The sequence below is a fragment of the Haliotis rubra genome, unplaced genomic scaffold (genome assembly GCF_003918875.1).
Source record: "Haliotis rubra isolate DU_JTF1 unplaced genomic scaffold, ASM391887v1 Scf98, whole genome shotgun sequence".
Lineage (NCBI taxonomy): Eukaryota > Metazoa > Mollusca > Gastropoda > Lepetellida > Haliotidae > Haliotis > Haliotis rubra.
Genome location: NW_025767723.1, coordinates 2185224 through 2257312, shown reverse-complemented (window position 1 = coordinate 2257312; position 72089 = coordinate 2185224). Strand labels below are relative to the sequence as shown.

Genomic DNA, 72089 nt, shown 5'->3' with positions numbered 1-72089 from the left:
AATGTTTACTAGCAAGGGGCTAGCGGGCCAGTGGCTACTTCGAACACTGGTTCGTCATAACCGTACTTTACTGTGTAGCCATTTTAATAACCTGCTTTGAAATGCATGCAGATATGTTCACGCTGGTGTGAGTGAGTTTAGTTTTACGCCGCTTTCAGCAATAGTTCAGCAATATTGCGGGGGACACCAGAAATGAGCTTCACACATTGTACCCATGTGGGGAATCGAGCCTGGATCTTCGTTGTGACGAGCGAACGCTTTAACCACTAGGCTACCCCATCGCCCCATGGAATACTGCTAGGTGCTGCGTTAATAATCTAACAAACAAACTTGGTGTTAGGAAATCTGTCGGAACCCCCCTGCCTTTGATTAACTAGGGGTATAAACATTTCCGCGATATTCCTATTGTTGCAAAGCGAAGAAGCTGATGGATGCGATAGTAAAATTAGCTTCATCCTCTATTAAAATTTATGATGTTATAGTCTTTGCTGTGTATCCGTGGCCACCACATGTAGGATGGTGAAAGTGGACCAGGATATATTACTTATATGTACATGTATATGTACGAATATACCCTCGTTACAGGTGCATTGTGGAGAGTTAAGTAAACGTTGCCCACCTGTTTCCGTATTTTCTACATAAATTAAAGACAAAAATTAAAACAATTAAACATAAATAATAAAAACAACAACAAACAAACAAAAATAAAAATATTTCCATATTCACAAGAAATGTTCTCTCTCAACAGAATGTATACATGATTCCAGCTAAATTTATATAACAATTCTGTAGTCATTGGTCGTTATCCAATGTAATGACACCGGGTGTTCCCGAAAGGAAAAGCGTATCCTGCCTCACTGCATGGAACACGCATGGAAAGGCAAGTCAACCGCTCACCTGTGACAAAATATTAGGGCTGGGTATTGCAGAGAATTTTCATATTGCGATGTATTGCGATGCGAAAGCATATATTGCGATATGTATTGCAATATATTGCAAGAAGTTCTTTTTTAACAAAAAAAACTACTTATAATCGAGTTAATGCTTGATTTATAAAGCAAAAACACAACAAAATCACCATGCTTGATTAAGCTTTAATAAAAACGTTTAATGATGACAAAATAAAAATGTAAATAATATTTGTTACAAATAAAAAAAGGAAAGGAACAATTTATAAAACGGAAATATACGAAGATTTCCGAATGTTACGAAGTTTTCCGAATGCATGTCAAAATACCGGTTTTCGATCAGCGTATCGCAATGCGTATCGTTTTCATGTCTGAACCGGTAAATACCGGTAAACCGGTTATATTGAGCAGCCCTACAAAATATACCACAAAGAAATTAATTAAGCAACATGTAAATAAAACTTCTCGTAGTCGTAGAGAGATGCGTCGGACATCAATACGCCAAACTGAAACCGTCTTCACTAAACTGTTTCAAAACTGAACGTTAGGCACCCGTGAAGGGCCACCTCCTCGTGGTGGGTGCTGGGTCACGCTAAGCGCCTTCCAACCCCCCGTTGTGGACCCGGGGGGATATTAGGTCCACCAACCCGTTTGCCGTGGGTTGCGCCCCTGTGTCGGTGGAGGACGGGATTCTGGTGGTTGAGGGCAAGGGCTCCAGGAACAGCGTTCCTTTGCCCAATACACCACTTCGACCCTTACTTCACCTAGACGGGTGGTAGAACTGGCCCGGTTCTATCAATCGGCTGGTCACGCCAAGCCCTGTGCATGGTACATATATTATTTGCACACATACTTATTTTGGGGCTTTTGATATTTTGGTCTTCCATTTACAAATTATTCTCATGTTGAATTGCCTAGAGTCCTATGCCAGAAGGCGGTGGCTCATGGGCCAATCTGGCAATAGAGACCTCTGAATTCTGTTCTTCTTCAGAAAGGTGTCAAGGGCGAACCAGCCTGCCATTTGTTCTGTTAGATTCGACAGCTATTCAAGTGTTTATGTGCTGGAGTATAACATCTCTGTAACCCTGGTGGAGCATGCTGGATTCCGCTGTAACACCGTCCTTGTTGACACTCCATGGTGGGTGGGGAGCAGGGATGTTGAACACTTTTCCTTCACCATGGCTTTTCCTCTTCCTTCTGGTTCATCGAAGCATAAACGTAGATTTGTAGAATCTACATCGTCGGATGAAGGATCTTCTGACACTGTTGACTCGTGGCCGAGGTTCATTGTTATCTCCTCTATAGAAGACACTCCTTTACAACTGAACCCCTTCGCAATCTCCAAGGGCATTTATGGTGTCTGTGGAGAAGTGAAGGACGTTACACGTCTCCGAAATGGCTCGCTCTTAGTGGAATGTGCCCGTAGACAGCAATCGGTCAATCTGTTGAAACTAAAACAGTTTGTGAATACACCTGTTGTTGTCTCGGCGCACAGAACTCTGAACTCCTGCAGAGGTATAGTCAGAGACAGGGCCCGTTGCCTTTCTGATATGGATGAGGACGATATTGTTCATGAACTAGAAAACCAGGGCGTAACAGGAGTAAAGCGTTTTTCTAAAAAGAAAGATGATGGCACAATTGTCAAGTTGAATACGTACTTGTTTACGTTCTCACTTTCCACGCTTCCAAAAAGTATAAAAGCTGGGTACTTTAACATCGGAGTTGAGGTATATGTACCAACTCCGCTCCGATGTTTCAAATGCCAAAAGTTTGGTCATGGGGCCAGGTTCTGCCGTAATACCATGGTATGTTCCCGTTGTGGTGGTGCACATGAGCTCTCTAAGTGCACGAATAGCATCAAGTGTGCTAACTGCGATGGAGAACACTTGGCCTCATCAAAATCATGCCCGGTCTTCGAACGTGAGACTAAAATTCAAAAAGATAAAACACACCAGCAACATTTCTTATGCTGAAGCTAAAAGCAGGTAACTGTATCATCCAATTCTACTATTTCATATTCAACTGTAGTTTCCTCTCGTGGCAATACCTCCAGACCTCCCATGACATCAACGTCGTGCCAGACATCCATATCCTGGGTGAACAAACAATTTACAATAGATGATAAAATCCAGACCTCTCAAATTGGTATCTCTTGTATTTCGACATCGGCCTCTCAGACGGAGACTGTCACATCGCTGCCATCAGCAGATCCTGCTTCTGAACCTGAATGTGCCTCAAATGCATCACAGCAAATTAAACCATCCAAAATGAAAAAAGGAAAAAGAAAAATCGAGAGGAAGGACCAGGGCCCTTCAACATTTGAGGTGCCTTCCTCTCAGTCGTCCCCTGTACAGGTTCAAAATCAATTTGAACCTTTGGAGATGGAGGTCAATCCTCTGTCCCAGTCCATGGGAGTAGACCTCACTCCAATCCGCGTTCTCCAATTGATCCTCCATGAGTGGCTCAAATAACATTGTTCAGTGGAATTGTAGAGGACTGAGAAATAATTTTAATGATTTACAATTACTAATACAAGATTTCACACCATCAGCATTTTGTTTACAGGAGACGTACCTAAAACCACAGATCAATTTGATATCCGGCAGTATACTTCATATAACTTCTTTTCTCCTCCGGGACTCTGAGCTACTGGAGGCTCTTCAATTTTGGTGCGACAGGGTGTTATACATAGCCCTGTTCCCCTAAAACAACACTTCAGGCTGTTGCCGTCAGGTTGACTTTACACATTGCCTTTACATTATGCTCCCTTTATGTGCCGCCATCTTCCACTCTTCACCAAACTGATCTTCAGGCTCTTTATGACCAGCTCCCCAAACCGTGTATCATTATGGGTGACTTGAACGGTCATAATCCTCTTTGGGGTAGTTCTCATACAAACAGAAATGGGACAGTACTAGAAGATTTTATTTCAAACAACGATCTGTGTATATTTAACGATAATTCGAAGACATACCTACATCCTGGCACAGGCACATATTCTTCTCTTGATTTATCACTCACTCACACAGATCTGTTAAATGAATTTGAATGGTCAGTCCATAACGACCTGTGTGGCAGCGACCATTTTCCAACCATTCTTAAAACAATAACTCCTGCTGATGTTGCTCCATCATCAAGATGGAACTTCAACAAAGCAAACTGGCCTTTGTTTGAATTACTCTGTATTGACAAACTAACTCCTGCTCGTTTTATTGATGCTCTTGATTCAGTGCAATTATTCTCTGATGAACTACACAAAATAGCTGATGAGTGTATTCCTAGGTCCTCTACAAATCCACATATACGTAAACCATGGTTTAATAATGACTGCAAACAAGCTAGAAAGGCACGGAAAAAAGCTGAACACTATTTTCGTCGCCACCCAATGGTGCATAATTTAGATAAATTTAAAATTTTAAACGCTAGAGCACGTCGAACATTTAAGCTTAATAAGCGCCAGTCGTGGCAAAATTACGTTTCGAAAATAAATTCACGGACGCCGATGTCCAAGGTATGGAACATGATCCAGAGAATTAAAGGTAAGGGTACCAAATCAAGCATTAATCATCTCAAAATTGGGGACCAATTGTTAACAGATAAATCTGACATCGCAAATAAACTGGGTGAGACACTTGCAAAACATTCTTCCTCGTCAAACTATGTTCCCGAATTTCAAAAATTCCAAAATTGCAAGAAAAGAAACAAGTCAATTTTCATTCGGATAATGGGGAAGACTATAATGAAATCTTTTCTATCCACGAGCTTCATACTGCTCTTGAACAAGCTCATTAATACTGCAACAGGAGCTGATAACATTCATTATCAACTCCTGCAACACTTACCGGAATCTTGTTTAGAAACACTATTAAATATTTTTGATGACATTTGGACATCTCGTAACTTTCCTTCATCTTGGCGTGATGCCATTGTTGTACCCATACCTAAACCTGGACGTGATCATACCGATCCCTCAAATTATAGGCCCATTTCCTTGACTAGTTGCGTTTGCAAAACCATGGAACGCATGGTCAATAACAGATTAACTTGGTACTTAGAGTCCAATAATTTAATCACAAATATTCAATGTGGTTTTCGTAAAAATCGCAGTACCATTGACCATTTAGTTCGATTGGAGTCATTCGTTAAAAATGCCATTCTTAACAAGCAGCATGCAGTGTCAATATTTTTCGATTTAGAGAAAGCCTATGACACGACATGGAAGCACGGCATTTTACAAGATTTACATGATTTTGGTTTGAGAGGCCGTTTGCCTCAGTTTATATCCGAGTTTTTAACTGATAGGCAATTTCAAGTCCGCGTGGGTTCTACCCTGTCTGACCATTATAAGCAGGATCAGGGTGTCCCACAAGGTAGTATTTTGTCTGTCACATTGTTTAGTGTTAAGATCAATAGTTTATCAAAGGTCTTAAGTGATTCAATCGATGGGTCACTATTCGTGGATGATTTTAATATTTCTTGTCGTGGTAAAAATATGCATACTATTGAACGGCAACTGCAGTTGTGTTTAAACAAAATAGATAAATGGTGTCTTGAGAATGGATTTAAATTTTCTAAATCCAAAACTAATTGTATCCATTTTTGTAGAAAATATAAACCGCATAAAGACCCGGAACTGTTTCTAAATGGCTCTCCCATCAAAGTTGTTAAGGAAGCCAAGTTCTTGGGTTTAATTTTTGACTCGCATCTAACTTTTCTTCCACATATCAAGGCCCTTAAAACTAAATGCATGAAAGCACTTGACTTGCTGAAAGTCGTTTCCAATTCTAAGTGGGGAGGGGATCAAGCTACCCTACTACAATTATATCGATCATTGGTTCGTTCCAAACTTGATTATGGCTCCATCGTATATGGTGGAGCCTGCAAAAGCAACCTAAAACTTTTAGATTCTGTCCACCACCAAGGTCTAAGACTATGTCTTGGTTCCTTTAGAACTTCACCTGTTGACAGCCTCTACGTCGAGGCTGATGAGCCATCTCTTACACAACGCCGTATAAAATTAACTTTACAGTATATAACAAAACTTTATTCCAATAAGTCAAACCCTGCATATGACTGTGTCTTTAATCCAATATATGAAGATCTGTATAACAAGAAGCCTTCTCTTGTTCCACCTCTTGGTATAAGAGTGAAACCTTTCCTTTCTGCTGCTGGCATTGAGCTAGAACATATAGCTCCTTCCCGTCTTATTTCTTCTCCTCCTTGGCAATTGGTTAGGCCACAGGTTGACCTTACACTGACAACATTTAAAAAATCAGAAACAAATGAATTACAATATAAACAAGAATTTAATCAATTAAAAACTAAATATACTACATACACATCCTTATTTACAGATGGGTCCAAGGATGGTGGTGCGGTTGCTTGTGCCACCGTCATTGGATCCAGAACAATCTCTTCTCGATTACCCAATAACAGCTCTATTTTCACAGCAGAAGCAAACGCCATATTAACAGCTCTTAAATATATTCAAAGACATCCCAAACATAAACAATATATAATATTTTCTGACTCTCTTTCTTGCCTTCAGGCTATTAAAAATATATCTTGCAAACATCCACTTTTAATTGAAATAATCGAATTATATAATGAGCTTGCTACTGGCCAATGCGACATCGTCTTTTGTTGGTTACCCAGCCACGTTGGCATTTCTGGGAACACAATGGCTGATCTTGCTGCTAAGGCAGCACTCAACAAATCTGTGACACCACTTCTTATTCCATACTCTGATTACAAAGCTAGCATTAGAACTTACATCCGTGATCTGATGCAGAAGAAGTGGGACACCCAAGCAGGTATTAATAAATTACATGCAATAAAACCAACTATCGGTTACACTTACTTGGGTTGTCAGTCCAGATTTGAAGAGGTCATCATACGACGATGTCGTATTGGCCACACAAGATATACGCATGAATACCTATTAAAAGGTGAGGATCCTCCGTTTTGTATCCCTTGTGATGAACGAATCACGGTCAAGCATGTCTTGCTTGACTGTGTTGAATATTCCATCACAAGGGATATCTATTTCCAATCACGAACGATGAAGGATCTTTTTTTAATAATATCAGTTCTCATTTAGTTATTGCGTTTTTAAAAAAATTAGATTTGTTGAATGAATTGTAAATAGATAAATATTTTATAATTGGTAGTTTAATTCAGCAGCTGAGATTGTTAGTGGCTGTATCCTCAAAGGGGTTGAAGCACTGTAAAATTATTGTCCTCCTGAGAGGGTACGTGAAGTCCCAAAACATTCAAACTAAATTTAAATATACCATTAGTTTTAATCGTAGAATATGTGTTATTTTAACTTATGGCTAATTTGTCAAAACTTGCTGACGGCTGAAGGGATGGTGTAAATCCAGCTAGGGTCCATGCAGTGAAGCAAATGTACTGTAAGTCCCCATGGTCCCTAGTATGGTGATCTACCTTCAGTTGTTAGCGATCTATAGCCCATTTTATATTGTGTTGTCCCCATAGTTAAAATGTTTTAGATTCAATTACTAGTTTTACATTTATATCTGTGATAATCTAGTTATTTTAATGTCCTTCGTTGGCAGAATTTTATAATTTCACTTAAATTGTTGATATATTTATAACTTGCTTTAGTCACGATATGGCTGAAATATTGCCGATGTGACTAAAAAATCTTAACTCACTCACTCACTTAAGAAAAAAAAAAGAAAGAAAACTCTCACTTAATACTTGAAATATAGTACAACTCGAAATTATTGAGAATTTAAAGATTGTAATTTTATAGATATTTTTTTCACTCATTACTCACGTATTAAATGTGAATATTAGCAGAACATAACTCCAGATTCAAAGACAGGTGAACAGTTAGTATTTTGTCAAGTCACCATGGGCAGCAATGCAGGCTTCAATGCGGCGGGGCATACTACTGATCAAAGAAGATAGAAAATCGTGGTCCATGCTGTCCCAATATCGGACCACCTCTTCTTTCCATTTCAGCAATATTTGTCAGATTTTTCTTTGACACTTTCCTTCATAAGTCCCCAAACATTTTCTATTGGATTTAGGTCAGGGCTATAGCTTGGCCAATCTAATAATGTCATATTTTGGGTCCGAAACCAGGCCTGTTAATGCTTTGAACGATGTTTTGGGTCGTTGTCCTGCTGGAAAATCCAAAACTTTCCAAAGAACACGTGAGCAGACGGAAGTAAATGTCCCTCGAGAATATCTGTGTACCGCTCACTGTTCATATTCCCTTCAAACACACAGAGGGGCGTTGCCCCTAACACAGATATGCCACCCCACACGTTAAATTTCGGACTGTACTTCGGGCGCTGATACAAAGGTTTTTCAGCTTGTTTGGTCCAGAATTTCAGTGTATTAGGAAACAGCCACACTGAACTTTCATCTAAGAAAATCACGTTGTCCCAGTTAAAATTTCTATGCTGTAAGCACCAGTTCAACCTTCGCTCCTTTTGTTCAGGTTTCATGATCGGTGATGGTATTTCTCGACTTTTCTGTCAACCCATTGCATGCAGCTCAGTTCTAATTGTCTCCTTACAGACAGCCACGGTTCATTTATCAATCATATCCAGCCTTAAGTTTTCTAAACTCCTTCTTTTGTTTTTAGAAACAAGAATACCAAGCCGCCTCCTGTCACCGACAGTCAATTTTCTGGGCCTACCTGCGCCTCCCTGGTGCTCAATGCCATATCCATTTGCATATTTTTCAAAACACGATAAACAGTGGACAAAGGGATGCCAAAGGAATTGCCACCTGTAACCCCTCTCTAAGGTGTAACAGCGAATATCCTATTCTGACCGTGAGATTGCACGCTATGGAGTGTAGGGTGTGATATTGCAACACCACAAGACATTGTTCATGTAATTCATGATGAGTGTCAGTCATGGTATTGTGACAATACGTTTTACACATGTAAACACGTGTTTCTCTGAGGCTGCATTCAACAATATTCTGGTCATACGACGGCAACTGTATAACCCGGTCTGGGCCAGACGAACCAGTGATTGATCTTGAAAACAAAGGCCCAAGCCTTCAGGCGTACGGTGAAAATTACCAGATCTACTTTGTACAGTCATATGTAGATTGAACTTACTCTCACCCGGAAACCGGAAGTGGTCGCGTGGGACCATCAGGTCGAACAACTCGAACAAAAGTACCATTTTATTTATTCCAAATTGATAAATATTATGTAAGTTCATTTCAACATTTTACAAAACCCATCATATAATTCACCATGGCTCGAATGATGGTTCTATTGGGATGCTGCATCTTATTCTCAGACGCAACTGTCATATCCCACATGTTGAGAAATATCACACTATCCTTCAAATCGGTAAATTCCTCTTCTACAATCTTGTCATAAATGCCACCCCAGATATCATCCGTCCTACCTATGATAGCTCCATGGTCGCGGAAAGCATGAGATCCCTTAACGAACACAAGAGTATCCGGGGAACGGATCTTGAGTTCAGCTACAGATTGACGTGTTCTCCGAACATGCAACCTATACAGGTCAGGATGATAAGCCATGAAGTGAAGATAGAAATGAATAACAACGATATCCCGTGATCTGCTAGGTATTTCATCGATATAAGCATGAGTGGCTTTTAATGAACCCAGATTTTCCCACGCTACCCCATTGTGAAATGGGAAGCAGTGGGGTCCCCAAAATATGGAGTAATTGTGTTTTGGACTTTGAAGTAATGAGGGTTTATGCCACGACTTTTTTAGCCACTTTTCCGTCACCAGCTGAAGGTTGAGATACTCCATTAAGTAAAAGAGAAACTGTCTGGTGGTAGAGTCTCCGAACATCCACAAAGTTCTGGATTTGAGACATTCATTCCAACGCTGTGGTGTGTCGTGGAAGGTGCTCCTGCAGTGTGTTACATGCCATGTCCAGTTCTGGAGATAGCCAGAAGGGTGAGAAGATGGCCAAGACAGGCGAGGGGGGAGGTCGTGACATGGGGTGAGATTGTCCTCCCTTGTTGCTGTTGAGTCTGTGAACAATGTAAAATACGTTTGTTACATTATGTCTAGTTTTTTCTATTATGATCAAAGAATATAAAATATTATCAATGTTTCCATGGACACGTGAATTATAGAGACGGGTATAACCAGGAATGATTAATAACATAAATATAACATAATGTCTTTGCGGAAAAGTGGAACAGTTAAATCGTAAATAGACGTACCTTCAGAGACTATTATGTATAAGCTGGACTTGCTCTTAAGCTGTCGATGAAGTCTGTTGTTCCTGCAAAAGAAAGTACGAGTTTTCGGTTCCAATATTTTCCACGGTTGATGTTCAAGGAAACATGGTTTTAGGAAAATGTGAACTCTTTACAAGTAGACACATTCATTGTTTCTCAAAACTAATTACAAGTCCACTGAAAAATATCAACAAAGTCATACATCTTCAACTTTGCATCTTACCTGAACATCTTCTTATATAGATCTGTGTAATTTAACTCCGGCATAATTGTGCTCGTCACATTCCAATCACTGCACGATAACTCCGACGACGACGATGGTCGACCACAGTACCAGGGAAACCCGTAGTTACCAGAGGTGTAGTTACAAACAGCAGCATATCCTGGAATGTGTTCATCTGGTCGACATATTGTATCTTCCGAAATTCCATTTTTGTTGAAACGTGCTATTATTTCTCTAATTCGTTTGCCATTGAAATTGGAATACAAAGCATCGAGAGTTTCTTTTGGAGTCGCCAAGCTAACAGTTATCTTCACGTTCCCCTCGAAAGGCAGTTTTATTATTCCAGTGTAGGTGCCATTTTGGTTGTCCGTGATTACCCCGTTTGCACATGCTCCCTTTGTAACATCCTTGATCCACAACCTTACGTAGTCACCTCCATTACTCTTCCGTCTGTTGTAGCTATCTCTGATGACGATGTGGACCTTTACTTCTTCACCAACTATATACACAGGCTTTGTTGTTGTAATTTCAAAATCAGAACATCTGTGGATGGCGATGGATTTAAAATCCTTGATGTGATTGGATGAAGATGAAGAAATCTGTTCAATCCACTTGACCTCTTGGTTGATGGGGAACTGCTTGATTCTCCTGTCAAAACTGTCACATAAACAAACAGGATTAGTATTAAATCTATGGATAACTGTCTGTTATGTGCTGCTTGAAACATAGTTCTCTACTCTTTTGTAAAATGTGTTGCTTATACCAGCAAGACACTGGATTGTGGTATGATCGGGTACTGGAGACAATATAGATTGTTACAAACACAAAAACGTGATGCCCATAATCACAGGAAAATCATTCTTCATCACAGATATGTGTGAATGAATCTCCAAGAAATATAGTGATGATACCAGGTTTGGCTTCCCTCACAAACACGTGCAAAGGAAAGTCAATTGTTCACTGCCAAAACACGGAAATACACGCATATGATACATGCCGAAACTGGGGATTGTGTTTGTCACTGGTGCGTCCAGCTGATCTAACACGTGACGTTCAGTAACTTTACAGAGGCCATCAATGTTGAATGTGGAATATTGTCTTGGTCGTTTCCCGATGTCGTCCTGATCCCTGTCCGAATTCATTCAGTCAGCAAAAAGCAATATTTTATAAGTATATGATCTTACAGATTGCTACTCCTATGGTTGCAGTTTAATCCCAGTAGTTTCAATTTGTTTTACTTTCAGTTTTTCAACGTGGCTGTCCCCACCATTTATACAAGGACACTTTTCCGTTCAATCTGTTGTGGATATAGAAATGACAGAAAGATGAGGTGGACATGTTTATGATATCTGTTCATGAACACACGACCATGGTCCCTGGTATGGTGATCTACCTTCTGGTGTTGGCGATCTGTAGCTTGTTTTTATAATGTATTGTCCATATAGTGCTATCAGTTTTAACTCTCCATACTAGTTTTACTTGTAATTGTGATATTCTAGTTGTTTTACTGTCCTTCGTCGACAGGTTTTTATAACGTACATATATTCCATTTCAATGTCAAATGTTCTCATTTCACTTTTTATGTGAATTGTTTTCGTCACGATATGGTTGCGATATTGCCGATGTGACGTTAAATATTAACTCACTCACTCACTCATGAACACACTCATGAAACCAACCATGTGTACACCCTGACAATAACACAGTCGACTTCCGACAAACAACCTTCCCTTCGCCTCAAGCAATATCCCTGCAGCTCTTGATGTTTACATTTCTCAACTTTTTAAATACAATCCAACATGTTCTTTCTGCGAAATTTCCAAGAGTTTCGGACAAGTCTTGATCATATGTTTTAATTGAGGTTACAACAACACAAGCCTACTAAAAGCTTTTATTAAGTTTGATAGTGGATATCTAGATGATATTTTGATTATTTTCATATTTGACGCATCAGTGACAGACATTATGTGTAATCAATATCCTGTTTGCACCATATGTTCGTAGTATTGTGGGGGGCGGTGGGGTAGCCTAGTGGTTAAAGCGTTGGCTCGTCACGCCGAAGGCCCGGGTTCGATTCCCCACATGGGTACAATGTGTGAAGCCCATTTCTGGTGTCCCCCGCCGTGATATTGCTGGAATATTGCTAAAAGCGGCGTAAAACCATACCCACTCACTCCTAGTGTTTTTGTTTGCATGATCTCGTTGGTCTCTGTTTATTGAATTGTAGATTGGTTCCGAATTTAATCACGACACCTAATAACCATTGTGACGACCAACCTAGAAACCTAGCAAGGGTGTACCGCGATGTAAACCTAAATAAGAGACGCAATTCCGAACTGCGAATTTAGATATCAGGGTTAATTGTGTCTCCAGTGAAGGAGAGAGTTACCATGGGGATATTATTCGCTCGGACCCCTAACAGGTGAAATAGAAAGGAAATCAGTACTTTCAATATGGCTGCCGCGACCGCCATATTTAAATATCGAAACGATATGTCGGAGGTATTTCCTGCTTCTGTGGTAAACACAATATAAGATCCATTCTGTACGTGACCGGCAATAGTAGGACATCAATCACTGCAACAACTAAACTACATACGTTCGTATATCACATTTTTGAGTAGAATATTGCTACCTTTAGGCTGAGTAATAGGTATAGAAAATTCTGATATCGCCATCACGGAGATACTATTGCAGTGAGTGAGTGTATGGGAGCGTTAGTGCGTGCGACTGTCCGACTGTATGTAACGGCTGCTGTAAATAAACACGTCCTGCAGGTAACGGTCAGGTTACATCAACATCGACCAACACCGTCAGGACAGGATGACACACTGCCAAGCAACCGAAGCTGATCCACTTTGTAACTTCTAACCACATACATAGCTTACTCGGGGTCTCGTCTAAGCTCTAATCTGGATTTACCACAGGATGGTCAAACCCCGGCATATTATGAAGGTATACGATATAGAACCAATAGACTGTGACACAGACAGGACTTCATGTCTTGTATATAAAAACAATAAACACCTCGCCACATCCTTAAGAAATCTATACCGAAATCAATGTCGATTTTGCAATTCCAACTGTATAATGAGTGTGTGTTTATGAAACTATCATAGTGACTGTATCACTTGCTGAATGTGTATTCGTGTATATTTTAACGTTATACCTAACTGTAGCACACACATTTCCAACCAAGACATCCAATCAACCAAATTTAATCACATCGTGGCTAAACACAATGCTCTTACACTACAGGAGTGAAACATTATTATATGAAATGTGTACTCACAGCGCTGACGAAGATATACTCATATATGTTGTAATGAGGCAAATTCCACACAAGATTACAACCATGAGGTCCGAGGGTCGAGGCATTTTTCGACACATTGACCATGTTGTTTTGTGCTTCCTTGGGAAAACTGACACTTGTTGCATCCAGCACCTGCAACTCTATTACTGTAAATAATGAGACCAAAAATACATCAATATTCATTCACTGGACCACACGTCCACGGTGACAGCTGTGTTGATACCGTTGTCTATGCGTGGCTGGCATTGATCCTATTACGTAGCAGCCTCAGGCCCGGATACATGAAGTCACTTTAAATGTATTCCGATGTCCCCGCCAGGAGTAAATACAAGGTTGGATGGTTTGGTGTTTAACGCCGCACTCAGCGATATTACAGGTATATGGCGGCGGGCTGTAAAAAATCGAGCCTCCTTCAGACAATCCAGTGATCAACAACATGAGCATCGATCTACGCAATAGGGATACGATGACATATGTCAACCATGTCAGCGACCCGACCACCTGATCCCGTTAGTCGCCTCTTACGACAAGCATGGATTGCTGAAGATCAATTCTAACCCGGATCTTCACGGTTCGTAAATGCTAGGTGAAGGACAGGTTATATATGTACTAACCATGCTGTGGGCAATACAGAATGCTGCACATATATATAAACTGACATCCGAAAAGGTACACCAGGACATTGTGATAACGAGTAAGGCAGTTGAGAGTATTTTGGATCATATGGAGACATCTTCACTGCATAATAGCAGAATCCTTTCGAGAAACAATTATAACGTTGTCTATACATACGGGTACGGGTACATCTACGCTGGAACTATACAAGGGCGGAAACTCGCTAGGACAAGCGTACCGCCACAACGACCCACATATTCAAGGATCATCATGCATGTTGTCACTGACAAACATAACAAAAGACTGTAAGTAATTACAAAGTACAACACCATCAGTTTAATGTTAAGGATGTCCATCTCGTGGGTCAATGCAAGCCACAACACGTGTCACAACGCTTGGCTTCATCTGATGACGTCGGAGAGATTCCGTTGCCATGTCTCGACGACTCTTGGCTTCATCTGATGGCGTTGGAGGGAAACCGTTGCCATGACTCGACGACTCTTGGCTTCATCTGATGGCGCTGGAGGGAAACCGTTGTCATGTCCCGACGACTCTTGGCTTCACCTGATGGCGCTGGAGAGAACCCGTTGTCATGTCCCGACGACTCTTGGCTTCATGTGATGACGTTGGAGGGAAACCGTTGCCATGACTCGACGACTCTTGGCTTCATCTGATGAAGTTTGAGGGAAACCGTACCCCTGTCTCGACGACTCTTGGCTTCATCTGATGGCATTGGAGGGAAACCGTAGCCTTGTCTCGACGACTCTTGGCTTCATCTGATGACGTTTGAGGGAAACCGTACCCCTGTCGCGACGACTCTTGGCTCCACTTCATGATGGCTGACTGATGGTGCTGTTCGAATCTGAATTCGATTTGCCTCACAAGATGCTCTACAGATGATCCATGGTGTTCCTGTAAAATGCACATGCAGGCATTGGTGAAACATTAACACTTATGTTGAGGACGTTCCGTGTCAGCTTTGCTGTGTATTGTCTAACGTTAACATACTGGAAGTGTATAAATGGAGCACAACGGCTGGCAAAACGTCACCCCCTTACACCTGTGCATTGTTGCCATGAGCAATAACAAGCCTCGTCTTCAAGGCTACCTCGATTCCCCCCAAGACCATGACGCCACCGCGTTCAAATGGATGCATTTCCTGGACGCATTTCGGCGTTAGACGTTCACGTTGCCGTCTGCACTCACGATGACGATAATTATGGCAGTGTAATGTATTAAACAATGTTTTCATTGCATTAATTGTTTCTATGAAGATTATTGGAGGTTCTTTATATTTTATATCAACAATATTTATTAGTTTCTAGGAATGTACTATTATCCGATGTGACGGATGGACGTGGTGACGTTGAAGTAATAAAAATGAATTATCACTGGAAATTGCTGTTACCAGTGCTATTCTGTTTCACACTGCCTCTGTATTTTCTTTGCAGTATTTTTTATTGACCCGTAAACATAGCATATTTTACTCTACAGCTGATACTTGTATGGCAGCTCTTTGTTGGTTGCTAGTTTAACACTACATTCTTTGGCTACAGAATTCTTGTTTGTTTTATTCCTAATTTTGAAGGAATACACCTTTAGCTCGAAACAGGCTAAACCTGCTCTCAGAGAAAGAAAGGCCGGACTCGACTGGTCAATCTCAACTTTTCACCTCTGTATGGTGGCATCAACGCCTTACCGCGGTAGGGCCGACGTACTCGGATATAACGTTCCCTCAGTCGCCGTAACTCTGTTTCACGACCAACACGGATTCCGAATGCCGTCGATGTCGTTGCTTTCGCGGGTATGTAGCAGCTTCGGATTCAGATCCACGGATATACCGGTGTTGAACGGACATTGGACACTTGGAATCTCCCACTCGGACCTCTATTCCGAATTCTATGGCTTAAAGTGAATATGGTAGTCATCGGTGTATTTGATAAAAATGAGAGGACTTATATGTTATGTAAAAGAGGTATAGAGAATGAATCCACTTTATCTTTGCTTTTAATAAGATGAGAATTCTGTATACATCAACACGTAACTTAAGTAAACCACCAGAAGTTGTATGACCTCACGAAATGATACCGATATTTCACAACTGTCACTATATTTAAAACATGCAACAATCTTAAGAAATAACGTCTTATGTATAAAAAATGTATATCCAAATTGATATATACTACTGCATGTAACCAATTATGTAAGTTACTGTATGTTTTGTCTATGGGTCTTTGTATGTGGGCCGGGAACCTAAAGTTCAATGTATTTCTGTAAATCCCCCACTCCAAGGTCTGTCTGTTATCTGTTTCCAACAACCTGGTCATGCCAGCAAGTGTTCCTCCCATGCGGACCAGCCAGGTTCACTACAGGACCCTGTTCCCACACCTCCCTATCTGGATTACTGTTAAATCAGGCCAACTTTTGGCTGCTTTTCTGTGCTTTGGACTTGTTTTGTCAGCAGCGTTTTGGACACGTTTTTCCCGAGCGTTTCGTTCCTGAAATGTTGATGTCATATTTACTAAGTTTACACTTTCTAACGCCTAATTCAGGCGACTTTATTGGTTGCATTTGCGCGACATATTTTATCATGGTTTCATTTCTGTTTATACTTCATGAAGTAATGAGACAGAACACATTTTGGTGTACTTTCCTTTGGACGTCAGGCTTCCTAAACACGTTTTCAACGAGACTTCACGACATCATTTCAATCCGTAAACGGAGCACACTAGTCGATGGCGTTGAAATTCGTTATGCATACGTGGGTTCGAAATAATAATAATACTAAAGTTAATATTTATAGAGCGCCTGTTCCAACAAATTGCTCAAAGGCGCTCAGGCAATGGCAGTGTCCAAAGGATGAGAATTTAGCATTCGCTTGAACAGGTCGAGTTTGCATATGTCCTGGATGTTGTTTGGGAGATTGTTCCACAATATTGGTCCTGCTTTGCAAAACGACCTGTCACCGTAGGTCTTTCTTTTTGTGGGTGGTATTTCCAATATTTGTGATGATCTTTTCCTCAGACTGACTGACTGACTGAGTTTAGTTTTACGCCGCTTTTAGCAATATTCCAGCAATATCACGGCGGGGGACACCAGAAATGGGCTTAACACATTGTGCCCATGTGGGGAATCGAACCCGGGTCTTCGGCGTGACGAGCCAACGCTTTAACCACTAGGCTACCCCACCGCCCCCTCTTTTCCTCAGAGTCCGCCTGGGGAAATCTATGGTGCTGTGCTGTAAGACGAGCAGCTCTAACTGTAGTGTTTGGGGTTAAAGTATAAAGTTAAAGTTCATTGGGGTTAAAGTAAGATGGTACAAAGAATTCCGAAAACTGAACACATCATAAATACCATTAAAAGTTCTGTATAGTATGGCAGGGCAGGGCAGGGCAGGGCAGGGCAGGGCAGGGCAGGGCAGGGCAGGGCAGGGCAGGGCAGGGCAGGGCAGGGCAGGGCAGGGCAGGGCAGGGCAGGGCAGGGCAGGGCAGGGTATGGAATCTTTGGGCAAACTCGTGTCAAGTATGTTATTCCCTTCGACATGCATGCACATTTATACGATTACAAAAGTAGAGGTTAACCCATTTTTAGATGATATTATTTGGGAACCAAGGTGTGTGATTATATGTGGATTTAGAATACGATTATTAGATTCACGTGTTTTGAATTTCGTGTATGATTTGCGCGTGATGACTGTCGGGGTGAAGTTTGAAATTTACACTGCAACGTGTCAGTGCGCTGCTTACATGCTGGTGACAAAACCAGACTGAAAGCTGTTCTGATATTGATTTTAATTCAATTAAAGGCTTTGTCACACACGACATCTGTCACGACCGTATCGGCTGCGTGCAACTGGCATGTTGGAAGTTGAAACAAGACAGCGTTGTGGCACGAGCTCTAAACATTTTCTAGTCAGTAATTAGCAGATTGCAATCCCAATATCGACAAACAAATAACGTTGACAGGCGTCGATCTGGTCGACCAAGGGCGCCATCTGGCGCACGAGACCTTTTCATCAGAACGACTGTGTTAGAACTATTGTTAAAGTGTTTCTCAAATTGGAGATGAGCTTCACAGAGTAACAGGTTTAGGAGAGCGTGGACTGACGATTCGTAATCGAGTATAAAGATGGAGCCTGCCTGCCCGACGTCCACCTGGTCACCCTGACCTGACCACCCTGACCTGACTAGCCTACCCTCACATGACCACCCTGACCTGACTAGCCTACGCTGGTCACCTCGACCTGACCACCCTGACCTGACTAGCCTACCCTCACATGACCACCCAGTCCAAGTTGCCTACCACATGTCCCATTTTTTCATGAGGCGCTTCATTGTACGATTACGGGGCGGTGGGGTAGCTTTATGGTTAAGGCGTCCGCTCATCACCCTGAATTTCCCGGTTCGATTCCCCAAATGGGTGCAATGCGTGAAGCCCATTCTGGTGTTCTCGCCGTGATATTGCTAGAACATTACTAATAACGTCATTAAACAATACTCACTTACGATTGCGATATCTGTTTATGGCTGAAATATTGCCGTAAACATGTTCAATATTAACTCTCTTAAAACACTACAAGAAGACAATAATCCCATGCTGGTCATACGCCCTGGACAGTGAACAGCTGTTGAACGACCCGTGTACAGAGAGAGCTCACATACATAAATGATATTAGTCATTTAAAATCCCGTTATTTCTCATGTGATAAGAATAATTCTTTCCAAAAATCGACTAAATTAGTACAGAAAAAAACGTAACATCCTTCACAGTTTCAATCCACGGAGTCAATTTGTAATGAACTCAAGATGCTGTTGATCACTGGATTGTCTGGTCCAGACTTGATTATTTCCAGGCCGCCGTCAAAAAGCTGGAATATTGCTGAGTGCGGCGTTAAACAACAACCAAGCAAACGAAAAATTATATCCTCCAAGTTGATATATGTATGAACACGAACGATGGCATGGATCAAGGGACAATAGCGATTAGTCATTAACACTATGTTTTCCCACAAGGCATGATGTAGTCGTCAGAGGTGTCGAATGTCCTTCAGGAACTGCTATACGCATCTATGCATTAGCTTTCTTCTTCAACCTTCGTTCCAGTCTGTAAACAAAAAACACAATCAATGAAAACCAGTATGGAACACTGAGTAAGAAGTATAGGTGTTTGGTGTCAAGTCATTAACTATTCTCCTGAAGAAATGATACATCACGTCATTCTATCGTTTAAACGCTGGAATATTTTTCTGGAACGGAGAGTTGTGTGTCACCTTTATGAAGAATGAGGACAATTATTATGGATATACAACTTCCTTATTATGTATAGGCGACGTTTCGACGAAGATTCTAATGTCGTTGTCAAGCAAGTCGTCACTAGAATGCCAATCAAAGAGGACACTTGTTTTATTTCTTGATCCGACATTTAACTAATTTACATTTGAAAGGACGACTTCTTTAAACGTTTGACACTCAAGTGAATGATTTATTTCAAATGATGGAAAACATGAGTTGCGAGCGGGGCTGAAACCCGCACCATGATTTGGTGCCATATGGTAGTCTATCAGTGTGAAATCAAGTATTGAATATTTAGAATATAACTGTTTACTCCTCAATACATTATGCACATATAAACTATAGTTTTGCAGTATGTATGTTATCTATATTGATGTTACGTAAAAAAATGTTTCACCAAATAAAGACGTGCCTGGAAAGTTCTGAGCCTGTAGTACTACCAAAACAGTTTGCTGGTATAAAGTACATCATTTTCCATGCTGATTGCATGTAACCAAATAAAAAACAGGCAGAATACTTTCGTAGCAATAAAAGTGAAAATGATTTTGTTTTCCTGTTGATGGAAATGGACAATATGGCCACCACACTGTCATGAAGTATTTCCCACTCAAATGATAGCTGCATCCAACACCCATCCATGGGGAAATGGTGTCAACTTGGGGTTGATGCTAATTCCCTTTGCCACTAATGGGGGTGGGTAGCAGGATTCAATAGGGGAAAAGAGGGTCTCAAAGATGATCCTGGACCACGATCAGATAGTCTCTCAGCTGTATCCACTAAGGAAAATGTGACACTTAAGTGTGATCGACGACTCACCTCAAGACGTATAAATAAGGCAATATGCGTTTCTCATGAGCTGAAAACAGCAATCTGTATCAAATACTCTATCATCTCTCGTGAGTCTGATGGGCTCGTCTTGAAGCAGCTGTGACCGTTTTGAATCCTTATGTAACCATAGATCAGCCTGACACTGATAATGAGTCAAACCGGTGGAAACATCACACAACTCTTTATCCTTGGAAGACAAAGTCTGTTCTGTCAACGAACACGGTCGTAGCTTCGGTTTTCTGCGATTCCAAAAGAAGCCATTGTGGACTTCCTGTTGAAGACCGGACCATTAATGGACAATATTGGTCTGATTTGCGAAGGCAACTGCGTGATAGGATCAAGACTAAGTGCCACTCACACGTCACTAAAGCTGGACTGCTCCTCCAGGAAGGTACATCTGTCGACTGTTGTCACAATGGCTTCATTATCAGCCTATCATGAATTTGAATTTAATGAACATCCCCGTATTTACTACATTTGGCACCGTCAACTCACCTCTTGAAAACAGAACTGTCCAGAAGTCATTATATAATGTGCCATTCTGTTAGAAAACACATTTGACACCAGTAGGAGGAACCCCATCCTCGATAATCTCCAGAAAATACGTTACGATCACTCTCCACTATACCCTGGATGCACCCACGGCTTGATTTTATTACCTCCCTTTGCTGGCTCCGCATTCTCACAGCAACATATCAGTTAAGCCGCCGTTACATCCCAGCTTGCCAGTGTCAACAAAGGTCGCAGTCGCGATGGTTTGTTCGCAGTACCGCTCAGATTTGGGGGGAAATAATACAGACAAGTTGACAGATCTGAAACTGTCAAAAAATATATGAAAGAACTCCTTCTACATCTTTCAGAGTACCTCTGCATCAATTGTGTTGCCACGTTTAAACGGTTAGATAATTTAAAAAGCGAAAGTGAGTTGTGATTGGTTCGCTCAACTTCCCACCGTAGACACCTGATTGGATAAAAAGCTAGCCAAGGGAGGTAATAAAATCAACGGACCAAGCCGTGGATGCATCCAGGGTATAGTGGAGAGTGATCGTAACGCATTCCTTGGAGATTATCGAGGATGGAGGAACCCTTCTCTACCAGTGTGACCCCATTATTGGGTGAAGTGTGTGGACCTCGTAGGCGATATGTTCAAAATAACCAGCAACCATTTTCATCAATGCAGTCTATCATAGTTAAACTCTGACTCATCAGTCAGCGCTCGTAGTGTCCGGTATCCGATAAGAGTTGTAGGAGGCGACACATGTCATCATATCCCAATTGCGTTGATTGCTGCTCATGGTGTAGGTCACTGGATTGTCGATTATTTACAGACCGCCCCCAAATAGGTTGAATATTGCTGCGTGCGGCGTTAAACAACAAACAACGAAACAACCCTGTGTAAAAGTGAATAGCGTACGTGTTGAAGCATACTTTCATCCATTTGTGACCCGTTAAGGTACAGGTTAGAATATTGATCTTCAGTAACCCATGCTTGTCGTAAGAGGCGACTAACGGGATCGGGTGGTCAGGCTCGCTGACTTGGTTGACACATGTCATCGGTTCCCAATTGCGCAGATCGATGCCCATGCTGTTGATCAGTGGATTGTCTGGTCCAGACTCGATTATTTACAGACCGCCAGCATATAGCTGGAATAATGTTGAGTGCGGCCTAAAACTAAACTCACTCACTCATCCATTTGTATGTAGCTGTAAATTTGCAATCTTTTTTAACGTCATTTAAAACTCAATTTCACCTCACCTCGGTACGTTAATATGGAAATATGTCAAAAAGTCGCTTGCTGGGGCCAGTCGACAGTTTCAGAATGGGCGAGTAATGTGGGTGTTACTTACTACCATTCCATACATGGGAGCTTGGATGCTAATAGTATGTATACACAGTGACATTTCTGGGTTTGAGGGACATGGGCCAGAAGCCAATGACAATGTCAAAGTGCCATACATACATCGTGTATATAACAATAATGCATTTATATAGCGCCTAGTATCCATCTGACTAGTTGCTCACTGGACGCTGTAATCAGAATATGATTATTATTACTCCAGATAACCCAAGCTGCCTGCGAGGCGCTAGAAGGTTATAGTCACATGACGTATCTCACCGGGTATCCATTTTCTGCCGGGTGAACAGAGGCAATTTTGAACAAACTCACTTGCCAAAAGAAACGTCTGTCCTCCATATTGATGTTCCCGAAAGGGCAAGCGCTGCTCTCGTGGTCAGACATTTTCTAATGTCTGCAATGTTTGTAATCGCGGTTCACAAGTAATATATATAAAAAATAATATATCCTTCTTTCCTGCATTTATTTTCAACTGCATTTATTTATAAAGCATACTCACGATTATAACCGTTACTAATTTAATGATATACGCTAAGTTAGTCAATGTAATTAAGTATCAAGTAACTTGAAACATGTGTGATATGTTCTGTCATTTTTCAGAATTTGGTCTCTGCAAGGTATATTTCCTGATATGGTTCCGTTGTTTGTGATGATCGTGTGGCCATTTGTGTTGCCAGATATACATAAAGGCATTGGCGGAACCCATATAAAGACGATCCTTACGTTCCAGCTGAAAAAACTACAGATTAAGAAGTTTTCAAATGACCAATCCGCTGATACGTTACCGGGACTGGTAGACAAACGGGGCCTACCCGGTTACCTCTCCTAGAAACTGATACGTTACCGAGACTGGTAGACAAACGAGGCCTACCTGGTTACCTCTCCTAGAAACTGATACGTTACCGAGACTGGTAGACAAACGGGGCCTACCCGGTTACCTCTCCTAGAAACTGATACGTTACCGAGACTGGTAGACAAACTAGGCCTACCCGGTTACCTCTCCTAGAAACTGATACGTTACCGAGACTGGTAGAAAAACTAGGCCTACCCGGTTACCTCTCCTAGAAACTGATACGTTACCGAGACTGGTAGACAAACTAGGCCTACCCGGTTACCTCTCCTAGAAACTGATACGTTACCGAGACTGGTAGACAAACTAGGCCTACCCGGGTACCTCTCCTAGAAACTGATACGTTACCGAGACTGGTAGACAAACTAGGCCTACCCGGTTACCTCTCCTAGAAACTGATACGTTACCGAGACTGGTAGACAAACTAGGCCTACCCGGGTACCTCTCTAGAAACTGATACGTTACCGAGACTGGTAGACAAACTAGGTCTACCCGGGTACCTCTCCTAGAAACTGATACGTTACCGAGACTGGTAGACAAACTAGGCCTACCCGGTTACCTCTCCTAGAAACTGATACGTTACCGAGACTGGTAGACAAACTAGGCCTACCCGGTTACCTCTCCTAGAAACTGATACGTTACCGAGACTGGTAGACAAACTAGGCCTACCCGGTTACCTCTCCTAGAAACTGATACGTTACCGAGACTGGTAGACAAACTAGGTCTACCCGGGTACCTCTCCTAGAAACTGATACGTTACCGAGACTGGTAGACAAACTAGGTCTACCCGGGTACCTCTCCTAGAAACTGATACGTTACCGAGACTGGTAGACAAACTAGGTCTACCCGGGTACCTCTCCTAGAAACTGATACGTTACCGAGACTGGTAGACAAACTAGGTCTACCCGGGTACCTCTCCTAGAAACTGATACGTTACCGAGACTGGTAGACAAACTAGGTCTACCCGGGTACCTCTCCTAGAAACATGTTTGTTGTTTATCGCCGCTCTCAGCAATGTTCCAGCTATATGACGGAGGTCTCTAAATAATGGAGCCTGGACCAGATAATCCAGTGATTGACCTCATGAGCACTGATCTACGCAATCGGGATACGATGCCATACATTAACCAAGTGTGCGAGCCTAACCATTCGATCCCAACATGTTCTATGCCGGATCGTGACGGGTTCAAGAGAAATGCATCCGGATGGTATGTCGTGGAAAAAGCAAACTTACCACTGGGTAGCTCTGGAAATAAATAAATAATCCCATAGAGACCTGTATATATAAGCAACTCCTTCTGTAGGAATGTAGACGTATCTTGTATAGTCGCAGCAAGGCCCTTGCGGAAGTGTTCTTCATACGATAAATCTACATTGATAAATCTATATTTGATATGGTTGTACACTTGGGAAATATAATAACTCACGGCTGTTCTTATCTGTATGTTACAATTAATTTGGATATCGGAGGCACTAGCTTTTGTGAATTACCAGGCTTGACATTAGGCTTGGCCGTGGATTGAGTTCTTTGTGAAATCGCTGCTAAGATTAGCTGTGACCTTAACCTGATTGTGACAGACTGTCAGTTCGCTTCCTGACAGCGCCCTCGGCTATATGACGCCGGTCTGTAAAACGTCAAATAAACCAGTGGTTGAAATAATGAGCATTCAACCAAGCCATCGAGTCTGAAGTCCACTTTGAAGTGATATGCTGCTTATGGCCAATTATGGCCGTGGAGCTCGCAGTGTTTCCTAATTTGCATTAGGAACTCCCGGGGCAGTGGGGTAGCCTAGTGGTTAAAGCGTTCGCTCGTCACGCCGAAGACCCGGGTTTGATTCCTCACATGGGTACAATGTGTGAAGCCCATTTCTGGTGTCCCCCGCCTTGATATTGTTGGAATATACTCCCGGTGTAAAACCATACTCACTCACTCACTCATTATCGACTCCCTGTCACTATACTGACGATCAAAAGAAAGCATACACCAGTGTTTGATGGCGACTAAAATGAAATACACATTATTATTCAATAGTCATTTATTTCATGTAGGTATGTAGTCTGTATCCTACCTGGTAATGCTTTCATACTGTTTGTAATTCTTTTTGTCAAACACAATTTTCAGTAGTATAACTCCCGGCGTATATATCTATATATATCCAGAAGAATATTAAATCTATATGACACAGAAACGTAGTTTTGTTACTTATTTGCAATTGCATTGAATATATTTACACTTGAGTAGACACGGTTTGTTTCTTTGTATGTTCCAATATTTAACAATACAGTATTTGCTATTGGGCTTTAAACGTAAACTGTGTGGAATGCCTGGATGCTAATGATACGTCTACATGACTAGTTCTGCTCGGGAAAAAATCAATAATTATTAACTTGTTTGACTAGGGTATGATCTCATTTATGTGCTCGTGGACTTGCACAATATTTAGACAACATAGCATGTTAAGCTATTTACAAATGCAGAAAAAATATTTCAAGTGTGTGCTTGAATCTTTCGTTTTTGTGTAAAGCTCGAGAGACAAACACATGTAATATACAAAACATTTACGCTTATCCATATTTCTAATTTTAAAGACCCGTGTAGATTCGGGTTAGAATGTAGTCTTCAGGAACCTCTACTTGTCAGAGGCTAAAGGGATCGGGTAGTCAGGCTCGCTGTCTTGGTCATCGTATCCCAAATACGTTCATGCTATTGATCACTGGATCGTCTGGTCTAGACTGGATTATTTAGAGACTGCTGCCATATATTGTTGAGTGCGGAGTTTAGAAACAAACTAATCTAATTTCTAAACAATATGCTTGTAACTTGCTTTTGTCGAAGTGTTATGCACGGTGGTTGGATGGTTTCGCGGCTCATATTGTTGAGAGGTATTGAAGAAGCCTCTTGCTGTGAAATACAGTATACGACTAAGTCGGATCCTGTGGTGAGGTTCGGTACCTTTCCCAATTGTGAAACATTGTCGTTAGCTGCTCACTTAATAAATCACTTGATTGTCTGATCTTGACGGGATTATTTACAAGCAGCCGTCATGTAACTTGAGAGTGTGTTTATATACGGGAATACCACGTACTCATTAAGCACTAAGCTACCCCCCTGCCCTTCATAGAAGTAGAATATTGCCACAGACACAATATAATGAATTACATGTGATTGATTGTCAATAAACATGACCTGGGTGTTATGTATTGACCACTGATGGGTTTTGCGATACTGGACATGCATATAGCTGCACTTCCTGATGTATCCTGACCCGTGAAGATCCGGGTTAGAATTGGCCTTCAGTAACCCATGCTTGTTGCAAGAGGCGACTAACGGGATCGGGTGGTCAGGCTCGCTGACATGGGTTACTGAAGATCAGTTCTAACCCGGAAAGAATAACACGAACTACCCTTGTCCAGTATTTAGGTACAGCAAGTCTTCCAGAAGCTGGTACCTTGAAGTTACGGCAATGACGCAGTTTCCGGAAGTGACGACATCAACTAACGCTCTCCATCCTCGTAGCGGATGGTAACGAAGTTCTCAAGCGCTAAAAGTGTGGACTATAATAACCACATGGTCAAGGTTACCGCCAAAGTAATATTTTACATGCGCCTCAATGAGTTTGCTGCCCCATTCAATCAGTACTATCACCTTCCACATCACACTGCCCGGTGAATGTGTTTCTGGTATTGTGTCTGGTATATTCGCCTTGAGTTATATTGATCATGACGGGCGGAGATTATATGTTTTTTGTTTGAGATGGATATAGTTTTGACTAAGTCAGTAAGCACATGGGATATTCCACAACATTCAGCAATGTCCTAAGGACGATTGGTTTTCTTAATTCTACACTAACAACTGGATTTTCTGGTTTGTCAATCACTTGATTGCCTGGTTTGTGTCCAGGCCGCCGTGGCATGGCGGGAATGCTGCTGTGCGACGTCAGGCTATAATAGATACAGCTTTCTCCATCGCAACTCTCCGTCTTTGGAACGGTCTTCCACTATGACTCATTATGCCAATGACTACAACAAAGTTCAAATCTGATTTGAAACCTCATCTCTTTCTGCAAGCCTTTCAATGACTCTCACTCCAACTCGAGTACAGCGCCACAGAGCACATTCTAGATGGATCTTTCGGCTCTATATAAATGAATTATTATTATTATATTGTTATTAATACTTGCTGCTTTTTCTCAAAATTGTGTGAAAAGGACCTGCTTACCGTAGTCGGGAACACCTGGTGCTACTACTGGTGTTCAGCGGTCCATTCATTTATTTCCCCTACTTTTTACGCTGTACACACATGGTATATGGGTATCCTCTTCACTGGTGTGTTATGCCTGTAAGACAAATTGGGCCTGTAAGTAGGTCACGGCAATTCACGAGACCTTCTTACTTCCGGTGACAAAACAACGTTTCATACCATTTCGAATGGTCTCATGGTTGTCAGTTGACAGTAAAGAACCGATCATATCTTGCAGGAATAACACATTTCCGATCTAACCATCCCCAAATTGGCCAACCATTGCGACTATTGACAGCTGTAACAGCCAAGCATGTTTGTACACTTGGTCTGGTCTAGTAAAGTCATATTTGGCGTCGCGCAATTTGGAACCAGAACTGGTTCTTGAATACACACTTGTCACCGGAAATCTGGTACCGGAAGTAAGCATATCGCAAGATGGCGCACGCACAGGGAGCCGGGATCCAGCTAATTAACGAAAGTATCTCCTCGCGAGACTTACAGGCCCTATTCTCTGAATTTTGGGAAAAACCCAGACCTGGAATATTATTTGGTCGGTATGTGAATATCCAAAATGTTGATGGTGACACTTGGGTATTGATTTATCATTGTCAAATAACTTCTTCAAGAGGAGGCATTGTGTGGAATTACCTAAATATTAATTGCCTGCTCAAAAGAATACCCAGACTGTCGTCAGAAGCAGGTTCCATCAAGCGTAAAGGGCAAAACCCGAGAAATGTATATCATTGGATGATCGAAAATCATTGCTGATACCAGGTGTTCGACCAAACGTCGATTAGAAACTAACAGATAAACCGCATCATTCCTGTATACTAGAACTTAAAGCTAATTAGAAGTTAATTAATTAGCTAATTAATTCACAGGGAAGTATTCAATGAGAAGGAACATGATCTCATTACGTGGTGATGGATGAATAAAGAATGGCATCATTTACAATCCGGGTGTGTCAGAAACGGACCGATGAATTGCAAATTGCAAGTTTGTACAATGATAAAATTTGCAATTCATCGGTCCGTTTCTGACTGAAACGGACTGTAACATTCGGTTATATAGGTTTACGCTTCAAACGTTGGTTTTAATTACAGACCGGTTGTACTGCTGCATACATAAATGACGATGTCTAAGCAACCAAACAACAAACAAACTTGTTTTATTTTTAGAGCACACGATCAATAAACACGATCACAATAGTCTGCAAGTGTTTTCTTATGACACAAATACCAAACCACATTTGTGGGTCGGAAGGTTGAAACGTTCAAATAATTTCATGCTTATGATAGTTTTGATTTCTGTAGATCTCGTTTTTTTCTTTTGGGAATAAACAAACAAAAGTCATTTACGAAGTCGATGTGTGGATTCCTGGCTGGTACGGTGTACTTGTGGTTGATGGAACTAAGGGGATCTGGTGGTCAGGCTCGGCGACGGAGCTGATAACGTGTTTCTTTGTTTTCCGATTGCGTGGATCGTTGTTCATAATATCAATCACTGGACCTCTTCTCAGAGAGGCGTTATAACACAACAACAAATCCAACGGCCATATGGTGGTTTTGAAAAATGTCCGAATTGTATGTCGTGGTCAAGGTCTTGGACTTTGCTGAGTAAGTGGCAGTGAGTCCGGACGGAGAGACGTTGCCCACCTATCCTTCACTTCAAGTTTCCCAAGCCGGTGGAATATTGGTGATACAGTTTAAATCGTAAATTAACTTATAAAAAACGTGAAATGTAATCACAGAATGACTTTGAATGGAGATAACGAGACATAACGAGACAACAGGTGGTGAGTGAGTGAGTGAGTGAGTGGGTGGATGTATGCGTGGTTGCGTGTGTGCCTGCGTGCGTGCGTGCGTGCGTGAGTGGGTGGGTTCTTGGGTGGGTGGGTGGGTAGGTGAGTGAGTGAGTGAGTGAGTGAGTATACCTTTACGTTGCTTTAAGCAATATTCTAGCAATATCACGTCGGAAACATTAGCAATAGGCTTCACACATTTACACATGTGGGGAATCGAACCCGGGCCTAATTGTGTGTTTATTTCTTAATTACCGACGTGCGAAACAGCTGTCTTCAAAATCCATTATGTTGATATGCTCGTATGAAATTATTCCATTCCATGGCACATCCGATTACATAACGTACTTCCTTTCAAATGTTTAGACTCACTAGTGTATATATATCCATTTACTTCAGGCAACGGTGCTAAACTAAATTTTGCAAAATTTTCTATACTGTTTAAAGGTACTGTTTACACATGAACTGATGCATTGTAAAACAAATTCGTAACGTTGAAAAGATTATTTTCATGAGTTCAACAAACCATAAAAAATCAGTTAAAATTGGCGAATTCTTAACAAAATTTTGCACCAAGACGCAGCTGTGTTCAAATGCACGATATTTGCACATGCTTTTCAGCAATTTGAAGCATGATCCTCGTGCAATTCATCTGCATAAGGTTTGCAGTTGGTTTCCCCAAGTTAGAGGAGAAATCAATCTTCGTTGGAACCATATATAGATAACACATAGTGAGTGCTTTAAGTGAGTCCAAAGTTTGTCAAAGGAAGTATATATTCATTAAGTTAACGTTAGCAAAGTTATGTGCTTATGGACCTTTAATGCATTTCTAATAAAGGGGTTCCGTCGTCACAAATACATGCAGAGGCAAGGCAATTGCACTGTACTTCAAGGGTGATATATAACCGCCTGACCTCGGATTTCTCGTCTTCCAGATCCTAGTAGTTGCAGTATGACGTTTCCGGTTGAATTGATACCTCACACATGTACACCCTGTCTTTACTACATGTGTCTGAGGCCCATTTGGGCGTGGATTTAACCACGATCATGCAGTCCTTGCCACCTTCCGGGTACCCATCGTCCCATGCCTCAAAGTCGTCGAAGGCTTTACCGCTCAGCCATCTCCAGGCGCCGGATCCTTTAACTCCCCCGACCCATACACGTTCATCTACAACAAACCATGTTTTAAGGACTACTTGAGAATCTTAAAGTGACACGATTGTGGTTCAACACCATTGTGATGGTGAAGTGAGGTGAGGTGAGGTGAAATGGAGTTTAACGTCGTACTTAAGAATATTTCGCTCATATGACGACGTGCATGCGTGTGTATGTGTGGCTGCTTGTACTAGCCCAGACTTAAGCTGGTGTTATAGTGCTAGCTCACTGAGATACCATGCCGCAGCTACGCATGAATAACCGCACTCACACACATTATACTGACTCCGAGCCGACCAGTCCTTGTTGTACCCATTAATGCCGAGCGCCTGGCAGGGACCAACAAGTACCATATTTTAACGTCTTTTGGTATGACGCAGCTGGGGATCGAACCCGCGACCTTCCGCTCTCCGCGGGGACGCTCTAACCACTACACCACGGAGGCGTCCCAACACCACTGTGAACACTATTTAAGTTATATCAGGACACGAAAGCTTATTGTGAGTAAGTGAGTTGTTTTAGGTGGATATTTAAACAATATTCCAGCAGTATCACGGCGGGTGATATCAGAAATAGGTTTCACACATTGTATCCATAAAGTGAATCTCGTATTCGGCGTGACGAGAGAACACTTTAACCACTAGGCTACACCACCACCCATTCCGACATTGAGAATTGCAACTGCAGGATTCTACTACGCCCAAGTATGCAACTCTGTCAAAATTCACATTTAACATCTTGGCTATCGGCTGCCCCATAGACACGTACTATATCACCTTGATAAATTGAACACACAACTGTTCAAATCCCCTTCCCGTATCTATGTCGTAAATCTGCAGTGAGATCATCGTACAGCAATAGTATTGCAAGGACAGTATATAATGACAATCCATATTATTCGACGAGTATAATTTCCAGAATGACAGAATTTATGATTCTGCCATGACTTCAGTAAATACTGGATCGCGATTGGTCATTCAGAGGTATATAATCACGTTATATACCTCTGAGTTTCCAACACAGTATGTATTTTTTTAAATCTTAATAGCACGGTTATGGTAGAATGGAGATAAACGTACTGTGTTGGAAAATCAGGTATATAACGTAATTATAATAGCTCTAAATGTTTTATTTAAAATCTCACGCTACGCGTTCGTTTTTATTCAAATTGAGAGCTATCATAATTTTGTTGTATACCTCTGAATTTACAACACATTATGTTTATCTCCTAAATATCGTACATATGATATCATATTGGTACTTACCCGTGAAGATCTGCGTTAGAATATTGATCTTCAGTAACCCATGCTTGTCGTAAGAGGCGACTAACGGGATCGGGTGGTCAGGCTCGCTGACCTGGTTAACACATGTCATCGGTTCCCAATTGCGCAGATCGATGCTCATGCTGTTGATCAGTGGATTGTCTGGTCTTTCGATTATTTACAGACCGCCTCCATATAGCTGGGATATTGCTGAGTGCGGTGTAAAACTAAACTCACTCACTCACTCATATTGACACTTTCATGACGTATGCATACGTTACTGTATCAAAACCATACACAGTATAAAAGACAAATGAAGGTGATGAATTAAACCTCGAGCGCACATTATGTACTAGTCTGTCTCACAGTCCCTGAAACATTATTTTCCCTACTGCCTAGCCATCCCTGCAGTGCTAAAGCCATAAGTGAAGCAAGTCTAGAATTCCCAAGGTTCTGAATGTCCCAACTCACTGGGGCTACTCTTCAGTTTGCATGTGTTTATTTTTTGCTATGTAGACATATATATATATGTTCAGGGACTAAGCGTTAGTCTAATTATGTACAAGAGCACAGTGTACATGAAGCAGAGTGCATGTAGTATCACACTACTATGCCCAATCCATTTCAAACGCCAGTCGCCGGGAGTGTTGGAGATTTTTTGCGCAAGACGTAAATTCTTGTTTGATTTAGTTACAATTACACAATGCCATTTAGAGAGTGGTCAAATTTAACATATGCTTTATTTCGGATTACACTTTCTTAGTAAAGTACAGATTCTAGTACTTTTTTGTTGAGTCCCATCCGGGATTCGAACCCACACCATCAGAGTCAGGCACCTGATCGCCAGCACACAAAGTCAGCCGCCTAACCCGCTCAGCCAGCGCGACTTCCACAAACATGGAAGTCGGACAACTGGTAGTCTAGACCCCTGGGAAAAGGGTAAATTAGCACGGCTCCCACGGCCGAAAGCTACGATTACACAATACCATATAGAAAGTGGTCAAATGTAACATATGTTATATTTGGTTTTACACGTTAATTACCTTTCTTTGAAGCTATGAGGTAGGCTTGATCCACCTTGCTCTGAGTGTTGGCGGTTAGGAGGTTGCAGGATGACTTAGCAGCGGTGTGTGTCGCCTTGGCCGTAACCACTTTGAAACACAGCCACGATGCCCTCTGGAACTTCCAACCTGCCGACTCGTCACAATTCACTGCAAGTATACGAGTGAGAGTGAGAGTTTGAGTGAGTGTGAGAGTGAGTGAGAGTGAGAGTGTGAGTGAATATGAGAGTGAGAGTGAGAGTGAGAGTGAGAGTGAGAGTGAGAGTGAGAGTTTGAGTGAGAGTGAGTGGAGTGAGTGAGAGGAGTGTGAGTGAGAGTGAGAGTGAGAGTGAGAGTGAGAGGAGTGAGGTGAGAGTGTGAGAGTGAGAGTGAGAGTGAGAGGAGAGTGAGAGAGTGAGGAGTGAGAGAGTGAGAGTGAGAGTGAGAGTGAGAGTGAGAGGAGTGAGGTGAGAGTGAGGAGTGTGAGTGAGAGTGAGAGTGAGAGTGTGAGGTGAGAGAGAGTGAGGTGTGAGAGTGAGGAGGAGTGTGAGAGTGAGAGTGAGTGAGGTGAGTGAGAGTGAGAGTGAGAGTGAGTGAGTGAGAGTGAGGTGAGTGTGAGAGTGAGTGTGAGAGTGAGTGTGAGAGTGAGTGTGAGTGAGTGAGAGGTGAGTGTGAGTGTGAGAGTGAGAGTGAGTGTGAGTGAGTGAGTGAGTGTGAGAGTGAGAGTGAGAGTGAGTGAGTGTGAGGAGTGAGTGAGAGAGTGAGAGTGAGAGTGAGAGTGAGTGAGAGAGTGAGAGTGAGTGTGAGTGTGAGAGTGAGAGTGAGAGTGAGAGTGAGAGTGAGAGTGAGTGTGAGTGTGAGAGTGAGTGTGAGTGTGAGAGTGAGTGTGAGAGTGAGAGTGAGTGAGAGTGTGAGAGTGAGTGAGAGTGAGAGAGAGTGTGAGTGTGAGAGTGAGAGTGAGAGTGAGAGTGAGAGTGAGAATGAGAATGAGAATGAGTGAGTGAGTGTAGTTTTACTCCGCTTTTAGCAACATTCCAGCAGTATCAGTGCGGGGTACACCAGAAATATGCTTCATACATTGTACCCATATGGTGAGCGGACGCTTTAACCATTAGGCGCCCCCATCGCCCGTGCTAGTAGACGATCAGGGTTAGAATTGATCTTCAGTAACCCATGCTTGTCGTAAGAGGCGACTAACGGGATTGGGTGGTCAGGCTCGCTGACTTTGTTGACACATGTCATCTTATCCCAATTGCGTAGATCGATGCTCATGTTGTTGATCACTGGATTGTCTGGTTCAGACTCGATTATTTACAGACCGCCGCCATATAGCTGGAATATAGCCGAGTGTGGCGTAAAACTAAGTAGACGCGAAACATCTCTAGATATAACTGTGAGAGGAGATACGATGTGTCCAAATGACAAATAACACCTGATCAGTAAACCTGACATAAATCTACATCTGTGGGATTGGGACGATTTTGAAGCTGTATCAATGCAACTATATCCAGACCTTTGTGGCTAGTGATTATCTAGATCTTTATGATTGGTGGAATAGTTTTGAGGCAGTACGTATACCATTATTGAAAGCATTTTGTTGGCCAGTTCGGGTGTTTCAAAGGAGGAATATATACAGTTGGCGCATCAGACAGTCATACCACCTCATGTAAAAAGGAAAACAAATTGATTGCAACAGAACACGGCTCGCTCCGATGCTGATCGAAGGACAACCACAGTTCAGCACTTTGTAAGGTGTACTCTTACTCCCCTCAATGGAAACAATGATAATGAGCTCGAGTGAGTTAGTGAGTGAGTGTGGTTTTACGCCGCGTTTAGCAATAGTCCAGCAATATCACGGTAGGGGACACCAGAAATGGGCTTCACACATTGTAACCATGTTGGGAATCAAAGCCTGGTCTTCGGTGTGAAGAACGATTTACCACTACGTCCCAAAACAATGATAAAATGATGATACTGACAACAAGGGCAACAACAGAATATAGACAACTGTGTTCTCGTTACAGCATCAATGCTTGCATGCAGTATCTGTGATAAGTAGTACAGTTTGTATGCATTATAAATAATCTGCTTCATTGATTAGTACAGTTTGGGTGCAGTGTTAACAATCTGCTTCATTGATTAGTACAGTTTTGGTGCAGTGTTAACAATCGACATCTATGATTAGTACAGTTTGGATGCAGTGTTAATAATCTACAAGTATGAGAAATAGTACTGTTTGGATGCAGTATCAATAATTTAGATCTATCATTACAACAGCTTGGATGCAGTATCAATGATCAAGATCTATGACCAGTACAGTTTGGATGCAGTATCAACAATCAAGATCTATGATAAGTAGAACAGTTTGGATGCAGTATCAATAATCTAGATCTACGATTAGTACAGTCTGGATGCAGTATCAATAATCTAGATCTGTGATTAATACAGTTTGGATGCAGTATCAATAAACTACATGCATTAGAAATAGTACACTGTGGATGCAGTATCAGTGATCTAGAGCTATGAATAGTACAGTTTTGATGCAGTATCAATAATCTACATGTATGAGAAATAGTAGACTTTGGATGCACTATCAGTAATCTAGAGCTATGAATAGTATAGTTTGGATGCAGTATGAAGTTTGGATGCAGAGAAAATGATAAAATGATGACTTTGACAACAACGACAACTAACATATGTTATATTTGGGATTACACTTTCTTTTTTTGTAAAGTACAGATTCTAGTACTTTTGTTGGGTTGAGTCCCATCCGGGATTCGAACCCACACCCTCAGAGTCGGGCACCTAATCGCGAGCACACAAAAGTCAGACTTTGTGTGCTGGCGATTAGGTGCCTGACTTTGTGTGCTGGCGATTAGGTGCCTGACTCTGAGGGTGTGGGTTCGAATCCCGGTTGGAACTCAACCCAACAAAAGTACTAGAATCTGTACTTTACAAAAAAAGAAAGTGTAATCCCAAATATAACATATGTTACATTTGACCACTTTCTAAATGGCATTGTGTATTTCACAACGACAACTAACCATGTTTCCACTCGTAGTACATCATGTTCCTAAAACCAACTAAACTGTCTTGCACAACAGAGTAGACAACTGTGTTGACTTTACAGTAGCCGGAGCCGGAGCCTTTGTAGTAGAAGAAGGAGGAGCATGAGGTGTTATGGTAACACCTGGAACTGCAGTCCACTAGGGATGTACGTATCCCCGAAAAGTGTGCTGATGGAGCTAAATTCACCAGGGTGAGAGACAGAGTGATAGCAGGCACCATTTTGTCTGAAACTGAAAACTTCTCAAATTATACCACCAACTAATAATGTCAGTCTATACTTTCCCGCAGATTCTCCATAAAAAATACCTGTTGATCCATTATTTCATATTTATATAGACTTTCATCCCACAGACTATCAAACGACATTATCCATTATATATGCCAGCAGTTATATACACATGGAAGAAAGAGTCGCAACACGTATGAACATAAATGGTTATATGGGAGTTACAAATCATATCATAATTATGCCTGTTTGTATGATTGTGTTTACCCTTGTGGCGCACCATACCTTAAGTTCAAGGCACACGGTTCGATCAAAGCCGGGCATCATGTGCAATGCGTGTACCGATCATTAAGCAAATATCGTGTTTTTCTAAAGTGTTCTGACATATCGATAACTTCGAAAGTGAATTGATTTCTTCGTTAATAAGCAAATATGAGGCCTCATCAATCGGCAACTGCTCCAACATGGCAAAGAATCGGTGGACGGAAGGCTGGCATGTCACTAAGGATTAGTGCAACGGATGCTGGTCGTCATTCATCGACTATCAGTCGACTGGCCAGGAAACATGACGGTAATGGCTATCAGCGTTGAGGCCAATCACAAATGAGGATACAACCTTCGGAATATCACAAGAATTCATCCGTTCATATCTAGTGGCGTTTCTAAAGCAGAGTGGCTTCTTCATCCTCCATTGTCCAACAGAATGGTCCGAAATCGCCTAAAATCGGCCAGGTATGGAGCCATATGTTATCTCCAGAGCAGGACTAGCTTGGAGACAAGTTTGACCTCACTGGAATATGGCGTCATGGGGAATGATCCGCTGTTCGGACGAAAGCCGATTTGTTTCGCTCGTGCGAAAAAACACTGCATGTGCGAGACGGGGCCTGTTACGACGTAAATTGTAATAAAAACGCAAATTGTAATACTTGCAGCAAATTGTAATAAACTTGACGTAAATTGTAATAAAAACGTAAATTGTAATGAAAATTGATGTAAAATGTAATACGCAAATTGTAATAAAAATTGACGTAAAATGTAATACTTTTCGTTGCGGTAAAATGTAATAAATATTTACGTAAATTGTAATAACAGTTTTAATCACTCGTAAATACGCGGGTGTTTGTTTTTCGTTGCATTTCATACATCAAATAAGCTTGTTAGGGCGATAACTCAAGAAAGAAATGATGGATTTTGTTCAAATTTGGTACCAAGGTATATTGGCGAGATTCACCGACACAAGTGAAATGGAGTGACCTGGAGATAATTTTCAAGGTCACAGCAAAAATCTGAGGGTTTTGCCAATATAAAGATTGATAGCGCGATAACCCAAGAATGAATTGACAAATCTTAGCTAAATGACGAAAATGATATTCGTCCTGATATATAATCGATATAAACTGTCCTCTGTATCATGTCTTTTCGCAAATATCTTTTGAGGTTTTGATATGTATAAATATAAAGTAGGGTGGGGTGGGGATGGGTTTCTAACGGGTATATCAAATCAAATCAAATCAAATTAGACATTTGTATAGCGCTACATATCCAGAGTCCTGCTCATGTGCGCTTAGTCGAATGCTCGTTTGAAGAGGATGGTTTTGAGACACGATCGGAAACTGTTGATATTTTCCGATTTTCTGACATTTTCAGGTAATCAATTCCAGAGTACAGCACCCGGTCTGCTAAATGATCTGTCTCCGTATGTTGTGGTTCGGACAAATGGAATAGACTAGCTGACTAGCAATGAAATGCATCACAAATTAAACTTCAGGAAACAAAATATGCAAGAAACATTTTTGTATGTTTGAGATTGGTAGAGGTCGGCTAGAATCAAACTTAGATATTAAACTGCACAAAAAGGCAATTTGAAACTACAATCGCTTTTTCAAATGACTCCCCCTTCGGTTTACTGAAAGAACTCGAGAAAGAAATGATGGATTTTGTTCAAATTTGGTACCAAGGTTTATTGACGAGATTTACCGACACCACTTGAATTTTGTGACCTTGAGGTCATTTTAAAGGTCACAGCGAAGGTGTAACAGTTTTGCACATGCCAAGTTTGGTAGCTGCGAACTCAGGAAAGTATTAATAGATTTTGATCCAATTTTATATCAAGGTGTATTGGCGGGAATCCCCCTACACCAATTGAAACAAAATATGCAAAAAACATGTTGTATGTTGGTAAAAGTCAAACTTAGATATTAAACAGCACAAAAAGCACTTTTAAACTATAATCGCTTGTTCAAGTGACTCCGCCCCTTCATGTTTACTGAAAGGGCTTGTTTTGGAGACACTACCCACCCCCTTTCAGTTGACGTCATCATAAGGATATAGCTCATCCTAAAGTTTTCACTTATTCATACATGGTGTCAAGGGTTCAAACTAAATACTGAATGGTCACACAAGTGTCAGCTCACAATATGTTGTATATCTGGACACAATGTTTTTGAAAATTTATAATGAGGGTGTCCTCAGTCCCCGTCTAAATGTAAATCAAGCAATCCAAATCTTTGAATGTTGATGATGACGGGAAGTCATCCAATATTATGCTGAACATATTTTATATGATACTATCTGAGGGTATACCATTATCCAAGAGATAGCGCAATAGTGCAGTTGTAAGGCGTCTGCCTATCACGCTGAAGGGCCTGTTTCGAGGAGGCACCTAGGTTCGGGTCCCGAGATGGGGCACATTTGCGTAGTATCCTTGGACAAGATACTTAGATCTACACTAACTCAGTTCACCCAGCTGTAAAATGGGTACCCGTGAGTATGTGCTGGCAATGTGAGTGTTTAGTGCCTAACAGGCAGCATGGCTGTACAGTCCCCAGGGAGTTGAAAAAGTATCGGAAACAGGGATAGTGTCCTATGATCGGGGATAGTAATGTACGTAGCGCTGTGAGCAGGCAATGTGCCTGGATGTGAGCGCCATATAAGCGGACTATTACTATTACTAGATATCAAATGGGAGATCGTTTTCCATTTTCTGCAAATTTGCAAGAAACATAATACCCCAATGTTGTCATGACTAATATCTCGTTAACCACATTACCCACATGAAATTTTGGATATGACTTTGCTAATGATTCCATCAAAATAAAATGGAAGCTGTTTTTCAAATATTGGACATCGAGAATATAGTTAGTTTGACTACTTTTTCAACGCCCCTCGTAACATACTTAAAAGAAATGAGAACGTCTAAGGAAAAAAGCATTTCGATCTCTGAATACTTCTGAGCTATTTAAATACAAAAAGCAAAGGAATAAAGTAAATAATCTGAAAAGAATAGCCAAGGGAAACTTTTAAGCTATTTTTGATAACTATTTATCACTTCAGTCTACTCAATCAGGTTGTTACTACTTCATCGGGACCCATTCCCCTTCTTGTCACTGATGATTCTGGGATACCTTCAGGTTTTACAGATTTGGATAAAGCTCAAACATTAAATGAATATTTTGTATATATAATGTATAACAAATGTCATTGTAACCGAAAAGGAGGTATCTGATAAGACCTTACCAGCAACAAATCTAGTGGACCTGATGGCATTAACATGAGAGTGTTAAAACGAATTTGTACATCTATAGCTGAACCTCTTTGTTTGTTGTATAATATATCACTGAGTGACTGTATTTCCTACATTGTAGAAAACGGGTAATGTTACTCCTATTTTGAAAGAAGGAAATGCATCCCTCCCAACTAATTACAGACCTATTAGTTTAATATTACCTATCCTTTGGAAAATCCTTGAAAGAATAATGGTAAAGCATGTGCACGACCATTTCCATGAACATAACATTTGAAGTAAATTCCAGTCAGGTTTTACTGCTAGTCATTCTACTACATCTCAACATAGACATTTATCATAATATATGCTCAGTCCTAGATAATCACCACCTTTACTGTATGCTGTTTTAAATCCTTAACCGGCCGTTAGGTAACCGAACGTTAAATATGCGTTGTTCAGAACATGGTTAGTCATGCCGTTAGCTAACGTCGCCGTCAAAGTTTAACAGTGTGGTTAACGTCACTGGTTAGCTTCCATATATCCCATAGTTCCGTTTTCTGTTTACTTCCGGTTTACCAAAAATGGAAACGCATACTGTCGCCTGCACCCCAAGGAAAAAGAGAAGTCGAAATTTCTCTGCTGACGAAAAGAATGTAATCCAGTCAATGGTTGAGGCCAACTCTATAGTTTATCATAGGCATGCGAATGTCGTAGCGTTACGAACGTTTTGTATTGGAACACAAGGTTCCAGCCGTTTGCATAATTTATATTTCAAAGACATATGATCCCAGCTCTGTGTGGGACTTACTTCAATTCCAGCAACAGAAAAGACATTTTAATGAAAAACTATAGCACAGCTATAGATAAAATATGATGAATCGATGAAAATAATATTAATATTAGAAGCATGTTGTCAGTGGATAGAAAATGTATAAATATTACACACAGAGTTACGCTTAGACGGCTACAGTCTTAATGAATCTTTGAATTCCCACAAGACCTATCGCTCACTTTTCACTCCTTAAATTGTCATGACTGTATGGCCAAGTCGTGAAGATGCTATCAATATCATTTATTAATTATTTGCCAAGTCTGTCAAAAATTGTAATGTATGAACGCACATTGCCAAATCTTGTAACATCAAACAATATACATGTACATGTTGTGTAATTAATACCATAGCTTTTATCTGAAATATGCATTCAATACCCATAGAAACTTAATATGTTACTAGCACCACGTGCAATTAATCAACTGTAATCGTACTATAGGCCCCAGGGCCAACACTGCTGAATAAAATCGAATCTATTATCCGACCTTACTTTTGACAAGAATCTCATGAATAATACTGTGCAAAATCGTCATTATCTGAACGCCTTCACAGACGCATATTCCGGAAAGATGTCTTGAAAAACATGAAGCTGCGTCTAATTCATAGATGAACATAATTTCCTCGATACTCATTAATCAGATGAACCTTCATTTAGTTCAATTCACAAGTGACTGCAGAAAATGCATAATTCTTGTTAATGACTTCACGGTCGGAAAACATATATTATATTTCATGAGTGTATTATAGAACGCTGCAACGATTCGGCACAGAAATACTATTGTGCCATAGTATTCCTTATATGAACCTATCAGTGTATAACATTAGCATTCAGATATTGTTATAAAATAAGTTAAAAATTCAAAATATTATCGTGTAATATGACAAGAGATAGTGTTGTGTTCGCTGTGACAAAAAGCTTACGATATTCAAATATAACATTTAATCAAAGTGACTACGAAGTAGGCCTGCATATCACTCACAACAGAAATAGATACATAATAATGTTATGTTTATTTTCCTACACATCAGTTGCGAGAGCAATGTTTATGCTAACTAAGTTTTCATCAATTAATGCAGCATTTTTAAAAGATAATTTGCTTCAATTTAAACATTCGAAGAATGAAAAAGAAATTAGGCCTATTGGTGAAATGATTAGTAAAAATATAATTAAAATCCATCTATGGGAAGGGATGCCAGACGGACATATTAAAACAAAATCGGATAATTACTTGGAGTATAGACTTTCAAAAATAGCATATTAATTAACAATGATATCAGTTTTTGATAAAATCACTAATACTTCTGAAACGTTGCCGATAAGCCTGGAATCGTGTTCAGATGTTTTCATAAATACACTCACACGAACGCCCACGTGCACTTTGCGCCCTATTGGATAGTGTTTACAAAATCACGTTTCGCGAAGGCCGGTATTGAAACGCCAATTACATCACTTGTATTTCATATTCACGAATCACTGCATTCTAAGGCTGGGACGGGTACTCGGGTACTCGAATCCGCGTCGGGTACAGCTGAAATCGAGTCCTATTTCTAGGAATCGAGTATCCGGAAAGGGAGAGAGCTCTGTAATGACAAGGGCAGACAATAGCTTGTCTTTTTCATTTTTGACGTAACACACATTTACATCATTGAGTGAGTGAGTGAGTTTAGTTTTACACCGCACTCAGCAATATTCCAGCTATATGGCGGCGGTCTGTAAATAATCGAGTCTGGACCACACAATCCAGTGATCAACAACATGAGCATCGATGTGCGCAATTGGGAACCGATGACATATGTCAACCAAGTCAGCGAGCCTGACCACCCGATCCCTTTAGTCGCCTCATACGACAAGCATGGGTTACTGACGATCCATATTCTAACCCGGAAATTCACGGGTTTGTACATCATTGGTATTGTCCAATTAATGGAGCATAGTTTTAATGACTGTAATTTATCTGTGCATGAGCAGTGAGTAGTTAAGTTACAGTAGCAGCAGGAACAAAACGTTCGTTGTTATAACGAGGAGTGTAAGTAATGGGGTTACTCTCTATATTGGTTAAACAGACGTAAATTAAATAGCTTGGGGTCAGTTTTAATGTCTTATTACCAACTGTTCAAGTGTTCTACAATAATCTCTGTCAAATCGAGATTGAATATTCAGAAAGTTGACCCGAATGTATTTCTTACATTTCCGGGTACTCGATTCCGATTCGGGTACGCACATGCGGGTACTCGATTCCATTGTTTCCTACTCGTCCCAGCCCTACTGAATTCCTCATACATTTAGAATCTAATTACAACTGGTCTTTTTGGCACCAATACCAAGTGTCTAGATAAAGTGAAACGAAAGATATTGGGGGTGGAAACAACTGCTGTGCTCGAAAGACAACACCTGTTTGAAATGTAAACAAAGAAAATTTCGAAAAAACACTGTGTAGCATTTTCTCAAATTTTCAGACACTCATTTGCATGGAAAGAGCATAGTAGCAAGAAATAGGAAATTAAAAATAGATACAATACAGGAATGTGATGTGTTTACACGAAACTGTCAAGTTTCTGTGCTGCGTGACGCCATGACTGACGCAAAATCACGCAGAACGACAACGGTAATAATCGGCATTTCGGGCTTCTTCTCTATCTTAAAATGGGAGTGTATTTGGCAATTTCTCTGAGGTGAAGGTCGGTAGAATAAGAGTACACACAATCACCATATCCCGCCGATTACACTTTCAGTATTATAATGTAATCGTTCGGATATTTTTCCATGAAACTAATTTAATTATCTACATGTAGCCTTGTTCAATATCATATCATACGTGGGTATAGGGTATACGTGTTATATTCTTTGGAAGTGTTTGTTTGAATAATATTTACAGAAGAAATTCACACATTTAGTGTAGTAAAGCTTATATACACCTTTCCACAAGTGTTAAAAGATGAAACGTAGGCATCATATACTTGTACAACATGTATTTTAGTTCCTATGATGTGCATAGATACAGTTTCGTATGTAACTCTTCGTCAGAATAATTTCCAATATCGAAGTCCAGTCCACGATACACCCTATCCTTTCTTTGCTGAACTGGCATCATGAAAGCAGTGTTAGCCATGAACGCCATTTGCGAGTTAACCACACTGTTAAGAAGTTAGCGGCGATCCTTAGGTGTGTTAACTTAACGTCACGTTAACAGCCTGTTAAAAGTTAACAGAGTTTTGAACAGCAAGATAACCCTCTGTTATTAGGTAACAGTCGGTTAAATGTACTTAACGGCTGGTTAAAAGATAACCGAGTTTTGAACAACCGGGCCCTGATAGACGACAGTGTGTCTCTGTTAATGGAACATTATGAAAAACTAAATGTTACTGCAGGGGTTCCTCAAGGATCTGCCCTTGGTTGATTTGTGTTCCTTGTATATATCAATGATTTCCCTGGAAATTTACAAAATATCTAAATAATGTTGGCCGATGACACATCAATCGGTGTTGCGGGAAAATATGTAAAATCCATAGAAGCAACTCTCAACTATGATTTAGCCCAATTGAATAAATGGGCAGAAAAGTGGTGTGGTGTGTTCTAACGGTATATCTAGCATACTTTAAGACATAGAGGGGGTGGTGGTTCTAACGGTTATATCTCAAATACATGTAGAGGCGGGAGGCCTAACGGGTATGAACAACAATAAAAACTTTCATGCATTTATGACCCACATTTTCGAACCTTTTATCAGTCCCTAAAAGAGAGCTGGCAATAGATTTTAATGAGCTTCGTCCTTCAACCCTGGAAACCTTTTCATATGGTTGATTAATCCTTTGTCATTTATCAAAAAAAGTAGTGAGGTTGTGCTTTATTGTTATAGATTTCTAAAATATATGGACACTATTCGGACGTTGGTAACTGTCATCTCATGGTTTGAATATAGCCGACTTTATAGAAGATAAATATCAGTTTACAACACAACTGCCTAAATCTTGGTATTTTCGAAATCAGAGAAGGGATATGCCGATATTTAGCTCGTTAACCTAGCATATTATGGTCACGAATATAATTTTCTATTTATTAACGAAGTCTTTAATTGCGGAAATTACGCGATAATCTACTTTCCAACAAAGGCAGGCTCCCCGTCATCGTTGTATTTAGAAGGCGGCTTCTTAGAAGCAACGTGACGTTATAATATTGTTCATGATGTCATGTCACCATGACAAAGTGATATTTTACCCGGTGCATATCCCCGATAAATTTGCCCTCGTATGTTATAAGCATTGTTATTATCATTCTTTGAGGTTAATGCCACCCGTTGAATTCTTTGTTGTATTTTGAGCGGTGAAACTAAATAAATGATTTCTTTGGTCTACCCATAACAATTAAGGTGTCAACTTCCACTGTATACCTTACAGAAAGAAGTTTTGACTTTACTTTGATAACGAGCACATCTGATCGATTCCTTGAAGCAAATGATGCAATTCAATATCATTTCTACATTTTATTTTAAATGCATCAATCAAATACAACAAATGAGGAGACAGATTGACTGCTATGTGGCAAGAAATAACCAGGCGCCAGCGATTTATGATATCCTTAGCAAATGTAACTTAAAATTCCTCTCATAAAAATACAATAATATGTAGTGATATGATGAAGAAAATAATACGAACCAGGTTAAACTATGACAACGCAATATATGAATGTATGATCGAAACATAAATCATAATAAATCACATATGATTAAAATATTAAATTAACTTCAAATATGTCATTGCGTCAACATTGAAAATAATTCGAAAATAAAGAAAAAGAAACGTACATTTCAAAGCGTAAACAAATAATATCCTGTTATTTTTTAGATGTGCTATGAAGAACTTCAAAATGTAATAGAAATAAAATAAAATTATTGAAAGCTATTGCTCGTAAAATATGTCCTTGCGTCAACATCGAAAATAACTCCATAATGAAAAACAATTAACTTTAATTTTCGAAACATACACAAATAATCTCTGGCTTTTTTAAGACGTGTCACGAATAATTTCACAGCTGGTAGAATTAACATGAAATTATAGAAACCATATGCTAACAAAAATTTGAAAATTAGTAATGACAAAGCGTTTGTCACAAACATATAGCTATTACCTCCGCCACATGTCGATATCTGAATGTAGCAATTATCCTCTGTCTGACCCTGAAAATTATGTAAACGTTACCGAAACTGTCATGTGATGCCTTGATACAAAATGCGAACAAATTCCATCCATTAGGTTTGGAGATATCCAAGAATACTCGCTGTGACCTTGAAAATAATCCGAAGGTCACTGAATTCGACTGGCGTTAGACGATACTCCCAACGCATCTTGGTACTACCTTTAAGCAAAACATATTAATTCTGTCTTGTATTTTCGCACTAAAAAGTTAGACATGTGCAAAACACTTTTCACTGTGAACTTAAAATGAGCACAAGTTTCCCAATCAATTGGTGTTGGGGGAATCCCGCCAATACACCTTGATATAAAATTGGATCAAAATCTATTAATACTTTCCTGAGTTCGCGGCTACCAAGCTTGGCATGTACAAAACTGTTACACCTTCGCTATGACCTTTAAAATGACCTCAAGGTCACAAAATTCAAGTGGTGTCGGTAAATCTCCAATCTCCAATCAATAAACCTTGGTACCAAATTTGAACAAAATCCATCATTTCTTTCTCGAGTTCTTTCAGTAAACAGAATGGGGAGTCATTTGAACAAGCGATTGTAGTTTCAAATTGCTTTTTTGTGCAGTTTAATACCTAAGTTTGATTCTAGACGACTTCTACCAATCTCAAACATAGCATATTTTGTTTCCTGAAGTTTGTGATGCAGTTTATTGCAGATTTTACGTTTTTTGGGAGTACCAAGCCAAGATACAAAGTCTCACAAAATGGGATCGTGAGGCTGCAACATAGCAAAACCAATTTGCTTGAGGCTGACAGATAATATGTAGAAAAATAAAACATAAAAACAGCTGCATTTGTATCATATTCTAGGTGAGGCTGACTACTATTTGAACGCCCCTCGTAGTTATACCCGTTAGAACACCCACCCACCTCTCCGACTCTACATGCATGCAAGTGTGTTAGATATACCCGTGAGAAACCCACCCCACTTTATATGTATACATATCAAAACCTCAAAAGATATTTGCGAAAAGACATGATACAGAGGACAGTTTATATCGATTATATATCAGGACGACTATCATTTTTGTCATTTAGCTAAGATTTGTCAATTCATTCTTGGGTTATCGCGCTAACAATCTTTATATTGGCAAAACCCTCAGATTTTTGCTGTGACCTTGAAAATTATCTCCAGGTCACTCCATTTCACTTGTGTCGGTGAATCTCGCCAATATACCTTGGTACCAAAATTGAACAAAATCCATCATTTCTTTCTTGAGTTATCGCCCTAACAAGCTTATTTGATGTATGAAATGCAACAAAAAACAAACACCCGCGTATTTACGAGTGATTAAAACTGTTATTACAATTTACGTAAATATTTGTTACATTTTACCGCAACGAAAAGTATTACATTTTACGTCAATTTTTATTACAATTTGCGTATTACAATTTACGTCAATTTTTATTACAATTTACGTTTTTATTACAATTTACGTCAAGTTTATTACAATTTGCTGCAAGTATTACAATTTGCGTTTTTATTACAATTTACGTTGTAACAGGGCCCAGCGTACTTTCGGTACCAGATTTCCGGTGACAAACGTATATTCAAGAACCAGTTCTGGTTCCAAATTGCGCGACCGCCAAATATCACTTTACTAGACCGGACCAAGTGTACAATCATGCTTGGCTGTGACACCTGTTGGCTAATAATAGTTGGCTAATTTGGGGATGTGTTATTCCCGCAAGAATTATCAGTTCCTTACTGTCAATCAACAACCATGAGACCATTCAGTGTAAACATATTTTATTCAAAATATATTGAACAAGGATTGGTAAACAAGCCGTAATGGCTTATTTGAATACCTCTCCATTTCATTGATACATGAATAAAACAAATATTAAATAATATGCAGCATGATAGGAAAGCAAGCAACCTGCGTATTAAACATTATTAATCATTCATCAAACCTATGCGATTTTATTATAAAAGAATGGACAGAATGTAGTATGAAAGAATTTACAAGTACATTTTTGTTTGGATTACCATTTAGGACAGAATTTAAATTATATCCATGTTCGTAAAAATACATGCGATGTCTGATGTTAGAATAATTAGGACAAGTAAAGAAGTAATGTAAAGTATCCTCATAGGGGTGACCACAGGAACAGAATGGATCAACTGAAATGTGCCGTTCAAACATGTGCGCTTTCAAATTACTGCACCCAAGTCTGAGGCGTGAGTGGATAATTTGGCAGAAACGTGTACCAAAGTTTTTATCGAATATATTAAAATTGGGTGGTTTAGATGATTGGAATGCATTTTTGCATTGGCCTATGGTTTCAATATCGTACATATTCTCAGGCAAATCATTCCATTGTCGTATTGTATCAGGTAAAAACGAGTTGCTATACAAGTCACTACGACACCTTATAGTTTGAATGTTATTTCTGTTTCTTAATCTATGGTCACTTAACTGTGATACCTTTTCCGGCAGTAGATCAGTTAAATAAACTGGTGTCATATGATGAACCATTTTGTAAAATAATGATAACTTGCTAATTTGTCTACAGTCAACTAGGGGCATAGAGTTAGTTTCCTTATATATTAAGTCATGATTTGTTCCTCTAACTGCCCCGCAAATCGTCCGCAGGGCGTCTAAATGTAGATTTTCGACAAGTTTTTCTTGTTCTTTAGTACAGTTATCCCAAAGGTGCGAACAGTAATCGAATGTTGGTAATATATATGACTTGTACATTTGCTCTAATGATTTTCTAGATAATCTATATTTAAAACTATGAAGACAATTTACCAATGGACGAACCTTTTTAACTTATTCACCAATGTGGGAATTCCATTTACAGTCTGATCGCAAGGTTAGTCCTAGGTGTTTATGGTAGCCGGCTTCAGTAATGTCTACTCCATGCATTTTAAGCTTAGGAATTGGAAGTTGGTTTACGGTATTTCTGCGAGTGAATAAAACAGCTTCAGTCTTACCAGGATTAAAGCTAACCTGCCATAGTTCAGCCAGGTGAGAGATCCTGTTTAGGTCATTATTTAAGGAAGCGGCAGTAACAACATGATTATCAACAATAACATATACCGAAGTATCATCGGCAAAAAGACGAATGTTACTACTGATACCCTCAATGATATCATTTATGTAGACTAAAAACAGTAATGGCCCAAGGACAGATCCTTGTGGCACCCCAGCAGTGACTTTCCTTAGATCTGAATTGTAATTGTCTATAGCTACTCTTTGTAATCTATTGTCAAGATAACTGGAAAACCAATCAAGTAACTTACCCTTAATACCATGAGCTTCTAATTTCGCTATGATTCCCTTATGCCAAACCTTGTCAAAAGCCTTGCTAATGTCACAGAAAACTGCCCTGACTTCTTTGCCATTGTCTAATGCATGTAGTATAAAATCATACAAGTATGTCAGTTGGTATACAGTTCCATCCCCAGGCATGAATCCCGACTGCAAATTCGTTAATACGTTATTATCTACAAAAAAGTTAAACACATGTTTAAAAATACATTTCTCAAATACCTTTGATAAACAGCTGGTAAGAGCAACTGGTCTATAGTTTTACATTCATTAAAACTACCTTTTTTACGAATAGGAATGACAATAGCTTCCTTCCATATTGTTGGGAATTTACAATATTCTAGGGATAAATTGAATAGATTTGTAAGAGGAGTACAAAGGGATGGCACGATCATTTTGATAAATCTGTTACCTATTTTGTCTGGTCCACTCGCTTTGGAAATATCAACTGATAATAGGATGTCTCTTACTTCTTGTGTAGTCAATACAATAGACGCAAGTTGAGTCTTTACTTTACATTCAAGTGTAGGAGTCTCCTTATCAGGATAGTCAACTTGTGCGTGGTCAGCAAAATATTCATTAAATATATTTGCTTTATCTTTACTATCATTGAACGTATTATCGTTATGAATAATCGAAGGAAATTTCTTATAATCAAAATTTTTGGATTTTATATACTTATTCACTAAAGCCCACCAAAATTTAGAATTACTCCCCTGATTGATCTTATCATCTAAATCAGAAATATATTTCAATTTGGCTGCTCTCACGGCTGCCGTTACCATTCGAAAAGGTATGCAACGTTGTTTGTCACCGGAAGTACAAAGGTCTCGCGAAGTGCCGTGACCTACTTACGGGCCCTATTCCCTGAACACTAGGCCAGTCTTCATGGACAGTAATGCCACATCGTTCACGTACCGTTGGTAATTTCTTACGTAAGTGGGGGTTAGCGACTGTCCCGTCAGTAGTCCACATCTCAATCCTATAGAGCCTGTTTGGGACATAATGTGTCGCAGAATACGCCAGAGTGATTCTCCTGTACTAAATACTGTATCTATATATCTTATGCGAATTTGTTACAATGAATATCATTGTATGTCCCTCGGTACGAAAGATGTATTTTTCCGTGTCCATTCCATATATTTGAGAGTACTGGAGACAATTTCTGCGATGCATTAATTCTTCGATTGATATCCAAGCACATATTGAAATCGGTGAAATCACTGATTACGTGTTAACTTGTCACTGCAAGTGTCTTAATTATTATATTGTTAAAATTGAGTGTACTGTGTTTACTCTAAAAGTTATTTTTCATGTATATAGATATAGTGAGCACCGTTAACATTATCGTGGATGCTCATTAAGTCTGAGTTAAGTTCACGCACTTGCTGCTGTAATTTTGACATGACCCCTGTGTTTGTATAAACACAGTAGTTGTTAATCCTTTTCAGGGTGGTGGCAAAATGAGGACAAACCAGAGTTAATACCTAGTATGCCTTGTGTACGTCGAATGATGTCAGGGGTGATCCTTTGCCATTCGTGAAGGAGTCTTGGAGGGTAACTGGTGCCACTGGTCGTTGTCTAATTTGTCTCCCAAGGTTGTCCCAAAGCTGTTCAATAGGATATCCGGGGGACAGGCTGCCCATGGTAGAGTCTGAATATTGTTGCTGTTTGGATGATTCCGCTGTATGTGGTCTTGTCACCATAAAATGTCTCCCCATACCATCACGCTTTCACCGCCGAATTACTGATATTCCTGAATTCAGTTTGCTCTTAGCCGTTCCCTTCGCGCCTATACGCACGTGCTCTACCATCAGCATACATCTAGGAGAACCTGCTTTCATCCACAAACCTGACCCGCTGCCAGTTTCGTGTTGCCAACGTCGTACTTGTCTTGCCCACGTAAATCTGTTACGTCGATGTTGCGACCACAGAACAATTCCACAGCCAAAAATCCAAGACGAACACCCGGACTTGCTTTTGAATTTTAAAGCACATAGTCACACTTAACACACCTATATGGAGGTAGGTGAGTGGGTTTAGCTTTACGCCGCACTCAGCAATATTCAGCTATTCAGCGGCGGTCTGTAAATCATCGAGTCTGGACCAGACAACCCAGTGATCAACAGCTCCTTGTTGGGCCATTCTTATGGCTCGCTCTCTCTGCACGGCAGTCAATCTCGGCATTTTTGTGTGAGCTTTTTGTTCCTGTGTTCTGAACGTGTCGCTTCAGTTGTTTTATACGCTGTTCCTCACGTGCATTTCGTGGTTTTCGACTTAAACGCATGTTTTTATTGTTCACGTTTTTTCTACAAATGATATTGAATAAAGTGCGTTACGTCGATTGTTCCATTTTATCTGTCAGAAATACCCTTATTTAAAATAAGCAAAAGCTCCAGATTGTAAACTTTCTTTTGGACATCAGTATATAACCCCAAATCAATAAAAATGAAGCTTTCGATGAAACGTTGACTTTTAGTACAGTCGTTTTTAAATCAGTTCAGAAAACTGCAGTGTACGTACTGCTACTATGAAATATATAATCCATTGCGCCTGGCTTCTTCCAAGCAGGGGCGGTGGGGTAGCCTAGTGGTTAAAGCGTTCGCTCCTCACGCCGAAGACCAGGGTTCGATTCCCCACATGAGTACAATGTGTGGAGCCCATTTCTGGTGTCCCCCGCCGTGATATTGCTGGAAAGTTGCTAAAAGCGGTGTAAAACTAAACTCACTCACTCACTCTTCCAAGCTGCTTCCCATAGCTTTCCATATTGTGTGAAACAAGAGTTTTACATTGCAGTATGCCAGGGCGTGGTCTCCAGTATCAAATATCAAATTTGAACCACTATCAAATAGCGATGACACCAGGTGTCCCTACTACTACATACAATTCTCGAAGCAGTTGTGATCAAGTTTATCAGAAGCTTATGCCACCTAAATACAGATATTAAAATTAGTCTTTATCAATTTCAAATTCATGTCAGAGTTTTGTGTTTTTGCTAATGCTGGTGAACATTACAATGTTTTCTAATCTTTAAGAGCCACACAAAAGCAGTGGAAGGGACTTTCCGCGTGCTCAAAGTGACATAAATTTGACTGGTTTCTCCTCAAATGATATGTACTGTGCACACAAAGAGTTGAAAGTTTAGATCAATATATGAAATATAGGTCAAGCGAAATTCATTTCAGTATTCAATAGAATTATGGATTAGTTTCTCAATTACTTACTTACATGACTTTTCCACGACTAGTACACTTCCGTATAGACTGACTAGAGGTTTTCGCTCCAAACATCAGAGTACAATGGTGACGCCACTGTTCTATATCTTCAACAGATAGTCAATCCCTACAGCCACTCACCTGGAGATAACGATTTCTCATAATATGTGTATTGGATATATAAATAATTGATAACGCTGCAATAGTTTCTGTCATCGAAAGAGGTTTATTTCCAATTAATGTGCGTTATGTTATGTTTAAGCTATACTGGGAACGCAGGATGTTGTTTTTTAATGAGTGATCCAGACATCTGAACGGAGTGAGTGAGTGAGTATGGTTTTACGCCGCGTTTAGCAATATTTCAGCAATATCACAGCGGGGGACACCAGAAATGGGCTCCACACATTGTACCCACGTGGGGAATCGAACCCTGGTCTTCGGCGTGACGAGCGAACGCTTTAACCACTAGGCTACCCCACCGCCCCTCATCTGAACGGAGGTGACTGAAGGTGGTTAACCGACAATACGTTGATTGATTGTTCATTGAATTGAAAGAACGGTGGACATCATGTAAGTATGATTACACAATTCTATTTAGAAAGGTGTCAAATGTAACCAATGTTAAATTTGGAATTACACTTTCGCAGTAAAGTATAGATTCTTGTACTTTTGTTGGGTTGAGTCCCATTCGAGATTCGAACCCACACTCTCAAAGTCAGGCACCAAATCGCCAGCACACACGCCCTGTTTCGGACACTTTCTGGAGGCTCAGAAATAAATCAATTTTAAATGATAACCCCTCTCTTCTCCCGTCCAGTGCCCGCAAAACGCCAAAACGCCAAAACCAAAAAACAAAAACAACAACAAAAAACAAACATAACAAAACATGTGTTGGCAGTGCATGTGCGTGTACAACCTAGTGATTGATATTATGATCAACGTTGCTCTTGTTCATCCCAATGGGGGCGGTGGGGTAGCCTAATGGTTAAAGCGTTGGCTCGTCGCGCCGAAGACCCGGGTTCGAATCCCCACATGGGTACAATGTGTGAAGCCCATTTCTGGTGTCCCCCGCCGTGATGTTGCTGGAATATTGCTAAAAGCGGCGTAAAACCAAAATCAGTCAGTCAGTCATCCAAATGCCATTGACAAAATAAATCGCTTTCATACAGTCATATAAGGCAAATGCATTTCGAACGTATATTTATTTGCCATTTTATTGGTATGATCTTTCAGCAAGCGGTCTGTTGTATTGGGATACATTCTTTGAAGAATCATCTCAAAGTTTATTGATTCAGCTTCAACAGTAGCACCCAATTTAATTAATGTAATCGAACCTTGCGTGCAGTGATTAGTACCGACGGTTTAAATCAATAATAATTACTGCATGAAAGAACTGTAAACACTTTTCCGTCGACTAAGGTTTGATGCAAATTGCTGAAAAACAAAATATTCAACACGAAATCGTCAGAAGCTAGAAGCTAATTAACACGTTACCAGATGGGTGCACAATGTACACAGCATCTTATTAGTCATCTTGCCTTTCACACTGTGTCGGTCTTCTCTGAATAATTGAAAAGATGTCGGTTGTGTGATTGAGTATCTCCATCGATGAATGACGCAGTGAATTTTGATTTAACAGCACTTTAAAGAGTATTGCAGAGTTGACATTTGTTTGTTTGTCGTTTAACACCGGAACCACTGTTACTAATATTCCAGCTATTATTACTGTGGTCTGTAAATAATCGAGTCTGGACCAGACAAGCCATTGATCTACAGCATGAGCATGGATCTACGCAAATGGGATACGATGATGTGTGTCCCGTAAGTAGCCCTCCACGATAAGGGTTACTGAAGACCAATTATAACCCGGATCTTCTCGACAGGGGCGGTGGGTAGCCTAATGGTTAAAGCGTTGGCTCGTCATGCCGAAGACCCGGGTTCGAATCCCCACATGGGCACAATGTGTTAAGCCAATTTCTGGTGTCCCCCGCCGTGATGTTGCTGGAATATTGCTAAAAGCGGAGTAAAACCAAACTCAGTCAGTCAGTCAGGTGTCAGTGTTACAGACAGCTTAAAATGTGATAGGTGATGAGAGAAGGGTATGCGCGCGTGCGTGTGTGTGTGACTTCGCATTCAATGAGTGAGCGAATTTAGTTTTACACCGCTTTTACAGTACAACCAGAAATTATTGAGAATTTAAAGATTGTAATTTTATATATTTTTTTTCACTCATTACTCACGTATTAAATGTGAATATTAGCAGAACATAACTCCAGATTCAGAGACAGGTGAACAGCTAGTATTTTGTCAAGTCACCATGGGCTTCAATGCGGCGGGGCATACTACTGAACAAAGAAGTTAGAAAGTCGTGGTCCATGCTGTCCCAATATCGGACCACCTCTTCTTTCATTTCAGCAATATTTGTCAGATTTTTCTTTGACACTTTCTTTCATAAGTCCCCAAACACTTTCTATTGGATTTAGGTCAGGGCTATAGATTGGCCAATCTAATAATGTCTGGCCTGTGAATGCTTTGAGCGATGTTTGGATCTTTGTCCTGCTGGAAAATCCAGCACTTTCCATAGAACACGTGAGCAGATGGAAGTAAATGTCCCTCGAGAATATCTGTGTACCGCTCACTGTTCATATTCCCTTCAAAATACACAGAGGGGCGTTGCCCCTAACACATATATGCCACCCCACACGTTAAATTTCGGACTGTACTTTGGGCGCTGATACAAAGGTTTTCCAGTTTGTTTGGTCCAGAATTTCAGTGTATTAGGAAACAGCCACACTTTCATCTGAGAAAATCACATTCTCCCAGTTAAAATTTCTATGCTGTAAGCACCAGTTCAACCTTCGCTCCTTTTGTTCAGGTTTCATGATCGGTGATGGAATTCCTTACAGTCTCCTTACAGACAGCCACAGTTCCTCTATCAATCATATCCAGCCGTAGGTTTTCTAAACTCCTTCGTTTATATTTAGAAACAAGAATACCAATTTCTGGGCCTACCTGCGCCTCCCTGGTGCTCAGTGTCATATCCATTTGCAATATTTTGCAAAACACGATAAACAGTGGACAAAGGGATGCCTGTTCTACTTGAAATCACTTTAGCTGATCTGATGTCCTTGTTATAGTACTCTAAAAAAAACTTCCTCTTCTCTAAATCATCCATACTGAGGATCACTGAAAATGTCGTCTGCTAGCACGAAAACAAAGGGGGGATAACTTTTAACAAACTAATGAAAAGGGATTAATGGAGTTGTCTCTCTTGAATGAAACCAAGCACGTGATAGCTGGTCAAGGTTGTTTATACTAGAAATCCAATTAAACATATTCCTAAAATTCTCAATAATTTCTGGTCATACTATAGCAATATTCCAGCAATATCACGGCGAAGGACACCAGAAATGGGCTTCACACATTGTACCCACGTGGGGAATCGAACCCAGATCTTCGACCTGAGAAGCCAACGCTTTACCCACTAGGCTACCCCACCGCCCCCTTAGCCCACAAAGACACCATGGCGCAGTTTAAAGTGCACGTCCCTCGGACACAGTATACTCTGACAGTCCTTGTTTTGTACCCTAATGCCGAGTGGCAGACAGGGTGACATCAAGTACAATATCTTAATACGGTTAGGGATTCGAACAGGCAACTTCCCTACCAAGAACTACCTATTGATGCCAAGAGGTCCAACCATTAGTGTTTTAGTGAGCAGGGCGAGATGACGTCGTCATACTGTGACATAAGTGAAGTCCTACACAGAGTGAGTGAATTTAGTTTTACGCCGCTTTTAGCAATATTCCAGCAGTATGACGATGGGTGACAGGACAGCCACTGTACAGCGCTTTGTAAGTGGTACTCTTACTCCACTCAACGCACACAATGTTAATGAGCTCGAGTGAGTATGGTTTTACGCCGCGTTTAGCAATATTCCAGCAGTATCAGGTGGGTGACACCAGAAATGGGCTTCACACATTATACCCATGTGGGGTATGACGTTCGTTTGTGACGAGCGAACGCTTTAACCACTAGGCTACACCACCGCCCTCATACACAGAACGGCGTAAAAAACCGATTCACACTCAAAGGGTAGATTTCTGGGTTGCTAAGGAGCGCACGTCACAGTCACGTACTCATTCAAATCAATTAATTACCACGATGCCAAAACATTTTCAAATCGAAGACAAATTTTAGAATTAATTATCCTCGATATAAGCGTGCCTCACGTATATACCACACGCCCTGTGCATCATGGACTGCCTCATCAATCAAATACAGGAATCGATTAATGTTCTGCGCGTACATGGCTAGCTATGACGTACCCCGATAATATTGGTACAATATCGGATTGAGAGTTTGTAGCGTACACAGTGACATGTTATATCTGATCATATGGACGATTGGCTATTGGAATATTGCGGGCTCTTTAACTTATTGATTTTTATCAATCTTCAGTCTACGATTATTTGAAGTGTGGTTGATCAATAACAAAGATGACATATGCCGCACGTTCTCAAACAAGTAATTGCTTCATTTTTTGTTGTGGAACAATTTTCGCATGCACAAGTTCCCATGTTCAATATCTCTTGATGACATAAACCGTTTTGCTTTAAGGCCAAAATCCAAGATGAACACCCGGAATTTCCTTTGAATTTTAAAGCACATGGTCACACTTATATGGAAGTAAGTGAGTGAGTGAGTTTAGTTTTACGCCGCACTCAGTAATATTCAGCTCTATGGCGGCTTTCTGTAAATACTCGAGTCTGGATCCGACAATCCAGTGAGCAACAGCATGCACAACGATCTACGCAACTGGGATACGATGACAGGTGTCACCCAATTCAGCAAGCCTGACCTCCCGATCCCGTTAGTCGCCTCTTAAAAGCATGAGTTACTGAAGATCAATTCTAACCCGGATCTTCACGGGTGAATGGAGGTAAGAAACCTTGAAGCATAACCAAGGGCAAATCGTCTATTGGAACTTGCCGTCGAAGCGCAAGGGACGCATTTCTGCTCAGCGACTTCCGTCGCCTAAAATGGTCAGGCCACTCATCACCTCAAGACGACAAATGAACATACTATGAAATAAGAAAATACTTTTATTTACAGTAAAAGGCAAAACTGTCTCAAAAATCGTTTCAGGTCTGTAATCAGAAGTGAATTCGTGCATAATAGTTCATTTATACATACAGTGTATTAAATTATGGAGATTTAAAATCTGCCTGCAAGTTGTAACAGAACATGAGGTTTATATATGGGTTCGTCTGGTAATTCTTTTAACATCTCAACTGAACCAACATAGAATGATACAAAACTGCCTTGATTAGCATGCAGCTTCAGAAATAGTATGAGGCTCCTTTCACAGATACAAGAAATCATACAATTTAGCAACTGAAGCTGATGTATACAACCCAAACAAGTTAAAGATCATCCGACTATTCCCTATAAGTATAGTTAACTGGTCATTCTAGGCCATTTAGACTAAAATGAGTGAGTGAGTATGGTTTAACGCCGCTTTTAGCAATATTCCAGCAATATCACGGCGGGGGACACCAGAAATGGGCTTCACACAATGTACCAATGTGAGGAATCGAACCTGGGCCTTCGGCGTGACGAGCGAACGCTTTAACCACTAGGCTACCCCACCGTCCTATAGTAAAAGGAAACTGCGGTGTTTCTTAACATATGTTTATTGAATACTGATGTATGACAAAATGACCGCACATTATTGTGATGCCCGAAAACTGACAATATCACGAAACTGACTGTATAGATTGTTCACAACGAACTATTCACCACAGTCGACCACATCAACTTTAGATCAATTCCATTCTTTTCGCATTGAGGAAAGAAACTAAACCACTCTTCCCCTATAAACAGCTGTGATATGAAATGAAAAGTACCAAACACTCTCATACAACTAATGGAAAATATTTGTCAGGCAGAAGTTTGAATTAAAACACTGAGACACCTTGTGTTGAGCACAAAACATAAATGCGCTTCGAACCTTGAAAACAAGACAAGGTGTTTGGAATTTTTTGTGAGTAAATTTTATATTTGTGTATCAAAAGGTAAAACGTTTGGTATAGCTTACATGTAAAAGTGAGCAATATACCCGTACAACGAAAGTAAAATACACTTGTAATAATAAAACATTTTTTACACGATCTGCTTCTTAATTACAGGTGAGAGTACCGCGTTGATCATTACATCCACCTGTTGAAATATAAAGATGGTAGAAGTGCACCAGAACTGTGAGCCATTTGTTTTTACTGACGAGTCTACTCCTACTCATTCATCCAATACAACAGGGTTTCCATAGCTCCGCACATGACCTCCCCTTTCTCCCCCTCCATTGCTAACCCTGCCCCTCATCTGCCCCACCCTAATCCACCCCACTCATACCCTGCTAACAACAATCTAAGACAATGAGCGAATGAGTAATGTATGGTTTCAAGCCGCTTTTAGCAATATTCCAGCAATATTGCAGGAATATATGGGGACTCCAGACATGGGGCTTCACACATTGTACCTATGTGGGGAATCGAAACCGGGTCTTTGGCGTGAGGAGCGAACGCTTTCACCTCTAGGCTACCTCACCGCCCCTGTCTAAGACAAGCGTGTATTTCCTCACCTGATTAGTGAGGGTTATATATTACAACACGGGATACACAAAGCACTATATCACGATGTATTGACAAGCACTAGAGCGAAACAAACGCAATGACATCTGAATTTCACATTTGTTTCACTTTTTTACCATTAGTATGGATTAGGCTTGAACTAAAACCTTCCCAGGATGAAAACAGTTTCAAATTGAAATATCCATGAAGATTCTGGCATTAAAGAAAAGATGAAACCTTCGTGAAAGCAAACAATTACAATTACAATCTGAAATACATCGACAAATAAAAAGGCATACATCCATTAATCGCACAGTGTCCTATGAACACGGAAAATGTTTCATAAAAGGATTCCGATATGAATTACGTACGATAATGAGTTGTACTTCATCCGTTAGAACTGAACATCTTCCTGATCCGGACCATCAGTTCCAAACGAAACCTTTCAGATGAAGGTGAAATAATGTCTCTGTGTACATGTGGACACTACAACAGGTATTGTCCGAAAGGTCGTGTTCCTGAAGTTTAGAAAAGAGTTTAACCATTCAGATCTCAGTCCTTCGTCTAAATGTTATATCTCTAAAGAAATAAAATTAGGATCGTTGCAGTTTTCGTCCACTTTCGACAAAGATTTCGATTCAGATTCGAAAATGTCATCATCCCAAACTAGCGACTCCTCTTGAGGTCTGAAAGGGTAGCTGTCCCACAGAAGCGAATCATCCATTCTACTGGCGTCATCAGAACCTTGGTAACCCCGAGGCTGAATCTCCAGTAGACGCCTTGCCGGAGTGTGTGCTGAGAACCGCCTCTTTTCCAGAAACAGAGTCACAGGAGTCACTGGGAAATCTGGTCTGCTTGGAGAGAAAGGCAGCTTGTTACCCGCACCGACACCAGGCTTGATGGAGGTAAGACGTTCTATAGGTGTTGGATGTGGCCTTCCATGGGCGTAGCCAATCTTTGGAGTCCGGTATGGAGTAGATGATGCGATGGACATATCCCCATCTCCAGACTTCTGCCTCTTTTTGATCTGGGTTGGTTCTGTTTCGAGAGATCCGTTTAGAGATCTGTTATAAGATCTGTTGAGAGATCTGTTGTGAGATCGGTTAAGAGATCGGTTATCACATTCATTCACAACAGTACATGAACACACCTCTTGTTCTCGAAAGGACGACCCCTCCGTCAATGTCTTGATTCCCTTGGGAGTAGTCCATGCAAGGTGGTAGGGGGAACAGGAAGCCACGGGGTCCATGTTGTAGGAGTCCACCATTGAGAGGTCTACTCCTTCAGGGAAGCAGTCGTTGTCGTCACTTTCAGATGAGTAGAGGTCGTTGTCGGGAAGATGTTCCAGGTCGAGGTTCATACTGGTCATAGATGCCAATTTTACCGGCGTCTTCATCTTCCCATTTTTGCGGAAATGGACGGAAGACCTATTCTCGGTTGGACCACGTCTCAGGTTCCGCAGGCACTTCTTCCACAGCAGGCACCCGACTCCTGCAAGAATCAGCAGTGAAATTACCACTGATGATATGACAAGTGGGATAGTTTTGGCGTCCTCCGTGACGGACTGGACACACGGCTGGACCACGCAGGACTCCTGTGCCCTTTTGGACATAAGTCGGACTCCGTTGTCGTTGTCCTGATAGCTTTGATCATTGTCGCGGTAGGATTGGTCTGTCCTGTTGCTGGTGATGAGGTTGCCTAGCAACGCAACAATGAGCGCGGATATCAGCAACCGACAAAACATGGCTGAAATCAGAATAAGACGTTCGAATTCAATCCTCCATAATGCCATGATAACAGAGGGGTAAGACTTCCCTCCGTATCCCCCCAGATTTTAACAATGAGGACAAATTTCTTTGAGTGGTATATTTAGAACTTGGAAATGTCTTTCAGTGTGTAAAGATACATTTAAAGAAACATGTTAGAACTCATTGTTATCAGATTATGAATATATACATTGAGGTGATATGATTTGACTAGAATGAAACTTAAGGGGGGATACGGGCGGAATTCTTTCCACGCGCAATATTTCAACTGCCCAACTACCCAACTCCTTCTTTTCTCCCGTCAATAGAAGACCAGGTTATGTGTACCTCCAGTGACTAGTGCTGGTGTTGGCATACAACAAGCGACACGACACATCACGATAGTGAAATTTTAGTCACGACGATATATTGCCAAAGTATTGTGCACTTAAGCTGCGATACGATACGAATCCCAATACAGGGTTGGCGATACGATACGTATCACGATACTAAAGTTTAAAACACCTTAAGATCAAAACAAAACCAATTTTAAAGTATTTCGTCAAATTCCACCACGAGATAATTAAGTTTATACCCGGACGTTGTGAATGTTAATAACATGCGAACGCTCTGTCTGACACAGTTCTTGACGCAAGTATTTCAGTGAAAACGTTTACTTTTGAAGAGAAAATAAATAAGCATATATTTTAATCATCAAACAAAAGTAAGTCTTTTTTCTTGACAGATATCGCGATTCGGCAATATTCAAAGTTCAACATCGATGTATCGTGTCATGTTTGAAGTACCGTATCGGGATATACAACAATGTAAAACTTTGTATCGATTCACTGTATCGGCGGCCCATGGATCGATGCATCGATGCATCGATAGGTATCGATGAATCGTCACACCACAACCAGTGACACAAACACGCACATGGCGCGGACAAACCATACAAAAGACGAATCAGGGATTCGAACACACGATCACAGGTTTAAAGCAAGCATAATCGCACGATCACAGGGTTGTAGTGAACGAACACACTCAGTTCTGCATAGCAAACTGCGAAGTCTTCGACAACTAGACCAGCACAATGTCAACCTTGATGTTTGTTTGTTTGTTTGTTTGTTGAACGCCGCACTCAGCAATATTCCAGCTATGTGCCGGCGGTCTGTAAATAACAATTGAGGGATCAACATCTCGAGGCCAACTTTGGCCCCGACATGTTACTAAACATGTCAAAGAGCCGGACCATCCGATCTCAACATTTCCATGGCAACAAGCATGGATTACTAAGAGGGCAATATAACCCGGAATACACGGGGTACTGTATGACTGGATATTTCAAAGACAAGATCACATCACAACATATAAACAAAAGAAACATACTTGACAGGTATCATACATTGATGCGACGTTTCGGTCTAGATTCTTATACGGTTGTCAAGCATCACAAATCGACAATTTTGCTTGGCAACAGTTTAAGAATATTCACCAAAACGTGATAGCATAATATACCATTTTAAAAAAGTAGGGGCTATTGGATTTACAAGAATGATAAAATGCAAATGATGAAGCCAAGGAGGAAACAGGTGATGAAGAGAAATTAAGGGAAAATGTGACAATTTATTCCAATCCTTTGGAAATGTTTCATCTGTATGGATATAAGTTACTCTGTCTCATATGTATTGGAAATGGCTAGTGGAATACTCGCAAAATGGAATATGACCTACTTTGTGAGTTGCCAACTTCTAAAATGATAATGAAACAGTTCACAACATTATTATTTCATATTATCGAAAGTGTCAAATATTCCCTCGAACGTTTCATAAAAGCCTTAACCAAAAGGTGAACAAAGATGAAGCCGATATCATACTTACCTCAGAGTGTGAAGAGAATGTCCAAAAATTACAAAGGTTGTCGACTGTCGAATGTTCAGTGTGTTAGGGTTCATCCCAACAATGACAAATCAAAACAAGACAAGTGAGTGGGATTTATTGTTTGGGTGTTCGCGAAACTGCACGTGCATGCCTGAGAAGCGTGCATCCTCATTCGCTCCGTGTGGCATGACTCGTGAAAGAGCTTTGCGTTACATAACATCCTGTCGACCTCTTCATGCCGGGAACTGCCGACAGTTGCCGGAGGTGGGTGAAGACAACGCATCTCAGTGGTGTGATTTGGTGAGGTTGGGTGAGGGTGAGGGTGAGGGTGAGGTGGGGGTCGGGGTGGACAGTGCTTGCATGTGTCGATGGCTAATGACCGAAAACATTGTAGAAGTATCATGCAGTGTTTTTCACACAAAACCCACACAGTCTGTTGGTACAGATATATCTGTACATGTGTAGGCAAGTAAACGTAGATATAGATAGATCTGCAAAGGTGTAGGAATGTAAACGTGGATATAGATATATCTGTACAGGTGTAGGCATGTAAACGTGGATATAGATATATCTGTACAGGTGTAGGCACGTAGACGTGGATATAGATAGATCTGCACACGTGTAGGGATGTAAACATGGTTGTAGATATATCCGCACAGGTGTCAATATGTAAACATGGGTATTAATACATCTGCACAGGTGGAGGTGGAGGCATGTAAACGGGGATATAGGTACATCTGCATAGGTGTCAATATGTAGACATGGATATTAATACATCTGCACAGGTGGAGGCATATAAACGTGGATATGGAAAACACTGCAAACGTGTAGGAATGTAAACATGTTATAGATATATCTGCACAGGTGTAGGCATGTAAGCGTGGATATGTGTATACCTGCACAGATCTTAGCATGTAAACGGGGATATAGATAAATCTGCACAGGTGTCAGTATGTAAGCATGGATGTAAATACATCTGCACAGGTGGAGGCATGTAAACGCGGATATAGGTATATCTGCACAGGTGTAGGCATGTAAACGTGGATATGTGTATACCTGCCCAGGTCTTTGCATGTAAGCTTCTATATAGGTACATCTGCCCAGGTGGAGGCATGTAAACGTGGATATGTGTATACCTGCACAGATCTTAGCATGTAAACTTCTATATAGGTACATCTGCCCAGGTGGAGGCATCTAAACGTGGATATGTGTATACCTGCACAGATCTTAGCATGTAAACTTCTAAATAGGTATATCTGCACAGGTGGAGGCATGTAAACGCGGATATAGGTATATCTGCACAGGTGTCAATATGTAAACATGGATATTAAATTTAAGTCATCTGAACAGGTGGAGGCATGTAAACGGGGATATAGGTATATTTGCACAGGTGTAGGCATGTAAACGTGGATACAGATACATCTGCACACGTGTTGGAATGTAAGCATGGTTACAGATATATCTGCACAGGTGGAGGCATGTAAACGTGGATATGTGTATACCTGCACAGGTGTTAGCATGTAAACTTCTATATAGGTACATCTACACATGTGTAGGCATGTAAACGTGGATATAGGTATATTTGCACAGGTGTAGGCATGTAAACGTGGACATAGGCATATCTGCACAGGTGTCAGTGGAGGCACGTGAACGTGGATATAGATAAAGCTGCACAGGTGTAGGAATGTAAACATGGTTACAGATATATCTGCACAGGTGGAGGCATGTAAACGTTGATGTAGGCACATCTGCACAGGTGTCAATATGTAAACGTTGATATAGGTATATCTGCACAGGTGGAGGCATGTAAACGTGGATATTAACACATCTGCACAGGTGGAGGCATGTAAACGTGGTTATAGACATACAATGTATCTGCACAGGTGTTAGCATGTAAACTTCTATATAGGTACATCTACACATGTGTAGGCATGTAAACGTGGATATAGGTATATTTACACAGGTGTAGGCATGTAAACGAGGATATAGATAGATCTGCAAACGTGTAGGAATCTAAATATGGTTATAGATATATCTGCACAGGTGTAGGCATGTAAACGCGGATATAGGTATATCTGGACAGGTGTCAGTATGTAAACATGGATATTAATACATCTTCAAAGGTGGAGGCATGTAAACGTGGATATAGGTATATTTGCGCAGGTGTAGGTATGTAAAGATGGTTATAGGTATATCTGCACAGGTATTAGCATGTAAACATGGATATTAATACATCTGCACAGGTGTTGGCATGTAAACATGGACATAGGTATATCTGAGCAGGTGTTGGCATGTAAACATGGACATAGGTATATCTGAGCAGGTGTTGGTATGTAAACGGGGACATAGGTATATCTGCACAGGTGTTGGTATGTAAACGTGGATTTAGGTATATCTGCGCAGGTGTGGGTATGTAAACGGGGACATAGGTATATTTGCACAGATGTCGGTATGGAAACGTGGATATAGGTATTTCTGAACTAGTTCGGACATGGTTTTCTAACGAGTACTATCCCACATGGAAACCATACCACAGTTTAACACTGATACATCCTACTCAACTCCGCCCTTGTTGTTCACTTGAGGAAAGTTGAAGCGGTAGGATTGACAAACATTCCTAAGGCGATACACATTTATTTTGACAAAATCTAGCAATACTCCAGTCATACAATTTCCAGGAAAATGGAGATGTTCATTCACCTTAATGACACGGTTAGCAAATAGCCGTATGACATAAAAATGAACTTATACCTTCAATGCCTACATGTACATTTCATAGCGAAATGAACACTGACATGTAAATAAAAACTGAGGGGGCACCCGGGATCGAACCGGGGACCTCTCGATATGCAGTCGAATGCTCTACCACTGAGCTATACCCACTTACGTACATACTTACATATACTTTTAAACAGTAGGTAAACATACACAGTGTCGAGTGGTAACAGGTGGTTGGACAACCTGGGTGAACAAATTCGTGAAAGTTCCTCCAATGTCCATGATTTACAGAACTGTACTACTAACCCAAACCAAAAATAAACCGTCAAGCTAATAACGTTTACTTGATTTGATCTAATATTTCATCATTGGGTGCGAGGTGTGCTGTCAGTTTCGAAGGTAGCTTACTCTTCCTTACTTCCCACTTGTACGGAAACCTGGAGTTGCCTCCCCTGCCATGTTGACCCGTTTACAAGTTTAGGGTTTGGGTTGGAGGGCGCTTCCAAAAAGATTTTCTTTAATAAAGCTGATTGAAACGATTGTTTCATTTCTCTGCACAGGAGTCAGTTTGTATACATGGTTATAGATATATCTGCACAAGTGTAGGCATGTAAACGTGGATAAAGGTATATCTGCACAAGTGTAGGCATGTAAACGTGGATAAAGGTACAAGTGTAGTCATGTAAACGTGGATAAAGGTACAAGTGTAGTCATGTAAACGTGGATAAAGGTATAAGTGTAGTCATGTAAACGTGGATAAAGGTATATCTGCAAACGTGTATGCATGTAAACGTGGATAAAGGTATATCTGCACAAGTGTAGGCATGTAAACGTGGATAAAGGTATATCTGCAGACATGTATGCATGTAAACGTGGATAAAGGTATATCTGCAGACATGTAGGCATGTAAACGTGGATAAAGGTAGGTATATCTGCACAAGTGTAGGCATGTAAACGTGGATAAAGGTATTTATTACCTACGAGGGCGAACATATCTATAGGGGTTCATATTTTTCATACGATCCCCTAGGGCAAAATATCACTTTGTCATGGTGACGTGACGTCATGAACAATACTATGACGTCACGTGTCTTCTGTGACGTTGCGTTCTATAGACAGCCTATGTTTGAAAGTAGATTTGGGGTATTTTCCTCAATTTGACGACTTCGGTAATAAACAGAATATTATATTCGCGCCCATATCATACTGTAGGCATGTACACGCGGATTTGAACCAGTCGGACTTTGTTTTATAACAAGCGCTCGCCCACATGGACGCAATACATAGACACCAGTTTAACATTGATACACCCTACTCAGACCCCGAGCCGACTAATCCATGTTTTCACTTTGGTTGAAGCTGTAGAATTGGCAAACATTCCTCAGGCGATATACATTTATTTTGACAAAATCTAACAGTATTCCTTTCATACATTTTCAAGCAAAAAGGAGATGGTCTGCCTTTAAGACACTGCAGCGAATAGCCGTATGGCATAATAATGATCTTACACCTTGAAAGCCTGCATAAACATTTCATGCCAAAAGCAACACTGATATGTGAATAAAAAACTGAGGGGGCACCCGGGATCGAACCGGGGACCTCTCGATCTGCAGTCGAATGCTCTACCACTGAGCTATACCCCCTTACACACATACTTACATATACTTTTAAACACGTAGGTAAAAATACACAGTGTCGAGTGGTAACAGGTGGTTGGACAACCTGGGTGAACAAACCTGTGACAGTTATCCTTTATAGCGTCTTGCGCGATTTACAATAATGCATTTCTAATCCAAGCCAAACATAAACCGTTAAGCATATAACTATTACTTTAGTAGACCGCATATTTCATCATTGGTTGTGACGTGGCAGTTGCTCTATATATTTCAAAGGGAGCTTACTCTTCCTCACTTCCCACGAGTACGGAACCTGGAGTTGCCTCCCTTACTATGTTGACCCGTTAGCAAGCTGACGATGTTGGGGGTAATTCTGAAAAGATTTTCAAACTGATTGAAACGATTATGTTTTTCATATCAACCAGTGTTACAACAAGACTGTCTGTGTCTCATATTTTTGTTTATTGTGAGGAATTGGGACGACAAAGCAAAGGGCGCATAAACATTGTCTGTTTGTAAGCCGTACTCGATAGTATTCCAGTATTAATATTCTTGCTATGTGACTGCGTTATAGGTGCATACTCAAGTTTGAACCAGACAATCCACTGACAGTCACCAAAGATTCACGCCGTCAGGCGCGTAGCAAGCCAACTTTTTCGTGTAAGCTCGATAGGGTTATACCTAAAAGCCTGCAGAATGACTACAGAAGGGATTAACGCAATCGTTTTTGTTGAAGGGCGATTGTAAATATCTGCATTTCAGTTATGATTCACATGTACCCGTGACTCTAACCACACCTTCACATACATGACGGTGGAAAAACAATCATCACTGAAACTCACTCACAACTCACTCAAACATTCACTCTCACAACTCACTCACCCATAACTCACTCAAACATTCACTCTTACAACTCACTCACCCACAACTCACTCAAACATTCACTCTTACAACTCACTCACTCACAACTCACTCAAACATTCACTCTTACAACTCACAGACAACTCACTCAAACATTCACTCTTACAACTCACTCACTCACAACTCACTCAAACATTCACTCTTACAACTCACTCACTCACAACTCACTCAAACATTCACTCTTACAGCTCACTCACTCACAACTCACTCAAACATTCACTCTTACAACTCACTCACTCACAACTCACTCAAACATTTACTCTCACAACCAGGCGCGTAGCCAGTAGCCAGCCAATTGTTTGGTGTAAGCCCGATAGATTGCAAAGCTTTATATTTAGATAATATTGAAGGCTTGCCTAACTTTCATTTTTTATCACTGGAAGAAAGACATCTTTCACATTTATGATATGAAGAATAACCTGTTTACTGTACATGATGACTGTATTGGTAATATTTTGTTATCGAAGAATATTGTAGTCAGTATGATTCATAGAGGGATTGCCATAGTTTATATAGTTCTCATGACGTGTTTGTATTTTTGGCAAGAATCAGATTTTTTTTATTTATTTTAGCAAATATCATGTGTGAGCCCGGGCTATTTTTACAAAGAGGGAGAGAGAGAGAGAGAAAGAGAGAGGGGGTGGGGTGGGTACAGGGTGGTGCGGACCCCCTCCCCCTTTTGTCCTGAAATTTTATTAAATGAATGAAGTGTAAAACACACACACACACACACACACACACACACACACACACACACACACACACACACACACACACACACACACACACACAAAAACAACCCAAAACACCCCTCCCTTCTCAAAAAGCTGTATCCGCCCCTGGTCGGGTAGTCTTTCTCACAGTCCCTGAACCACATTATTTTCCTACTGCCCTTCATGCAGTGCTAAAACCCTAAATGAAGCAAGTCTAGATTTTCCAATCTCCCCATTCACTGGGGCTCCTTTTCAATTTAAATAAGTTTATTTGTTACTCTCAAAATTTTATATATTCAGGGCCTTAGCGTTAGTCTCGCCGTCGGGTTACTAGGACAGATATTTACCAAATCAATGTTTGTACACGCGGACCATTGGTCGCCTGGTCGGCTGTTCCTATCTCCCGCCTTGAAGTTTCATTCCGATGTGAAATAGAAATAGTTTTTATATCTCAATATTCCTAACCGCTGTGGAAATGTATGCCCTGGCGTGATTAAAAAATACTCTCACCCCAAAACACTCCTTGAGAAAAACAGGTCAGCTTGACCTGTCTTCATCTACATGCATTAAAAAGAGCAAAGCGACTCGATCCTCACAATACATCTAATTAAAGAGGATGAACAAGTGATCAGAACTTACTTGCAATCTACACAGGTTTAATGCACCGGTTTTAAATACTGTTTGTGTAAATTCTTACATTGAGACGGCCAGGGCGCTTTAGCTCTTGATAAGAATTACTTCAAGTGTTGCTCGGAAATTTTGACAAGCAGAACTGAGTCCTGTAACACTTCCAGGAGAGTGCTAAAGCCTTATCAGAAATCCAGGGCTAGACTAACGCTTAGTCTCTGAATATATATAATTTTGATTGTATCAAATAAACCCATTTATGTTGAAAAGGAGCCCCAGGGAGACCAGAGATTCTGAACCTGGGGAAATCTAGACTTGCTTCATTTCGGGCTTTGTCATTGCAGGGAGGGCTTGGCAGTAGGGAAAATAATGTGGTTCAGGGACTGTGAGACAGACTACAGTAGGGCTAACATCGGTTAATGGCACAGGATCCTGACCCACATCTTCCCTCGTTGTCAAGGAATGGATTCAGTTATCAGACCCTGGCCGCAGGGGGCAGTAGGGTAGCTGAGTGGTTAAAGCGTTCGCCCGTCACGACAAAGACACGGGTTCGATTCCCTACGTGAGTAGAATGTGTGAAGCCCATTTCTGGTGTCCCCCGTCGTGATATTGCTGGAATATTGCTAAAAGCGGCTTAAAACCACACTCACTCACTCACTCACTCACTCACTCACTCCAAGCTAAAGGCCTATTCTGATGAACTGTATCTGGGGTGAATAGTGAATATTATTACTTTCGTTTAAAGAGGAACTAAGCCTGAACAATTGGTACAGTTTGCAAAAGCATCACTGTATTTGTGTGTTACTTCAAATGTGCTGACCGAAAGAGGCGACTGATTGGGCAGTCAGGCTCGATGACTCGATTGATGAGTGTGTCCCATATTTTCGTCTAGAGATGCTCATGATATTAGTCACCGGAACGTCTGATCCAGACTCGACTATTTACAATCCACCTTCGTCCAATTCGATGTCAACAACAAGTAGATTATCCAGAGTTTTATATCTCCAGGGTATTATGATGCATACCCTGCACTCCTCCTCAACTGCGGCTTTGTTCTCACTTGACCCGTGAAGATCCGGGTTAGAATGGATCTTCAGTAACCCATGCTTGTCGTCAGAGGCGACTAACGGGATTGGGTGGTCAGGCTCGCCGACTTGGTTGACACATGTCATCGTATCCCAATTGCGTAGATCGATGCTCATGATGTTGATCACTGGATTGTCTGGTTCAAACTCGATTATTTACAGATCGACGACATACAACTGGGATATTGCTGGGTGCGGCGTAAAGCAACAAACCAACCAATCAATCGTTCTGACTCCGAGTGCAGCGCAACACAACAAACAATTGTTCTAACCCTTCCTCTGATCTAGAAATTACTGATTTCCCTAATTAAACCGTGACAATACCTCAGTCTGACACTCTGGGCAAACCTACACGAAAACGGGCGTTCGATCGCCAACATAACCTCTCATTGAAGTAGTTCTCACTGTCTAGTATTCAGTTAGAATTTAGAGTTTTAATCATCTATAGTTTCATGGAGTATACTGCTTGTGCAAGAAGGTTCATCGTCAACAGCAAGAGTGATCCATAAACATTTTTACCATACATCCACACAACGTGTGTTTGAAAGATTTGAATCAAACGTGCTTGACTGCGATTTGTCTTGAGCTGTGACCCTGTTAAAAATTACCATATATTCTACACTGTAATTTAGATTTTCTTGAGTGAAGAAAATAAGTTGATTGTTTATTTGAAGTATAAGCAATCTTAACTGATACATTTTTACATTCGTTCGTGCAGATTGCTTTACTTTACTTTTAAAGAAAATAGCAACAAGACCTGATTAAATGTAACAAGAGCATTGTGTTGTTCCATCATGTATCTTGTGAATCTTTGCTGAAGCGATGTAAAGCCCAGTCTCCTTATTAAACATCACTAGAGTGAAATGTGAATTTAACAAAACTCGCCGATTAAGTTTGTTCTGCGTCATAGTTCTTGTATTAAGGAAACAATGGTTTACTCTAGTCTTATGGTGCTTAAAAACATGGCTGATTTTTACATAAGCATGAAAATGATACGACCCAGTGGACGGCGGTTATCTGTGCATTCGGTGTCTGTAACTGCGCAGTTGTATCAACCATTAACTGGCTGTAACGATTACAGCTGGTTGCTGATACAACTTGTTTCAAATGCCACTTTGAGGCCGTATTTTAAGCGGAGGCGAGGAGTGGGCTGGGTCAAGGCTGTCGCTTTCGCCATGACTTGTTGACTTCCGTGCACCAAATATGTTTTCTCTTTCCGCAATAAGCTAATCTACATTCTGTCAACATAGCAAATATTCACGTGAACGGTCGCGGACATAGGGTATTCAATACCATGCAAAATAAACCCGAATTGCGTTGTGAAAGTGTATTTGTTTGTCAGTGAAAAGATAAAATAATTTAGGTCATGGACAATGTCACAACTTTTCTGAACCGCGGTTTCATTTCTCAACTGTATTTCCGCTGAGCATGTTTAAAAGTGCGTGTTGTTCATATTTGGTGTGGAATTTGTTTGATACAAAATATATTTTTGAATAATGTAAGAAATGATTGACCTGTAAAGTGAAATAATTTCGATATCCTTTTCCAATCTAGTAAACCAGTTAGAGACTATTGTATACAAATCAATGCTGCAGGATTTCATGACAGTTGGTAAATTATTAGAGAAAAGATAAAAACTGTGGTTGATAGTACGAGCACCGATATAAGCTGCCTGGCATGATGAAACTGATGAAGCAAATTCGGACTGGTCACATGTTGCCGTCACATGCACAGGGTTACAAGTACGATGTGCTGGAGACCACACCCAACAATCCCCATGCTCCTCTCTCTTCTCCATCAAGTTCCTTTAGTCAAGAAGAGGTATTAGAGAAATGTACAAACCAGATCGAACATTTTGTCCACCAGATCCATTATTGGATATTGGATATATTGATGAAGGAAGATGTGATGGCAAATAGGTCCAGTGAGGGTTACCCAAAAGGACTGCGACGTAAAACAGCATTCAGTAATATTGAGAGCAGTATTTTTATGCATTGATAAATCATATTGGTTCCTGGATGTTACTGTATCTGTTTGAAGAGGGTGTGTATCTATGTAAAAGTCTGTTATCTCCTCTCATCCAAGTCTGTTCACGCAAACAAATGGCCGCGTGTTCCTATCTCCTGCCTTGAATTTTCCTTCCGATGTGAAATAAAAATAGTTTTCTTATCTCAGTATTCCTTGCCGCTTGCACTGACGTGATTACAAAAAATACCCTC

The 72089-nt window shown here is 40.6% G+C and overlaps 3 protein-coding genes and 2 non-coding genes across 5 annotated transcripts; all 5 read right to left on the bottom strand.

Annotated features, from left to right (window-relative positions):
- Positions 1 to 9068: 9068 nt before the first annotated feature.
- On the bottom strand, positions 9069 to 14082 carry LOC124265453 (NXPE family member 4-like). Its single transcript, XM_046700246.1, has 4 exons — positions 13647 to 14082; positions 10356 to 11012; positions 10115 to 10176; positions 9069 to 9919 (listed from the first exon to the last, which is right to left on the bottom strand). Exons 1-4 carry the CDS (start codon positions 13790 to 13792, stop codon positions 9123 to 9125), a joined length of 1662 nt encoding a protein of 553 aa, XP_046556202.1. The 5' UTR covers positions 13793 to 14082; the 3' UTR covers positions 9069 to 9122.
- Positions 14083 to 29667: 15585 nt separating this feature from the next.
- Positions 29668 to 52028, bottom strand: LOC124265472 (macrophage mannose receptor 1-like). The gene is made up of 4 exons (XM_046700268.1): positions 51946 to 52028; positions 35653 to 35907; positions 32612 to 32779; positions 29668 to 30319 (listed from the first exon to the last, which is right to left on the bottom strand). Exons 2-4 carry the CDS (start codon positions 35894 to 35896, stop codon positions 30090 to 30092), a joined length of 642 nt encoding a protein of 213 aa, XP_046556224.1. The 5' UTR covers positions 35897 to 35907; positions 51946 to 52028; the 3' UTR covers positions 29668 to 30089.
- A 5000-nt stretch (positions 52029 to 57028) lies between these two features.
- LOC124265433 lies at positions 57029 to 62357 on the bottom strand. The gene is made up of 2 exons (XM_046700227.1): positions 62191 to 62357; positions 57029 to 60311 (listed from the first exon to the last, which is right to left on the bottom strand). The coding sequence occupies exon 2, from the start codon at positions 60307 to 60309 to the stop codon at positions 59137 to 59139; it is 1173 nt and encodes a 390-aa protein (XP_046556183.1). The 5' UTR covers positions 60310 to 60311; positions 62191 to 62357; the 3' UTR covers positions 57029 to 59136.
- A 2644-nt stretch (positions 62358 to 65001) lies between these two features.
- Positions 65002 to 65073, bottom strand: Trnac-gca. Its single transcript has one exon. It is a non-coding gene; the product is annotated as a tRNA-Cys (tRNA).
- A 1406-nt stretch (positions 65074 to 66479) lies between these two features.
- On the bottom strand, positions 66480 to 66551 carry Trnac-gca. The gene has a single exon. It is a non-coding gene; the product is annotated as a tRNA-Cys (tRNA).
- Positions 66552 to 72089: the final 5538 nt, after the last annotated feature.

Excerpts from the sequence above, each read along its gene's own strand:
- LOC124265453 (XM_046700246.1), bottom strand. The coding sequence starts at position 13,792 with ATGCAACAAGTGTCAGTTTTCCCAAGGAAGCACAAAACAACATGGTCA. Across the intron at positions 11,013-13,646 it reads AGTATATCTTCGTCAGCGCT|TTTTGACAGGAGAATCAAGC; the intron begins GTGAGTACACAT and ends TTTATGTGACAG. Across the intron at positions 9,920-10,114 it reads ATACATAATAGTCTCTGAAG|ACTCAACAGCAACAAGGGAG; the intron begins GTACGTCTATTT and ends CATTGTTCACAG.
- LOC124265433 (XM_046700227.1), bottom strand. The coding sequence starts at position 60,309 with ATGTTTTGTCGGTTGCTGATATCCGCGCTCATTGTTGCGTTGCTAGGC.
- LOC124265472 (XM_046700268.1), bottom strand. The coding sequence starts at position 35,896 with ATGGTGCCTGCTATCACTCTGTCTCTCACCCTGGTGAATTTAGCTCCA. Across the intron at positions 32,780-35,652 it reads GTACTACGAGTGGAAACATG|TGAATTGTGACGAGTCGGCA; the intron begins GTTAGTTGTCGT and ends GTATACTTGCAG. Across the intron at positions 30,320-32,611 it reads CCTCATAGCTTCAAAGAAAG|ATGAACGTGTATGGGTCGGG; the intron begins GTAATTAACGTG and ends GGTTTGTTGTAG.